At 43.1% G+C, this 65000-nt stretch overlaps 1 protein-coding gene across 7 annotated transcripts; it reads left to right on the top strand.

The window, feature by feature from the left end:
- Positions 1-15264: 15264 nt before the first annotated feature.
- Positions 15265-58773, top strand: nap1l4a (nucleosome assembly protein 1-like 4a). Of its 7 annotated transcripts, none has more exons than XR_014620754.1 (16): positions 15289-15359; positions 16866-16904; positions 20392-20476; positions 24310-24454; positions 27471-27557; positions 29180-29314; positions 30525-30596; positions 32255-32394; positions 34107-34252; positions 43646-43665; positions 45520-45639; positions 47704-47739; positions 49075-49097; positions 49240-49287; positions 50882-50916; positions 56868-58773. XR_014620754.1 is itself a non-coding variant. In XM_084335565.1 (15 exons), exons 2-14 carry the CDS (start codon positions 16889-16891, stop codon positions 50885-50887), a joined length of 1056 nt encoding a protein of 351 aa, XP_084191691.1. In that variant the 5' UTR covers positions 15289-15359; positions 16866-16888; the 3' UTR covers positions 50888-50916; positions 56868-58773. The 7 variants fall into 7 exon arrangements, 3 of the variants coding, with proteins under 3 accessions (XP_084191690.1, XP_084191691.1, XP_084191689.1); XR_014620756.1 differs by having other exon boundaries at positions 49075-49112; XR_014620753.1 differs by lacking the exon at positions 50882-50916.
- Positions 58774-65000: the final 6227 nt, after the last annotated feature.

Here is a 65000-nt window from a genome sequence, read left to right as displayed (position 1 = left end):
TAAATATAGGCAATACAATTATATCTGGATATAGAAATAGGAGAAGGATAAACAGTGTTAACGAGGTGCAGGCGAGGGTCTGGACCCCGACTGGCATGATATACGTCATACGTTGTGGTCCGAGCAGGTTTTGGAGGACCCTGCTGTTTTTTATCATAAATCGATCAATACAGATCTTATTAATTTATGTTGTGTTTCTTTTTCAAATGTAGCCAAGAGTAAAGACCTTAACCCTATCAAAAATAGCAGTCAAAGTGTATATTTGTTTACCGATGTTTTTAAGATTGACCGAAAATGCAGATTTATCTGAAAAATGCTAATTCTATCTATCTTTTATCGTAAAACCGTGAGGAAATGACTAAATCCAGAATTAACACTGCCATTGGAAAGATGAGCTTTTTCCCTATCCATAGATGTATGATTTGGCCATAATAATAATAATAATAATAAGGTCAAGGTACATTTTCTTTTATGTATAATTCAAATGGATTATAATTTATTACTGTATCTACAAATCCTTCTGTTTAATCATTTTCCCTTTATTCATTTGCTTAGATTTTCAAGAAGGTGGTGAATAAGCTCAGTGAGCGAAATCAGAAGAACCTCAATGTTAGCATGGTGTTATTCACCGGCAAAGATGAAAAATAAATCATTGTTTTATTCTTCGACTCACACATTCACACAGCGACAGCGGACCATGCAAGGTGCCGACCTGCTCATCAGGGAGCAGTTAGGGGTTAAGTGTCTTGCTCAAGGAGTGTGACGACTGCTCTACCTCCCGAGCCACTGTCGCTTACATGTACAATAATGCTGTATATACTGTATATATATATATATATTTATTCTTACCATATATATATCGATATATATCCCTTACCTACTCTTACACTGCTGGCCAGTATGACTTACTAGTTACTACCATAGTGTCTTTACACCTGTATCACTGCACATATTAAATACTACAACTCTGTACATACATCTGATTAGCACTATTACTCAGTAATACTAATGTATGTGTACTGTATGGTGACAATACATTTGAATCTAATCTAATCTAGAAACTTCCAGTCTGACAGAACGGAGGAGGGTGTGATCTCCCATCACATGTGTGGAGAGCAAAACATTCCCACTATGGTCAATCAGAGCAATTAAACATCCATGCGCGCACACACACACACACACACACACGTATATAATTAAATGTGGCATATGGGTGTATTCTGCTCCGTTGACTGGACAAGTGGTGATGCAATAGATAACATACAGAAGCCCAGGTGCTTGTGAGAGAGAGAGAGAGAGAGAGAGAGAGAGAGAGAGAGAGAGAGAGAGAGAGAGAGAGAGAGAGAGAGAGAGAGAGAGAGAGAGAGAGAGAGAGAGAGAGAGAGAGAGGGGGGGGGGGTTGTGAGTGAGTCCTGGGAGATGAGCTCTAAGATACTGCTCTGCATCCCTGCTGCAGGTGTTACTATTGTCTCGCCGTGGAAAACACAAACACACATAGTGGCAAAACCTTCAAAAGACTTTCAAATGATTGTCGGTTAGATTAGATTAGATCAGATTAGATTAGATTCAAATGTATTGTCATCATGCAGCACGAGTACAGTACAATGAAAAGAGGTTTGGCATCCAACCAGAGTGCAAATGTAACAGTAAAGTGCAAAAGTAATATACAATGTAGAGGTGATTAAACTGGGTATAAAATATATAAATGATTACTACTGAGTATTAATAGTGTTAATCAGATGTATGTACAGAGTTGTAGTATTAATATGTACCGGGGGGGGCGACAGTGTCTTAGGAGGTAGAGGAGCTGCCTGTCTGGTAATCCAGAGGTTCCCGGTTCGATTCCCACTCCTTCCGGGCAGCATGTCGGAAGTGTCCTTGAGCAAGACACTTAACCCCTAACTGCTCACGCCTCCGCCGTCGGTGTGTGAATGCATGAGTGAATGGGTGAATGTGAAGAACAAATTGTAAAGTGCTTTGGATAAAAGCTTTTATATAAAACCATTACAGATATGGTAAATGGTAAATGGCTGCTTTTTTATATAGCGCTTTTATGCAAAGCGCTTTACAATTTGTTACTCACATTTTACTCATTCACACACACATTCACACACCGACGACGGAGGCGACCATGCAAGGTGCCAACCTGCTCATCGGGAGCAATTATATAATAATAGTAATAGTAAGTCATACTGGCCAGCAGCGTAGTTGTTTTTATCTGTTTAAAAATGTATCAGTGATTGGACAAAATGGACATGAACATACATAACTCCAGAAGATCCACGTTGCATAAAATGTGATTCGAGTTCACGAAGGAACCCTCCCCCCATAGTTCCTCTCTAGCCTTTGTTTTCGTCTTCAACCACAAAACCACAACCACTGTGTGGTACGAACGCGGCGATACTGTACACACTTTGGTTCTAGAAGACCCCTGGCTCATCCCAAATGCTACAAAATCACATTTGATTTCTCTTGCGAGTACAGCTCCACTGGTAAATGTCAGCGTGTGACAGGCACGGAGCCTGGCCACCACAGTCGTACCCTCGGGGTCGCTTCCTGTCGCTTCCTGTTGAGCGTGAGGGCCTGGTCGCCGACAACAAGCAGAGGGGACCGGTCTCTGGGACTCTGGGTTAACCGTGACAGACTCATTCTCTACTTACGCACATTTGGGACTTTCAAGAAAATAAACATTCGCTTTACGCCAAGTGGATTCTACTGGAGACAGTGCTGGATGCTAAATGATGCTTATTGTGAACGACGGAGACAAACAGATCCTTTAGTTTATCTACATTGTGCTTACGATGAGTACTTTTTAAGTAAGTAATTCAAACACCAATAGATAGGTACATAACATGGCTTTGAAGTACACACGTCCCAGATGGAAGTACACACATCCCTTACTAAAGATAGAAGTACACACTTACTAAAGATGGAAGTACACACGTCCCAGATGGAAGTACACACATCCCTTACTAAAGATAGAAGTACACACTTACTAAAGATGGAAGTACACACGTCCCAGATGGAAGTACACACATCCCTTACTAAAGATAGATGTACACACTTACTAAAGATAGATGTACACACTTACTAAAGATAGATGTACACACTTACTAAAGATAGATGTACACACTTACTAAAGATAGAAGTACACACTTACTAAAGATGGAAGTACACACATCCCTTACTAAAGATAGATGTACACACTTACTAAAGATAGATGTACACACTTACTAAAGATAGAAGTACACACTTACTAAAGATGGAAGTACACACATCCCTTACTAAAGATAGATGTACACACTTACTAAAGATGGAAGTACACACATCCCTTACTAAAGATAGAAGTACACACTTACTAAAGATGGAAGTACACACATCCCTTACTAAAGATAATAGTACACATGTCCCTTACTTAAGTACGACTAGACTAGTGCTCTGGTAACAGTAAGAGTCCTGTATTCAAAGATTTTAAAAATGTAAAAGAAATGCAGGAAAAGTACAACATATGCTGAATGTAATTTAAGTGTCAAAAGTTCAAGTTTCTTTATTAGTTGTCAGTACAGAATACTTTTATACAAAATGCTTCTTTCTGTTACGCTCCAGAGACTGTGCTAGACAAAAGGATAAGTATAAAATAAAATAAGTATAGCAAGTATAAAATAGAAGTCACGTACGTAGACACAAGTGTTCAGTATGTACATATGTACAATGTTCAATGCAAAGTAGAAGTAACTGAGTTACCATACAATATACTATACAATATACTAGTTACAATATACTATATAGTGCAAAGCAGAAATGGGATGAGGTACAATTTAGGTACAATTTACAGTAAGGTGTACTGAGGTATGGGTTGTAGTGCAAATTCTTTGCCAATAAATATAAAGCGTGTTAACAGTGGCGGCCGCTGGGTACTTCGCCACTAGGGGCGCTATACCAAATATTTTGCGAACATGTACAGTACAGTACTGTACCACGCAAGACTCATGGCAAGACGTGAGCGATTCGACTCACGCTCACGGCAATGAATCGGCTCTTATGAACGAGTCGCTCAGCTGTTACTACAACAACACACAACCAGTCAAATAAAGTATAGTCTAGACTCTAATTCACAACTTGAAACACAATATAAATAGAAAAGTTAGAAACAAAACTCGCCCGTCTCCAAACACAGGCAGATCTCTCCCTCTCTCCTTCTCTCTCTCACACACAGCGCGACGTGGAATCGATTCGTTACACAATCAGACCTATTATATACCAAGAATAACTTCAGTATGAGTACAGGGCTGTACACATATTTTGCATATTGTTAAACGAGCCAAGGCTAGCTATTAAACTATCGATATGAATCGAAAATCTGGGACCCTGATGTAAACAAGACAAACGTCTTTCTCTGGTCTGCATCCCCTTAACAATTGTGTGTATTGAGCCGTACTGTATTGTACCCATTCTGCAATCTGTTAATAAAGTTCTCATTAATTCATTCATTCAAACATAGACGATATTGAACAAGCCATAATCCACGTATTTTCAATCCGAGAGAGCTGCAGTAGTTAAATCAATGAGCCATCGATAAATAAACAATCAGCAATGTCTCGCTTCATGAATGGCCAGCAGTAGTACTGCTCCTAAAAAAACTATTTACAACCGTTAACGTTAAGAAGAGAGAGAGAGAGAGAGAGAGAGAGAGAGAGAGAGATTTCTTCAACCTCGAACCTAAATTCCTTAGCAACCCGTGTTACCAAGTAAACAAATCACAGAACGATAGCCAGTTAGCCCGCACCAGCCTAGTAGTACTACTAACGTTAGCTCCCAGAACGATAGCCAGTTAGCCCGCACCAGCCTAGTACTACTAACGTTAGAGAGAGAGAGAGAGACTCACTGTTTAGTTGAAACGTCCAGGGCAGGAAACGTGTATAATCCGCCATATAGCTTGTTAGCCAAGTGTTAGCTCAGCTGAGCTCGTCGACGTTAGCACAACACTCAACAAGTACATTCCTTTGTCCATTTCCGCTCGAACAGACTGCAAACTACCTGGCGTTCTATCGCCATGCTCTAAGACAAACTCTAACCTTAACCAACTTTGAAAGAGTGCCTAAGCTTAACAGTCTAAAGAACTTGCAGTCACAGCACGGCACGCTCTAAGACAAACAACAGTCCTAGTACCAGGAACCAAGCTAGAAGCTAGAATTGGAACATTAGAAATTGGATTCGGCCAATCAGAGATCGTCTCTGTGAAATTCTGCCATAGAAAAAAATACTGGCGTCGGCCAATCAGAGAGCGTCTCCGCGAAATGCGGCTATGGAAATTCTCACGGAAGTTCACGCTGCTTTCTAGACCGCTTCAAATCGCGCTCGGATTCCAACATAATAGTCATATTTCAACGCACAACGCCGTATGCACTGATTGGCTGTGACGGAGACAGCGATCAAACTGTGACGCGCACTCAGAGCGCTATCGCTTCTTGCCCGGGCGAGAAATACGAAAAAATAAAAAAAAACGTCACTTCCTGCCCATGAAAACGCTGTTTTTTTAATTTAGATAATAACGTTATATTGTGCATTGGAAATACAAACATACTTAAAATGAGTAAATATTATTCATTTTAAACATGTTTATATTATTTATAGGGCTATAAAACAAAAAACAAATCTTTTTTTTTTTTCTTCTTCTCTCATTTAACAGGTGGGTTGGCGCCCTAGCGCCACCAGTGGCGAGCCGCCACTGCGTGTTAAGTGTCTAAAGTGTGTAGAGTGGGTGCTGCAGTGAGTTGTTTGTTTAAAGTGAGTGTGTGCGTGTGGATGTGTGTGCTGTGAGTGCTTTTGATGGTTGTTGCATAGTGTTATTAGTGTTAAAAGGATATGTGGGTGTTTAAAATCTGTCTGTCTGTCTCATCTTGGTAGAGATGTCTATCTCCTATCGAATTATGACATCACAACTGTCACTTTGATGATGCCAAGCATATTCTCAAGTATGGCTTTCAGTCGAATGGTGACGTGGTGTGTTTGACAGTAGAGCTGTTGTCTTTCATTCTTTATGATGCACCAATGCACAAAAACAATGTCGATACACTGACCGTGAAATATCCACTGATGCTAAATATGTAACTGAAATTAAAAAAAAATTAAATAAAAGAGAAGACTGTCAGGTTTTAAACTGTGGATACCAAACAGAAGGTACTTTGAACTGTTAAACAGTAATCCAGAACAATTTTATTGCACTGTAAAAAAAACTGTGATTTTATAGTATGTCTGCACATTATGTGCTCATTTCATCATTCATGTATTTTCTATTCTACTAAAACTCAATCAAACCATAAACAAGGTGGCCTGTTGTGAATGTGGAAAAACTGCTCATTTTACCCTTGATATTATTTTACTTATTTTTACTTTTATCTTTACGCCCCACTATCCGCTGGGTGCACACTATGACCTTTATCATGTTTTGTAACAGATTACAGAAATGCAAGAAGCCTATTGGAATGTGAGGTTCTGATACGATTTGATTAATATATCTGCATTATTTTATCCCACTTTATGCTTTGCTCTTGCTGCTTGTTTTACACAGATTTTTATGTCTTATATATAGGTGCTATACAAATAAAGTTATTATTATTAAAGGCCAGATTAATTGTGCATTTGGCAGGTCCTCATCAACTCAGAAAGTCGGGAATTTCCGGGTTTAGCACCAGGAAGTTGCACTGGAACAGTTGACCTTTCAACCTTTGTGGCGCAAACATACTTTATTATGAACATGGTATGAGACGTCGTCAGGGGCGACAGTGGATCAGGAGGTACAGCGTGACGGGGTGACAGTGGCTCAGGAGGTACAGCGTGACGGGGTGACAGTGGAGGTACAGCGTGACGGGGTGACAGTGGAGGTACAGCGTGACGGGGCGACAGTGGCTCAGGAGGTACAGCGTGACGGGGCGACAGTGGCTCAGGAGGTACAGCGTGACGGGGTGACAGTGGAGGTACAGCGTGACGGGGCGACAGTGGAGGTACAGCGTGACGGGGTGACAGTGGCTCAGGAGGTACAGCGTGACGGGGTGACAGTGGATCAGGAGGTACAGCGTGACGGGTGACAGTGGATCAGGAGGTACAGCATGACGGGGTGACAGTGGAGGTACAGCGTGACGGGGTGACAGTGGATCAGGAGGTACAGCGTGACGGGGTGACAGTGGAGGTACAGCGTGACGGGGTGACAGTGGATCAGGAGGTACAGCGTGACGGGGTGACAGTGGCTCAGGAGGTACAGCGTGACGGGGTGACAGTGGAGGTACAGCGTGACGGGGTGACAGTGGATCAGGAGGTACAGCGTGACGGGGTGACAGTGGCTCAGGAGGTACAGCGTGACGGGGTGACAGTGGAGGTACAGCGTGACGGGGTGACAGTGGATCAGGAGGTACAGCGTGACGGGGTGACAGTGGCTCAGGAGGTACAGCGTGACGGGGTGACAGTGGAGGTACAGCGTGACGGGGTGACAGTAGAGGTACAGCGTGACGGGGTGACAGTGGCTCAGGAGGTACAGCGTGACGGGGTGACAGTGGAGGTACAGCGTGACGGGGTGACAGTAGAGGTACAGCGTGACGGGGTGACAGTGGCTCAGGAGGTACAGCGTGACGGGGTGACAGTGGAGGTACAGCGTGACGGGGTGACAGTGGATCAGGAGGTACAGCGTGACGGGGTGACAGTGGAGGTACAGCGTGACGGGGTGACAGTGGAGGTACAGCGTGACGGGGTGACAGTGGATCAGGAGGTACAGCGTGACGGGGTGACAGTGGAGGTACAGCGTGACGGGGTGACAGTGGATCAGGAGGTACAGCGTGACGGGGTGACAGTGGATCAGGAGGTACAGCGTGACGGGGCGACAGTGGAGGTACAGCGGTCGTCTGCTCATTTATAATTATATTACACACCTATATTTTAGTATTATTATTTATTTTAAAATGTTCTCTCTGTCTTGTCTCTAAGATGTCTCCCTCTCTCTGTATTATCCCCACCATGTCGTTATTGTGAAAGTCCATGTACTGTGTTTGTCCGTATGCTATAATGCCATAAAGCGCTTTGAGATGCCTAATGTAAGGCGCTATATAAAATAAATGTATTATTATTATTATTATATTGTGCTTCAATTTTAATTTAGCTTATTATTCAATTTGATTTTATTCTACCTTTTTATTTTATTCTTCCGTAATTGTCTGTCCGTCAATGTCGCACCAAAAACGACCAAATCAAATTCCTTGTGTGTGTACTAAACTACTTGGCAGTAAAGACCTTTCTGATTCTGATCCTGATCCTGATTCTGATCCTGAGTCAGTTGGACCTGTGGCTCCTCAACAACACCAGGAGAATGAACAGTTTGTGGCTGATTCTGGAACATGGCTGAATGAAGCCCCCTTGTGGTCGATGTTGAGCACAGCTGATGAAAGAAAAGAATTGTTGAGACTTATATATAATAACCGATAGGGCTCACAGACCCTCATCTGCACCTTTGTTTAGTGTAGAATTATAATGTTTCCCCAGACTTCAGCGCAGTCATTTAAATATGATAAAACTAGTGAACAGTAAAGAGTGTAGTGATTTTTGATCCAGAATGTGCTTTATACTTTTTTTTTAACAATATTATGTATATATTAGTGCTGTCAATAGATTAAAAAAATTTAACTAATTAATCTCACAATTTTCTGTAATTAATCTAGATTAAACATAGCATTTTTCTACTTAAAACCGAAGCTTGTAACAGATATTTACTTGAGTAAAATCATGGAATTAATGTAAAATCAACACAAAGAAAGTGTCTCTTTCTTATATCCGCAGCGCTAAGATTGAAGATTTTTCACTCCATAGATGAATCTAGATTAATTTATTTTAATGCTTTAAATAATTTAAATTAATCTCCAAAGTTAAAGCATTAATTTTGACAGCCCTATATATATTAAGGCTGTCAAATATATCGCGTTAATATCGCGTTAACTCCCGATTCTATTAATGCCACTAATTTTTTTAACTCAAGATTAACTAAATTTTTTTTTTTTTTTTTTTTTTTAACTAGACTTTACTCAGGTGTATTATTGATGCTCTCATTGATACTATGTTTGTTTCTGAAGTGTGTGTGTGTGTGTGTGTGTGTGTGTGTGTGTGTGTGTGTGTGTGTGTGTGTGTGTGTGTGTGTGTGTGTGTGTGTGTGTGTGTGTGTGTGTGTGTGTGTGTGTGTGTGTGTGTGTGTGTGTGTGTGTGAGATATAGAGAGAGAGGGGGGTGAGAGAGATGAGGAAGGGGCAAAAGAGAAAAAGAGCTGGGAGAGTGTGTGTGTGAGGGAGAGAGGGGGGTGTGTGATTAATCAGCCCTTGTGTGTGTGAATGTAACAAGTTCCTAACGTTTTCTTTCCCCTATTATTTCATGCACACTTTATTCATTGTTTTAAATTATTATTTTCTTTTAAGTTATTTTGTGCATCACTCTGTTTTGAATTTGATGCAAATTTGCAATGCATGAGGGTCATCCTTTTGTGTTAAATGGCTGCACAAAGCAAGCATTTGTTGACTCGCATGTTGATAAGAGCATTAAAACTTGGAACTTGAAAAAGATCTGTTTAAGGTAAAAAAAAAAATTAATAAAAATGCGATTAATTTGCGATTAATCGCGAGTTAACTATGGACAATCATGCGATTAATCGAGTTAAATATTTTAATCGTTTGACAGCACTAATATATATATATCATGGATGACAGTATAGCTAGTCAAAATCCATACTTTTGCATGGATCCATGACAGTATACCTTCATATTCTGTATAATTCTATAATGTACCTTAGACCGGGGGAAAGGCGGAGTATTTATGAGAAAGACCTGAGGCTCTGACACTAAACATCTAAATGTCTATTTTATGTGTATCAATGATAATCAAACTGTAAACAAAGATGCCTATTAAGATGGTTCCCTGTTCGATTCCTGCTCCTCCCGGGCAGCGTGTCGAAGTGTCCTTGAGCAAGACACTTAACCCCCAACTGCTCCCGATGAGCATGTTGGCACCTCGCATGGTTGCCTCTGCCGTCGGTGTGTGGATGCATGAGGAACAAACATTTTTTTTAAACGCTATATAAATGCACCATTTATAGCTCTAGCTCTCGAAAACCAAGAAAGTCTTATGTATTTACATGCAAATTAGTAAAGGAATGCTGTAGATTTTCAATAGCAAGATACAAGATACAATATTCTGTCGTCTACATACAGATTAGCATGGCAGCTTGTAAGGGATGAGCTAATGTCATTGATATGAATGGAGAATAAGACGCAACCCTGTGGCACACCCTTGTTGTTGTTGTTGTTGTTGTTGGCAGAAACTCTGAACTGATATTTCCCAGCGTAGACAGACGGCCTTCAGTTACTGAACCAGATGCATGTCTAACCTACACTGTAGCACTCAACAACACTTTGATGAACATTGTTACTCAGCTGATAGAGTTGTGCTTTTCCTTCCTGATGACTTGTCGTACAGAACTTGTAAGTTGCTTTGGATAAAAGCGTCAGCTAAATGACTAAATGTAAATGTAAATGTAAATGATGTATGATTCAAAACCAGTTAAGAGGAAAGACACGGATTGATTGATGGCAACGGTGGTTAAACGGGTTTATTTGACTAAAATACTCTCGTCACTTACCTTCTGCACGCCCTCACCTGCACCTTGTGTATACTGTTTATTTCTCTCATATTTTTATATTCAGATTTCATTGTATTGCCTATATCTATGATATATTTCCCTGTCCATACCTGTACCTCCCCTCCCCCGTTCTGCTATGACACCCGAATTCCCCCAAGAAGATCAATAAAGGAATATCAAATCAAATCAAATCAAATTTATTTGTAAGGCCCGACAACACACGTTAATGTCCCCATGGGCCGGACACGTCTTCTTTAAACACGTCAAGAAGAAACATCACAATAAGTCAAGAACAAAACAAGAACACCATAAGGTCCAACAAATTTAAAATAAATGCAAAATAAATGAATCCAACACTCCCAGACAAATTTAAGATAAAGCTGATAGCGATAGCAACTGAACATTTTGAAAAATTAAAGTTAGAGCTGATAGCAATAGCAACTGAACATTTTGAAAGATTAAAGATAGAGCTTATAGCGGATCTATTTGAGGCACAGGGGCGGCGCAAAGAGGGTCGCGTCCTCCCCGTCTTAATCACGGGACGTTCAACACTCCGGTCATCACTCCGAGACAGCCGGAGACAGGGAGACAGGGGGCGGTGCAGAGAGGGTTGCAACCTCCCCGTCATCATCGCGGGACGTCCAACACTCCGGTCATCACTACGAGACAGCCGGAGACAGGGAGACAGGAGGGCACGCAGAGAGGGTCGCATCATCCCGGTCTTCATCACGGGACGTCCGACACTCCGGTCATCACTCCGGGACAGCAACTCACAGGGAGACAGGGAGACGGGGCAGGCGTTAGACAGCTTGCGTGATTGTGGTGGGCGGACATAGCAATAGATACAAGTGGTAAGCATATATGTGAATAGAATAGATATATGAAGTAAGCATATTATGTGAATAGAATAGGAGTACTTAACCCAGCAATGAAACCACGTTGACAGACCACGGACAGAAGACGGTAAGAAGCTGATCCATGGCCTCGGTGGTGCACGTAGAACAGTCACTGCAATCTTTGCCAAGACCCCGAGACATATCATATCAGATCTCTTTTCTCTCTACTCCTCACCTCTCTTCTAAATGAAGTGTGTGTGTGTGTGTTTGAGAGAGAGAGAGAGAGGGGGGGGAGGAGATGGAGAGAGAGAGACAGAGAGAGACACACAGAGAGAGAGAGAGAGAGAGAGAGAGAGACACAGAGAGAGAGAGAGAGAGAGAGAGAGAGAGAGAGAGAGAGAGAGAGAGAGAGAGAGAGAGAGAGAGAGAGAGAGAGAGACACACACACACACACACAGGAAAGACTAGACACTTACACTTTGAACTTGACTTCTCTGAACTCCACTTCCCTATGCATGTCTGAGGTAGAACCTTATGCACTTGGTCCATTTTTGATAATGTCATGTCCTTGTGTTGATGATATACACAGGTCAGGGTGATGACAGGTGACAGGTCGCCAGGTGACAGGTGAGAGGTCGGGGTGATGACAGGTGACAGGTCGCCAGGTGACAGGTGAGAGAGGCGCACGAGCGTTCACTCCTTTCCCCCTCCAGCAAAGTCCCCTTTCTCTCTACTCCTCACCTCTCTTCTAAATGAAGTGTGTGTGTGTGTGTGTGTGTGTGTGTGTGTGTGTGTGTGTGTGTGTGTGTGTGTGTGTGTGTGTGTGTGTGTGTGTGTGTGTGTGTGTGTGTGTGTGTGTGTGTGTGTGTGTGTGTGTGTGTATAGAGAGAGAGAGAGAGAGAGAGAGAGAGAGAGAGAGAGAGAGAGAGAGAGAGAGAGAGAGAGAGAGAGAGAGAGAGAGAGAGAGAGAGAGAGAGAGAGAGACACACAGGAAAGACTAGACACTTACACTTTGAACTTGACTGCTCTGAACTTCACTTCCCTATGCATGTCTGAGGTAGAAGAGCCTCCTGCTCTTGGATACATTATTAGGCTTTATGCAGAGACATGGTCCATTTGATAACGTCACGTCCTTGTCGAGTCAAGTCAAGTCAGTTTTATTTGTATAGCACATTTACAAATGACTATAGCAGCCAAACCAAAGTGCTTCACATGATATGAGGGCCGACGTTCCACTCTACTGGTTAAAATTGCTTACTCGTCGTGAGTAGTACGTTCGTTGATAAAGAAAGGTAATGTCCATAGCCGCTCCAGTGTAAAACAAAGATATCCAAATGGTTTATTTCGCTACCACAGCGAAGTCTTTCTTTACAGAAGTGGTCCTAAATCTATTTTCCTAAATATTCACGTCACTACTACAAGGTAGGAAAACTATTTTCCCAGTCTCCAAAATCACCGCCGACTCGACACATGAAAATTCATAGCATGCTCGGCTATGGCATCACCACAAATGTTCTAGAATGTTCGATGTTCTAGAATGTTCGTCTATGGCATCACCACAAATGTTCTAGAATGTTCGATGTTCTAGAATGTTTGTCTATGGCATCACCACAAATGTTCTAGAATGTTCTAGAATGTTCGTGTATGAAATCATCACAAATGTTCTAGAATGTTTGACCATGACATCATACTCTGACATCACAAATGTTCTAGAATGTTCTATTATGACAAATACGACGGTTCAATGACTTTATATAAATCCAATCAATATTAAACATTCATATAATACAATAACCTAAATATATAGCTTTGGCTCCTATGATAAAAACACATACAATGCAATAGAATACACTAAAATTACAGGGGGAAAAAGGTATAGTACAGTACATAAGAAAGCAAGGGCAAAGTGCAATATAAAAAAGAGACAGGGAAATTGGATAAAAAGTCCAGAGTGACAGCAGACGTCATATGGGTGACCAGGTGTCCCCCTTTTGGTTGTACTGTCCCACCATTTGACCAAATGTCCCGCGTCCCTCATATTGAGAGGATGTCCCTCTTTTCGAAGCCAAAAAAAACATGCGTCTAAAAGCCCCTCCCTACAGACAGTAAACGTAGCAACCCGCCTCTTGTCCACACACATTGCTCTGATTGGTTATAGTACTTTAGCGTGCTGCTTGCCTGCTTGTGACGTGACTGAGACTGAGTCGTGACGCTACCTCATATCGCAAATCTGATTGGTCAAAAAAAACACAACAACATTACAAGCAAACTAGTTCAAGATGGAAAGCAGTAAAAAGAAACGGACCTGCAGTTACAACCAAGACTGGCAAACGACACATGACTGGGTGAGGCAGATGGCAGGCAATCCGCAGCAGGCTTTCTGTGTTTTGTGTCATAGTTTGTTTTCAATTGCGCATGGAGGAGAATACAACTTGAAGCGCCACAGTGGACGTGAGTCTCACTTGAAAGTGGCTCACCAATGGGGGAGCTCCAGTAGCTCACCACGTACCGCGAGTGCTATTTCAGCGCCGTGGACAACCGTGCTCGTCACGGATCTGGGGCTGAGCGCGTTCGAATCCCGGACGGCAGCCGTGCCTTTCCCAGAGTGTCTTCCCCCCATCTGAACCCTTTCAGCCTGCTTCTGTCGGTCGAACTTGACCAAGTATAAATGCGATGAAAAAGCGATAAACGCTAAAAGAACCAGCTGACTGGTCAAAGTTTAAAAAAAAAAGAAAGTGGCTCACCAAAAAGAAACATCCAGATCTATGGATATGTTTCTTTTTAAACCAAACAATGATAGCCAGACGGACAAGGTCACTGCAGCTGAGATAACAAGTGTCTATCACACAGTACAACACACCCATTCATACAGGTCAGCCGACTGTGGTAACCTTTAACCTTTGATTTAAATCTATTCGTTGAAGACCATGGCAGTTATTCTAATATAGAAACACAATTTATTTGTATTATTATTTTTGTATTATACTACACTGTTTTCCCTAGTTCTGTGTTAACAGGGAATATCAAACACAAGACATTCCTGTCAAGTGATGACGTTTGAATATTTAAAACAGATGTTAGGTGGTATTTAATTTGTATTTATTTTGATTTAACCTTTAACCTTTGATTTAAATCTATTCAGTGAAGACCATGGCAGTTATTCTAATAAAAAAAATTACATTATCTATCTGTCCCACTTTGTCCCACCAAAATCGTACTGTTGTCCCACTTTGTCCCACCAAAATCTTACTGTTGTCCCACTTTTGGACTTTTTGCATCTGGTCACCTAGTCATATCTAAATGCTAGCTCTGGTCAAAACAAAAGCAAGGGAGAAGAGGTGTATTTGTAAGGGGGTAGGGATCAATAAGCTTAGCTTCCCTCTACTCCTTTTTTGGACATGTCTGCTAACTAAATACATTGCTTTTTTTTTTTTTTTTTTTATATTAATGTTCAAATTTTGTTGTTGTTATGATTGTTCTGTTTGACGGAGCTAGATACCGTGATTTGTTGGGAGGAATATGGAGAATACATGTTCAAAAATAAACTTTTTCAGTCATTCATTCATTCATTCATTTGTGTTGATGATATAAACACACGGGTTGGGCGTCGGCGTGACATGACAGGTGACAGGTCCCAGCCAGGTGAGTGACAGGTGAGAGAGGCGCACGAGCTTTCACTCCCCAGCAAAGTCCCACCTTCTTCTCTTCCCGCACAAACCGCCGACCAATCAGCGTTGAGATTGCTGCAGCACGTGGTCGGTGACGCGAGTGCTGCGAAGACGCGCGTGAGGAGAGGCGATCACAGAACTCCGCTCAGTTTGAGGTAAGAGAGAAAAACAGCTCGTTTCAGCCCCAGTAGTAAGTATTGTTTTTGGTTATTATTACAATACAAGTATATTATGTCTCTGACTACGACGACAGTGAAGTGTGAACCCGTCACGTCGGTTCTTACAACAGTGCGGGCTGACGAACTGTCTTTGACATTTTAACTTGGTGCTTTTAAACCGCCGAGCTAACTATGCTAACAGGCTAACGTTAGCTAACTATGCTAACAGACTAACGTTAGCGAACTATGCTAACAGGCTAACGTTAGCTAACTATGCTAACGTTAGCTTGTCCCATGCGGCTAACAGGCTGAGCCGTTTCTAACCCGTAAAGCAAATGGCTCTTTCTGTCACACAAGGTTATGTTAGCTACCGAGCTGCTAACAGCCAGTCCAGTCAGCCGTATGTGGGCATTAGCTAGGTAACTAACAAGGTTGACGTCGTTATGGATGGATCATCATCGCACATGTCTAGATGCCAGCTAACCTAACATCATTGTCCCCAGTGCTAGCTTGTAGGTTCTCCTCGGTTAGCTAGCTAGGTTAGCTGCTGTCAAATAATGTGTAATGGCACCGCCCATAGCTGTTTGTGTGTGTGCATGTGTTAGTTAGCTTATCATCAGTGGATATTAAGCTTGTATGTGATTAGCTTCGTGATATCTAGTCGGCAAAGGTCTTATATGGTGTTTGATACCAGTCCTCCCTCCCAGCATGTCTAAACTGGGAGATGCTAACCAGTCTAGCTAACTGTAGCATCATGTCAATGCGTCATCGGCCTGCGCTTCACTCTCTAGGCTTCTTGCTGCTCATGTTGATTTCTCAATAGCTCAGCTGGTTTTTTCTGTCGTCGGCGTGTTATTTAGTCGGGTTGAATTGAAAATGGGGGGCCCTGACGTAAACAAGACGAAAGTCTTTCTCTGGTCTGCATCCCCTTAACAATTGTGTGTATATTGAGCTGTACTGTATTGTACCCATTCTGCAATCTGTTAATAAAGTTTTCAATCAATCAGGTTTATAATAACCGAACGTGGCGATTCCCCCACACAGCATCCTAATCTATTATTTAGTAGTACCCCCGTTTACCTTATTGACCTGACATGGTGTTTTATAGTTCCCATACCAGCTAAATTCATGTTGATTGATTGATTGAAAACTTTATTAACAGATTGCAGAATGGGTACAATACATTACGGCTCAATATACACAATTGTTAAGGGGATGCAGACCAGAGAAAGACTTTCGTCTTGTTTACATCAGGGTGACAGGGTCCCCCATTTTCAATTCATAACATATGACATACACGACAGTACTGCTACATCTAGACATTTATGACATACCAGATCTACAAATACAGTACTGTTTGTGAATTGTGATAAAAAAATAGTCAAAAAAGCGAGTATATACATTTGACGTATTCTTATGTCATGTAGTTAATCGGTGCTCGTTTTGACGACCGTTTTTGCTAAATCATTGTGATCTCTAGACGTTTGTCTTTCGATGTCTCATCAATACCGTTTTTACCTGTGTTTTGTTTGAAATAGAGGGAAGGAGCTGCCACTCAATAATGGACGCCAGCAAAGGTAATGTTTGTTAGCATAGCCATATTATCTTTTGATCACTAAGCACATAATACTATAGTCTCAAGTGTGGGGTAGGATAATAGTTGTGTTCTTGCTTCGCTAGTTTGTACAATAACAAGGTGTGTGTGTGTGTGTACATGAAAGGCAGGTCTGTCATGAAACATGCAGAGAGGGGCAAGGAGGCTTTTGTCTTCTCTGACAGTCCAAGTCATAGCTTTGAAAGTGCTGACACGGTACACCAGTCAACACTATGGCCCGTTAAGATATAACAAGTTGTAATGATATAACAGTTTGATATAACGGGTAGTAATGATGTAACGGGTTGATATAACGGGTTGTAATGATATAACATTAACAACTAATAATGAATGACATCACGGCAGTTAGGGTAACATATGTATACTGCACCTGTGTTTACTTACCGGTACTCATAGTATATATTCAGATTCTAGTGTTTATTGTAACCATATTTATTGTAATGTATAATATAACTGATAGGGCAATAAAGGGCATACATCATCTGCACCTTTTGATCACACTGCCTACTTGCTCAGATGTGTACATTCGTATATATTCATGCGTATATTCAGAGTTAATTATATTGTTTACACTACCTTTTTTTTTTTTTTTTTTTACTTTTCTACATTTTATCGCCTGTATTTATGTCTTCTACTATTACCCTGCCCATACCTGTACCTCCCCTCCCCCATGCTGCTATGATCCCTGATTTCCCCAAGGGGATCAATAAATTAATATCTTATCTTTAATCTTAAAACCTAAACAGACGAGTCACACAGGTTGGCATATTGATGTTCTGCAATTTCTATAGATAAAGTGAACAAACCTCTTCCTCTATTGACTGGGTTCATATTACTACTATATTACAACCAGGGCTGTATGTTCACTTTTTCTTTTGCTCATAGCACTGGTGCTACCGTACAGAGGATAATTTTGTAGCACAGGACAAAAAACGCGTAGCACGAGTATAAAACGTCTCTAAAAACTACCGCAAGTCGTGCAGTTCATCACTTAAACAGGTGTGTGACTGGAAGAACATGCAGGGTGCAGACAGGACACACAAAACCCAAACCTTAATGAGAAACATGTTTTCTTTATTTGCAAGGACATAACAACCAAGGCACCTATATGTTACGCTTTGTTTGGGGGGGTTCGTTTCTTTACTTTGATTTAAGACTTGAAAACGCCTCTTCGTTTTGTGGGGCTGGGCATTGATTTTCATTTAAAATTATACAAAGGCAATTTAATAATACACTTTAATAATAAACTTTATTTGTATAGCACCTTTCATACAGAAATTGCAGCTCAAAGTGCTTCACAGCAGTAAATTACATTGCAATTCAGGCTCAAAATGAGCATAAAGTGCAGACATAAAACATCATTGGTTACAGACGTATACAACCAGCATAAAAAATATAGCAGTAAGGCTAATCAGTTTTTCACATTAGGATCTAACATCCCAATAGGCTTTTTCTGTTTACGGTTTGATTCAGTTTTGAAAATAGGCAGTAATAAAAATAATAAAATAGAATAGACAGGAGTAAAAAAGTGCAATGAGTTAGTAAAATAGAATAGACGGTAAAATGATGCAGTACTGCAGTGAGATAAAATAGTTCAATAAAATAAAATAGCCTGCCTCATTTAAAATACAATAATCAGTGTTGATGTAATGAGTCTAGGCGGCCTAACAGAGCAGCGCTCTTAACACTTTATAAACAGAGCAGTGCATCGCTCTTAACACGTCAAGCTCTTAAGACCTTGCCATTACGAGGAAATCGGTGACTATGTTTTTACTTTCAAATTATATGGAAATTAGCCATGCCATAAGACTTATGCAGCAAGGCAACAATCCTAAATATTCAAGCAGAAATACACAATAGTGGTTAAATAAGACGTGTAGCATTATGGATGGTCTGAGATGACAATGGGACCTTTGGGACACTTTGAAATACTGTAGAAGTTGTAGTGAGTTCTTCATGCAAGGACTCCCTAAAATGTCAGTGAATAGAGGGAGTTCAATGATGAAAACTAACCAAAACCCATCAAAACATAAAACAGTTTAAAATAAAATACAGTCCAATGGTTTTCCAGAGGTACAGAGATGAAGGAGTTTGATAACTGGCCGTATATGTATTTATGTGCATATGTAGTTGTGTGTGTATATATATATATATATAAAGGGCTAGAGAAACTATACAGGGCAACCTACAGTTTTGGCAAATATGAATATGGTATTATTCCAAAAGGTTTTGTTAACTAAGTAAATTTGTTTCAATATAAGTCTTGACAACAAAACGAGCAGTTAGCAAAGTATGAATTGGGTCGCTTTCACATATAGTTTGGTGGACTCTGTGCGATTTGGGGGTTGAAGTTGCAACATTGTTGCATTCTTCATTTGGTTCGGTTTGCTTTCACACTGCAATTTGTCAAGTGCACCAAACTTTCGGAACAATGTCACGCGATCGAAAAGGGCGCTCGTCTATTGGATATATAGAATCCCAAAAACAGGCTTCGGGGACAGCTCTACAGTGCACATACACACATACACCACATTATTCTGCCAAGCAGCCCAGCCCAGCGCACACACATACACACCACATTATTCTGCCAAGCAGCCCAGCCCAGTGCACACACATACACACCACATTCCGGATGCGGGCCAGAGTTAGCTTTTTTGGTCCGCACCAGAGTTGAATGAGCTTTCACACTACCCCAAACCAAGCGGACTATCCGAGGAAACAAACTCTGGTGCGTTTAAAGCGGACCAAACAGCTCTGAGTCTGGTGTGAATGCGACCTTAGTATAGTTATATAGTATGATCTGATGAGTAAAAAGGGGTGGGATTAAATACGTGTATGCTTCTTCCCACTCCTTTTCAAATATGTAAATGGCCCCAAAAGAAAAGAAAATGGTGTTTTTTTGTTTATATTTAAATTTTGTATACCGGTATACATTTATTATTTGAACGGCTTAAGGCTATATCTGTACTTGATGTTTGTTTGTTTGCATATTTGAAATAAACTTCAATTAATAAAAAAAAATTCACATGCAAGAGACTAGTATTCAACTCTAGGGAAGGTCTGGGAAAGGTTTAGTTGAAGCCATAGGTGCCAGCAGCTGCTGATCCCAAGGGTTCACATACTTATGCACACAAGGATATTGCATGTTTAATCATTGTATTTAGTAAATAATCCAAATATATTCAAACTATTTGTGTTTTCCTTCAACCATGACACACTTTATCAGAAAATGTATCTTGGATGAAGATATAAAGACTAATTGAAAAACTGACTATTCCAAAGGGGTTCACATACAGTACTTTCAAGCAACACTGGATATATATATATATATATATATATATATATATACGTACAGTATATGAATATAATGCATGTTTTTTGGCCTGGCGGGTGTTTGTTGTTGTACAATTACAGCAGAAACACTGAGTTGTGTCCATGTTGATTGACAGGTAAAGGAAACCAGGGGAAACCAGGGGATGTTCCAGGAGGACAGGTGGACAAGGACAAACCTGAAGGATTCCACAACATGGAGAGGTGTGTGTGCAGTGCCGTCTGGGAGAAATGCGAGGCCCTGTGCGAGATTTAAACGCGAGCCCCCCCCCCCCCCCCCCCCCCCTAAAGAAAAAAATATGTAATATAATATTTTTTTCCCCTTTTAAAAAAAAATCTTTTATTTTATTTTTTGCATACAGTCAACATATTCTTAAATAATAGCGCTGGGCGTACAGTCAACTTATTCTTAAATAATGGCGCTGCCCGAGGCTTAGTGGCAATGCACCTGTACTGTCGTACACCTGGCAGTAACAGGGAAAATGCATAAAACATCCATGGAACCTGATAAACAAGCTTAAAGCCAGGTAAATTTTTCAAGCACGACATGCAGTTTTGCCTTATTTGAATCGAACTCTATAAGCTTAGTACACACGTCACAAACTGCACGATGCAACACAGAGTGAGAGAGAGAGACCGAGAGAGACAGAGAGCGAGAGCGCAAGAGAGAGAGAGTGCGAGAGAGAGAGAGAGAGAGATCCATGGCGGTAACAGAATAGATTGCATTAAAAACTCACCCTAACGCAGAATCAGGTCCAAGAGGAAGGAGACGACCGTGGAGATGACAAAGTTCACCAGTCCCATGATATTGTCCCCCCCGTTGGGATGAACTTGGGAGTCTGTTCCTAGTTTATCTGCCACACGTTAGCACTCGATAACGTAGCTAACGCTAGCTAGCTATGTTAGCCAACGCTAGTTAGCTCTCCCTGCCTTTAGCTAAGCTACTAGCCGACATGGCTAGCCTGACTGAACGTTCTAACACGCAACAACTTTCATCTTCAGTCCATCTGCCGAACGTCCTCTTCGTCTTGGCATAACCTAATCACTATACTTGGTATTGATAAGCTTACGGCACGCAGCGTTATTTCTTCTGCTCCGATGCTGCACATTTGGTTTTCAAAAGTAGGATGCTCTTGTCCAAGACATCCACTCGCTCCCGTGGATAGCGCCGAATAGACCCCTTACCCAGGGACCGAAACTAAAGCCCGCCGCCCGCCAGGGGCGGTCTGTTTTTACCTTTGGCGCATGACACTTAGAGGGCTGCCCGCCGTGTGGCGTGTAGACGTGTAGTTCATAAGCAGGCCCCTAAAAATATTTGTATGCGAACGGTAAAAATCAATTACGCGCACGCTGTGCGAATACAGATTATAGCCTCTCTCGTCTTTTTTTTCCTCCGCTGCGAGATCGTTAAAAAACTACAAGTCCCACATTGCACTCAAGCCAACGGTCCAATCACAGTAGAGTGAAGTGACTGGTTTCATGGGAAATAAAGCAAATGACCAATCGGAAGCTCTCATTTTTCTTGTTTACTTCCTGAAACTCCGCGATCAGGGCTCTCGTTTTCCGAGACACCAACTTATTATAGTCTCTCTTACCAATAGCAATAGATTTTAGAACACCTAGATTTATCGATAGCAATAGTAATATAACGTTAATGCAACAAAACGAATGCCTTGCTTTGTTAATCATAACGTTGATGCAGTAGCGTATGTCGGTGTGTTGGCTGTAACGGACATGACAATAACATAACGTGTACACATTAAAATTGCGATAATCTATTCTAACATTTTCAAATCGATGCAGTTGAATTTCCCCCTTAGGATCGATGCATTGTTACACCCCTACACCAAAGTCACTGGCCCACTGTGTATCTGTGTGTATAATAACTTTGCTAGCGTTATCAACAGCAGAGGTGGGCAATGGGTCCAGCTGCAGCACCGGAGTGCAAGCGATGTGATGTAATTGGCAGACTCGACTGTCAATCAATGGTCTACCTGACACGCAAACTCAAACAATGTTTCTGTACTGGAGGTGTGATTGATTGATTGATTGAAAACTTTATTAACAGATTGCAGAATGGGTACAATACAGTACAGCTCAATACACACAATTGTTAAGGGGATGCAGACCAGAGAAAGACTTTCGTCTTGTTTACATCAGGGTCCCCCATTTCAATTAATCAGGAAAGTGTACAGTAGGAAAGTGTACAGTATTTCAATAGGCAACCCTGAAAGGATTATTTTTCTAGAAGAGCAACACAGCCAAAACAGACAGTGGAGCTGTTTGCAGATAGCAAGCATTTTGACTTATAATACAACTACAAGTATGATTATATAATATATATTTTATTTAAAAAAAAATTGTATATATAAAATATATATTGGCAGGTAAGAAATATGCTTGGCGGGTAGACTCTTTTTATCTACCCGCCACTGGCCGGTGAGTCAAAAAGTTAATTTCGCTCCCTGCCCGTACCTGTACCCCCTCCCCTCGTGGATAATACCGGTCTTCTTCACATCTCTCTACCGACTACCAGACCGACGCCAACCAGCTCCCCCTAGTGTTAGTCCTCCCACAATGCTTTGCACAAAAGTAAACGGGTCATTGAATGAAACCAATAGTATATCTGCGGAGCCGCAGAGCCCGGAACACTATTCTACAAACGTGTCTAATGTGAAATATATAAGCAAAACTAGATCTTAGGTCTGTGATGGAAAGTGAGTGTTAACATTAATTTTTTTTTTTTTGGCGAGCCCCCCCTTCTCGCGAGGCCCTGTGTGACCGCACTGCTCGCACGCCCCTAGCAGCGGCCCTGTGTGTGTGTTGGGGAGGACATATTGTGTCACTATTTAAATATTAATATTAAGTGTTCCTTTATTAATCCTCTTGTGGAAATTCATGTCATAGCAGCATGGGGCTACATGTAGGATAGGTAATAATAATAAATTAATATAACAAAGTGATAATGATAAGTGATCAGTAGTGAGTGGCAGGATTTAATCAGACAGTAGTAATAGTGATGATGGTAAACATGGTCCAAACTGTAGTAATACACTGCACCAGAGTCCCTGCAGTGTTTATTATTAAGAGTCAGATAGTCCTGTTAGGACTATCATTACTACTTGCACTTTATTTTATGTTCTATTATTACTACTACCTATCCTACCTGTACCCCCCCCCCCCCCCTCCATGCTGCTATGACACTTGAATTTCCCCAAGAGGATTAATAAACACTTGACTTATTATTGGACTGTACTCCTTCCTAAATTCTTCTCCCCCATCTCTCTCCCCCCTCATCTCTCTCCTCATCTCTCCCTCCTCTCCTCTCTCTCATCATCGCTCTTCTTATTTCTCCTCATCTCTCCCTCCTCACCCCTCTCTCCCTCCTCCACTCTCCTCATCTCTCTCCCTCATCTCCCTCCCTCCTCATCTCTCTTTCTCATCACCCCCTCGCCTCATCTCTCTCCCTCTCATCTCCTCCCCCTCCTAATCTTTCTCTCCATCTCTCTCCTCCCCCCTCCTCATAATCTCTCTCTCCTCTCCCTCCTCTCTTAATCTCTCCTCTCCCCCCTCATAATCTCTCTCTCCTCTCCTCCCCCCCCTCTCTTATCTCTCTCCCTCATCTCTCTCCTCATCTCTCACTCCTCTCTCTCCCTCTTCACCTCTCCTTCCTCTCTCCCCTCCCTCACCTCTCTTCTCTCTCTCCCTCCTCTCTCCCTCATCTCATCTCTCCTCTCCCTCCTCACTTCTCTCCCCCCTCTCCCTCCTATCTCGCTCTCTCCCTCCTCCCTCCTCCCTCCTCTCTTCTCTCTCTCCCTCCTCTCTCTCTCCTCTCTCCCTCCTTCCTCTCTCCCCTCTCATCTCTCCCTCCTCACTTCTCTCTCTCCCTCCTCCCTTCTCTCTCCTCTCTCCCTCCTCACCTCTCTCCCTCCTCTCTCCCTCCTCTCTTCTCTCTCCCTCCTTCGCTCTCCCTCCTCTCTCTTCTCTCTCTCCCTCCTCACCTCTCCTTCCTCCCCCCCCCCCCCCCCTCTCGTCAGCATGCTCCCCAAGGCCGTGAAGAGGCGGGTCCATGCTCTGAAGAGGCTACAGGTGCAGTGTGCCAACATAGAGGCCAAGTTCTACGACGAGGTCCACGAGCTGGAGAGGAAATACGCCGCCCTCTACCAGCCGCTCTTTGACAAGGTACTGGAGAAGTAATCAAGTACCACACCTTAGGGATGCCCTGATCACGTTTTTTGCTACCGATCACTGATTGTCGTGAGCCATATCGGCCGATGCCGATCGTTTTTGATTAAAAAAAAAAAAAAAAAAAAATTTTTTTTTATAAAATATATATATTATATAATTAGACTTGTACTTGTATTATCTGCGAGACATCGCCACCACGCAACAAGCTCCACTGTCTGTGTGTACTCGAGTAGCCTCCAGCTACGGCCAGGATTCTCCGGAGCTGCAGCTGGACCCTATAATTGAGTAGCCTCGAGCTACGGCCAGGATTCTCCTGCGCTGCAGCTGGACCCTATTGGTATAACGTTACTGTGGTCGTATCACATTCAACATGCCCTCAGCTCGAATACGCGTCGAATCAGTGTTATAAGACATTGATATCAATTCAGGAGCTATCTGTAGCTACTGCTAGCCGGATATGTAAGGGATAATGTATAGCTACAAGGTCATTGTCGCAAAATAATTGACCGACACAGAGTTTAAAATACAGAGGCGCCTCGCCGAGGTGTTTTAAACGTCAGTGAAGGTCAATTATTTTGCGACAATGATCGAGTATAGCTATACATTATCCCGCTTATTACATGGCTAACTTACTAACAATATACCTAATTCATTTTACATCGACTCGCAACACTGGTTCTGGGCTTCTGGCTCCGCTCGTCGCTCCGCCCCCTGTCATCGCCGGCAGCTTCGCCGGCGGCAGCACTGATGTCAGTGGGCTTGATTGCGAACAGCTGCGCACAGCGGTCATTATTGTGGGCTTGATTGCGAACAGCTGCGCACAGCGGTCATTATTGTGTGATAATTGACCGCTGCTAGGGGTAACGGAGCGCTATTGACCAATCACAAGCAAGCATTTCGGCGAATGTGAAAACGCCATGTAATAAATAACGTTAATATTTAGTATATTTTAGTTCAATGGGACATTTCGTTTTGAACAGTGAACTAACTTGCGCTAACGTGAGCTAACAGAGCTATCATACACGTCTCTACTAGACTATTGCTGGAGCATTTGTTGATATCATGAGCTATCAGTAGCTAGCCGGCTAGATACCGTTCGGTTAGACAATGCCTCATCATGTATTAAACTAAAAGTGAATAGTTGACTAGGTCATTTTGTAACGGTAGCTAACATTAGCTCATGGAGGTCCCGTTCCAATAGACTAGACTAGACCCGTGTTTACATGCGTGCGGGAGGGGCTGGACTCGAGAGCAGACGCGCAGCACTGTGTGCAGCTCCCGGTGTGATCGGTTTTGACGATCGGCGAAAATAAAGCATTATCACCGATTGCATATTTATACTGATTATCGGCCGATAGCGATCGGTGGCCGATCGATCGGGGCATCCCTACCACACCCCTAGGTACAGTTCAGACAGTAATCAAGTACCTGAATGAATGAAAACTTTATTTAACAGATTGCAGAATGGGTATAATACAGTACGGCTCAATACACACACTTGTTAAGGGGATGCAGACCAGAGAAAGACGTTTGTCTTGTTTACATCAGGGTCCCCCATTTTCAATTCATAGTGACATTTAGGACATACACAACATGCATGACATTTATAGTTTCTAGTCGCCGATTGCGAAAACATCTAGACACGGACACGTTATGACTAGTTGCAGTGTTTTATATTGTGTGACACAGAGGAGCCTCCCTGCACCGACCTGCTCCGTCTGGATGACGTCCCGGGCTCCTGTCAGCCTGTAGTTCTGGGCTGAGTCACACGTTGAGCAGGAGGCCATATAAGGATGTTTCTTTGAGCTTATTTCATTTCAGTACAGACAATAAGGTCTAGAGCCTCCTGTGTGTGACCTGTTGCCAGATACAGTAGGGAATGAATCCATAGGGAAGTATATTAAAACCTTATAATATAGTTAGTTTAAACGCACTTAAAACCTTATAATGGTGAGTTTAAACACACTCACAACCTTATGATGGTGAGTTTAAACACACTCACAACCTTATAATGGTGAGTTTAAACACACTCGCAACCTTATAATGGTGAGTTTAAACACACTCGCAACCTTATGATGGTGAGTTTAAGGAAGCTCCAATCCCTGCCCTGGTAATGACAAAATCACTATTCAATGCTTCAAGGCTTTGATCCTTGCCCTCGTAATCCATGACAAAATCACAATTCAATGCTTCAAGGTTTTGATCCTTGCCCTCGTAATCTATGACAAAATCACAATTCAATGCTTCAAAGCTTTGATCCCTGCCCTGGTAATCCATGACAGAATCACTATTCACTCATTAGAATCACTAATAAACCGTAAGAAAGCCTGTCCAACCTCATAACTAATTTACCCACCGCACTGAAACATTGATTATTTGATGATAATTACTTCTGAGACTTTGAAGCCCAGAAAATGGTAATCTGGATTTCCTGGACTTCCCTTAAACACTGAAGAAATATTAAAATCTTGACTTTGGCGTCTTGATTACCACGGCAGAGATCGAAGCTTCGAAGCGTTTCCACTCGAGCCTTACTTTTAGGTTATTTGCATTGCAAACCGCAAAAGATTTCAGACCCACTTATCTCCCTCTCTGCACTCGATGCATTGTCATGTGACCCTCTGGTCCTGATCCTGGATCAGTGTGGACGCAGCCTCGGTGCTAGACTAAACACCGCCTTAATGAGTAGCCAAATTGTTCCTCCATTCAGTCCTGGCTATTTCCAGAGCTGGTTACAAGAATTCAGCAGAGCTTAGCCACAGCTGTCTGCAGTGCGTGTGCATGTGCATGTGTGTGTGTGTGTGTGCGTGTGTGTGCGTGTGCGCGCGACTGTGCGTGTGCACATCTCTGTCAAAGATAGTTCTGCGAGGTAGTTAAAAATAATCCAGCTTTTATTTGATAGAAGCACTGTACTGCTGATGTGTGAAATATTCTGCGCTAATATTCCCAATTTCCTTCCTCGTCCGGGAGGCTCGGGTCTCTTTAACGGTGCTCTCTTGTGTCCCTGCAGAGACGAGATGTGGTGACGGGCACGGTGGAGCCCACGGACGAGGAGTGCGAGTGGCAGAGCGACCGGGAGGAAGAGGAGGACCTCGCTGTAAGTCCTCTGGAACCCCAGCCCCCTGGCACAAGAGTTCACAGAACTCTCTCCTGCCCCCTGTCTGCTAGGTCACTCTCTGCACCCTATCTGCCAGGTCACTCTGGCAAAGTAGATAAGATGGTTCTGTATTGACAGACATTGGTTTTGTGTCAGAACACACAATACTGCCTTACAAAAAAGAAAAACACAAGACAACCATGTTACAGCAGAGACAGGCATACAGACAAGACATCAGAGAGACAACCATGTTACAGCAGAGACAGACATACAGACAAGGCATCAGAGAGACAATCATGCTACAGCAGAGACAGACATACAGACAAGACATCAGAGAGACAACCATGTTACACAGAGACTGACAGAGACAACCATGTTACACAGAGACAGACATACAGACACAACATCAGAGAGACAACCATGTTACAGCAGAGACAGACACAGACAAGACATCAGAGAGACAACCATGTTACACAGAGACTGACAGAGACAACCATGTTACACAGAGACAGACATACAGACACAACATCAGAGAGACGACCATGTTACAGCAGAGACAGACATACAGACGCAACATCAGAGAGACGACCCCTTCCTTCCCAACTAACATCATTAATTTGAAGTGGCACAGTCCCATAAGTCCAAGGCTATTTTGTATATAGATGCAAGTCACACCTACTTTTCCTGTTGACTGGTAACAATACTATACTATACTATACTATACTATACTATACTATACTATACTATACTATACTATACTATACTATACTATACTATACAATAAGTAACTACCAGGGTGGAATTGACACAACCCCACCTGCCGAATGTGGGTCATTCTTGGTTGTTTTTGGCAAGTATATCCATTTCCAATTCAATCTTTATTTCAACTTGAAAAATCATTGGGCCTCATTCACGAAGCGATTTTTTCTTATTTCGTTCTTACCTGGGATTCAGCAATGTTTTCTTATTTTTTCTTTTCTCTCAGGCCAGACCTAATTTCTAAGAGTGGTCGAGAGCACCCTTGCCCAGATAACAAACTCTTACCCAGATGAGAGAGGGGGGGGGGGAGCCTACCATTGGCCAATTGACTTTTCTTATTTCTCTTAACAGACAGTTAACAAAAAGTATTGATGAATTGATGAAAAGAGTATCAGTGAATGAGGCCCATTGAGAGCGCAACCTCATTTACATGATGTCGAGCACACAAACACAATAAATACATGATAAATAGAATATACAATAAACAATACAATATACAGTAAGTGCAATCAAAGGAGACAAGTATTGAGCCTCAGAGTTTGTCGTGTGATGTTCCACGTGTCGGGAGCACAGAAGCTAACTGGATACAGATTTATTTGCCATAATATGCAACAAGTACGATGGAATTCTTAGTCTCCGTTTGCGCCACTACTGCATAAAGGAATAAAAAAGAAATAATTTACAGAATAAAAACTACAACTAAGTATAAGCAGACCACCATTTTCAGAGGGTTTATCGATGGCTAGTAAGACCGTGGCGGCTGGTGAGAGTGAACAAGCTGGTCACCGGCCTGTAGCGCCTCCTGCCCTGGTGACCACTGTCCAGGGAAGTGACTGTCCTGTTATACACCAACCCGCCTGTAGGAGGAGCTAAAGAAGAAGGCTGCAGTGGAGGAGAAGAAGAAGGAGGACGCCCCCCCAGAGGAAGATCCCAAAGGCATCCCCGATTTCTGGCTGACCATCTTCAAGAGTGTGGACATGCTCAGTGACTTGTTACAGGTACGTTGTGAAAAAGAAGGAGATTACTTTATTGTCAATTTACACAATGATTTGTCTCCCTCCTGGTTACACACACAGTCCTCATATCCCTCCTAGTTACACACAGTCCTCATATCCCTCCTAGTTACACAAACAGTCCTCATATCCCTCCTAGTTACACACAGTCCTCATGTCCCTCCTAGTTACACACAGTCCTCATATCCCTCCTAGTTACACACAGTCCTCATATCCCTCCTAGTTACACACAGTCCTCATATCCCTCCTAGTTACACACAGTCCTCATATCCCTCCTAGTTACACACAGTCCTCATATCCCTCCTAGTTACACACACACAGTCCTCATATCCCTCCTAGTTACACACAGTCCTCATATCCCTCCTAGTTACACACAGTCCTCATATCCCTCCTAGTTACACACAGTCCTCATATCCCTCCTAGTTACACACACACAGTCCTCATATCCCTCCTAGTTACACACACACAGTCCTCATATCCCTCCTAGTTACACACACACAGTCCTCATGTCCCTCCTAGTTACACACAGTCCTCATATCCCTCCTAGTTACACACAGTCCTCATATACCTCCTAGTTACACACAGTCCTCATATCCCTCCTAGTTACACACAGTCCTCATATCCCTCCTAGTTACACACAGTCCTCATATCCCTCCTAGTTACACACAGTCCTCATATCCCTCCTAGTTACACACAGTCCTCATATCCCTCCTAGTTACACACAGTCCTCATATCCCTCCTAGTTACACACAGTCCTCATATCCCTCCTAGTTACACACAGTCCTCATATCCCTCCTAGTTACACACAGTCCTCATATCCCTCCTAGTTACACACAGTCCTCATATCCCTCCTAGTTACACACACATGTCCCTCCTAGGTCCCTCCTAGTTACACACATTCCCACAAATCCATTTCATCAGAGGTTGGAGCACAGGGTCGCCTGCACTGCAGCGTCCCCTGGAGCAGTTCTGGGGTTCATTGCCTTTGCTCAAGGGCACTTAGGCAGAGATGGCGCCCTCTTCTCTTGAACCTCCGATCACAACTGTTGCAGAGGGAAGCGAGGGTTGTGACGGGCCGATCAAGAAAAGAGGGTGTGGTTAGAGAGAGGTCTCAGCCCGTCACCTCTTCACCACCGCCTGACTCGTCGCGTGTTGAACAGGAATGTTCTGCTCTCATGACACACCTCCTCCACAGGAACACGACGAGGCGATCCTGAAGCACCTGAAGGACATCCAAGTGAAGTTCTCCGAGCCCGGACAGCCAATGGTCAGTGGCAGCATGGATGGCTTGTGTGTATACAGACCAATCGGGCCAGATGAATCAACTAGAGCTATTTAATTTTTCATTTGAAAGCTTTATTTAAACTCGACAGGCAACTTGAGGTTTCCCTCATTTACAGTTAGGTTGAGTGTTCATACAGGAATAAGAACAAAAAAGGCATATAAAATCACACGGCATATACAATCATAACAATTAGTCAAGTAAGGATAACGATAAATTAAAACATGTACAACTTGATTGACAAAGGTTGTAGATCAAGGTTTTAAACTCCGCAACAGAGGGGAGAATCTCAAGCTTTAAGGACTGTTGGAGTTCATGCCATGAGCTAGAGGGGCATCATAGCAAAATGCAGATTTACCCTGTTCAGAGAAAACTCAAGTGACCTCAAGGACCAGCCAGTCACTAGAACGGGTTCCATAGGTTCCAACATTCCATTCCAATAATGATCTAGTATAAGGAGGTACAGAGGTTTCAGACCATATAGACCAGGGGTCTCAAACTCGCCGGCCAATTGCGGCCCGCTGGATGATATTTTGCAAACAAATATATGCAGTACAAATATACATTTATTTTTGGGGGAAAAAATAAACTTGAAATATTTTCACTGTGCTCCTAAATATTTTTGGGTGCTCCTAAATTTCTTTGTGTGCTCCTAAATTTTTTCATTTAGGTGCACATGTGCTCCTTGGGGAAAAGTTTAGCGTAGAGCCCTGCATTCTCTGATGCATACATAATAAAATAATGTATGACTGAAGTGATGGAGACCATGTTTGAAGGCAAACAAAAGCAAATCCTCCTCAGATAGCACAGCAACCAGAATAACTTAAATACTGGCTGATGATTTGATTAAACAGCTTTGTGATAGAATAAAAAAAAAATGCACAGTGCATTTCCATAGCTGTGGATGAGTCCACTGACACCACTGAGAATGCTCAGTTGCTGGTGTTTGTGAGAAGATTGGATCAGTTGTACTTTTTTTTTTGAATACTTGAAACCCTTTTTTTGTGGAATATTTAATGCGGCCCAGCCTCACCCAGACTCTACCTCCAGTGGCCCCCAGGTAAATTGAGTTTGAGACTCCTGATATAGACACAACGGGTCTTGTGTAGTTATTAGTCAGATTTGGTCTGCATAAGCAATATTGCAAAGGAACTACAAATAAACAACCATTCTGACATGTCTAATGGAGTCAGTGACTGCGGGGAGAATGTATATAAATTGCTTTATTTATGTATATATTTTTAAAAGGTGCTATAGATAACATTCAGCCACTTGATGTCGCACTAGAGCACCAACATGTCATTTATGGGAAGTAGGGAGGGGAGGTTGAGTGCTTTTCTTCTACCATCTTTAACACATTGGTCATAGAGTCAACCTCTACTGTCTTTAACTATGAATGAACACACCACTCTAACTTACCATCTTTAGATAATAAACTTTGAACATTGTTCCTCTGAAAATGTCAAACAGACTTGTATGGTTCTTCGTCTGAGGTACTGGAATAATGCATTCGTATTTTCTGAATGTTGACTCGCAGATTAGTCAACGAAAACAAGTCTAGATTCTTTACGTTTACAAATGTAACGATAGTCTTTAGCAACGCTGTGTGTTGAGTGGCATGTTTTCTTGTTCCTCCCCCTCAGAGTTTCACACTAGAGTTCCACTTCGAGTCCAATGGCTTCTTCAACAACACCGTCCTCACTAAAGTCTACAAGATGAAGTCAGAGCCAGACACTGCAGACCCCTTCTCCTTTGAGGGGCCAGAGATCATCGACTGTGAAGGGTGAGCTCTCTCTCTCTCTGTCTGTCTCTCTCATATATACATACCTGCTATATACCTACTTATACACCTCCATACAACTCTGCATGATAGCATGTACAATAATGCTATATATATATTTATTCTTACTTATATATATATATATAGGTCTGTACATACCGGCATATAACGTTTGTTACATATCTGTATACTATATCTGTACATATCCCATATCTACTCGCACTGCTGGCCAGTATGACCGTGGGGTGTAAAGGTACATGTATCCGTATCGTTTCAGTGTGTACCGTACCGTATCGTACTGAACGAATACAATGGCATCGGCTGTGAGCTCCCCTCTGTGGCCTCCATTTATGCCACACAAATCAGGCGGAAAGGGGAGAAGGTGATCAGGGACCCTTCTCACCCTGCTTACAACCTCTTTAACCCCCTTCCCTCTGGCAGAAGACTCCAAAGTCTCAGGTGCAGGACATCCCGTTTTAAAAACCGTACATATCCCGAGGCTGTCCGTCACCTGAACTCAAGTACAAATGTTCAGGCACTTTGCACAACAAGGGCTAGCACCAGCCGACATGCACTTTAAGGCAATATGCACTTTAAACTGGAACACTTGAGCAATTTATTTTAGGTACTGTTGAATTTTTTCTTTTGAATTGTTTGTGTAAAACTTTTATTGTGGGTATTGTATTGCATGTATTCTTGTGTTTTTTATTGTATGTTTTTATAATGTCTGTACTGTATGTGGCACCAAGACAAATCCCAATCAACCATGGTTGAAATGGCAATAAAGTTTTCTATTCTATTCTATGTTAACCACTAACGACCGCCCACCGGGGGCGGTTTTTCTCACAATCTACTGGTAATATAATTATTATTATTTTTATTTTATTTTTTTAAAGTCTATTATTAATTTCAATATAGAATATTTGTTGACAGCCCTACAAGTACAATTAGTTACTGCACACTACATCACCCCTGAGTGGAACATGGAAAGCCAAACTTTCCCCCACTGTACCGAAACCCCGTACCGAACAGTGACTTCAAAACCGAGGTACCTACCGTACCGTGGTCTTTGTGTACCGTTACACCCCATAGTGTCTTTATACCAGTATAGACTGTAATGTAGTGGTCTCTCCTCTCGTCTGGTCTCTCTCAGGTGTCAGATAGACTGTAATGTAGTGGTCTCTCCTCTGGTCTCTCTCAGGTGACAGATAGACTGTAATGTAGTGGTCTCTCCTGGTCTCTCAGGTGTCAGATAGACTGTAATGTAGTGGTCTCCTCTCATCTAGTCTCTCTCAGGTGTCAGATAGACTGTAATGTAGTGGTCTCTCCTCTTGTCTGGTCTCTCTCTCAGGTGTCAGATAGACTGTAATGTAGTGGTCTCTCCTCTGGTCTGGTCTCTCTCAGGTGTCAGATAGACTGTAATGTAGTGGTCTCTCCTCTGGTCTGGTCTCTCTCAGGTGTCCGACTGTAATGTAGTGGTCTCTCCTCTGGTCTGGTCTCCTCTCTCAGGTGTCAGATAGACTAATGTAGTGGTCTCTCCTCTCGTCTGGTCTCTCTCAGGTGTCAGATAGACTAATGTAGTGGTCTCTCCTCTCGTCTGGTCTCTCAGGTGTCAGATAGACCGTAATGTAGTGGTCTCTCCTCTCGTCTGGTCTCTCAGGTGTCAGATAGACTTTAATGTAGTGGTCTCTCCTCTGGTCTGGTCTCTCTCTCAGGTGTCAGATAGACTGGCACAAGGGGAAAGACGTGACGGTGAAGACCATCAAGAAGAAGCAGAAGCATAAAGGTCGCGGCACGGTGAGAACCGTCACCAAGCAGGTCCCCAACGACTCCTTCTTCAACTTCTTCAACCCCGTCAAAGGTGAGGCTCACACACACACGCATACATATACACACCAATACACATACACACATATACATAGGTTGGGTACCGTTCACATTTGAACCGATACCGGTACCCAACGGTACCTTTTTTTTTCTGTACTTTAGTCTCTAAAAATGTAATCTACCTACCTCGGTTGTAAAAAAAAAAACAATTAAATAAAAAAGAAAGTGTCCTTAATAAATAATTTGATGTTTGAACAATTTGTTAATATATATAACACATATCTTTAAATAAAAAATTATGTTTTACAAAACAAGTATAAAACTATTAAACAAACCACTCTAGCAGCAATGAACTATCGTGCTGAACTAAAAGGTGCACATCTATATATTTAAATAAATATACCTGAATATGTCGATGCCTCAGTGTCGTTGTCTGCATCTAGCTTTGTAAAGTGTAACCACACTTGCGACCGTTTTCGGCTTGCCATCGCCCCGACTGCTTTGTTGTTGAATCAAGTCAAATCCTAGGTAAGCGTGTATTGTGCGCGTGAACGTTGGCGTGAACGTGCGGCACACTTCATAGGTTTCATTTCGCGGTAAACGAAACGTTGACGTCATCGGACTTAAACAAAATGTAATAATACGTTTTTGCATTACCGAAATTTGGCACCGGTGGATCTCACGTGATTCGGTCGATACCCTTAAAAGTACCGGATTCGGTCCCCATCCCTACCTATACACTGAGCAACTCGACGGAGAAATAATCATCAGCTCACAGTAAAATCAGTAAAAAGAATTCCTATCACCTAGGGGTGCACCGATATATCGGTCGGGTATCGGTATCGGCCGATCCTTGTTGACTGCTATCGGCCTATCGGCCGATAAGCTCAAATGTGCCGATAGCAGTCGCCGATAAATACCCATCAATTTGTGTAGCGTCAAAAGGCAAAAAAAAAAAGTTCACTCCCGCGATCTACCTGCACAACGCCCGCCGTCCCCCCCACACACACACAATCTACTGCATCAAAGTAACTATTTATGATTAACAAGGCATTCGTTTTGTGGCATTAGCGTTATATAGTTAGTGTTACACGGACAATAACATCAGCATATTATTATTACCCATAGCAGCAAGGCATTACTCCGAGTCCGTTCATTAGCTCGGTTCCATTCCGTTGCTCATTCCGTACCCAACTACACATTCTGCAATCTGTTAATAAAGTTTTCAACCAGACAAATGTATAGAAAGGCTTTGTTTTATTATAACATTTGTTGCAGTAAAATCATTATGTCTCATTTGGTCATGCGTGGAGCGCCGGTCGGCGGGCCGAGCAGCTAACGTAGCTACGTTATTAGCTATTAGATGCAAGACTAACGTTACTGGTGAAAATGTGATTTGCGTTGGAATACTCCTTTGTCAACTTGCTGTACTTTGCTTGCAGGTCTGCAGTCATTATTGCTGCATTATGAATAGCCGCAACTTTAGCCAAGGTAACGTTATGGCTAAACCTTTAACAATAGTTAACGCTAGCTTTCGGTTAGCTGTTCAATGCTATTAATAACAACTCCCCGTCAACACCCTCTCTCGGGAAGATGGCATTTAAGAAAGTATCTGCTGTTAAAATGAAGTGTTACACGTTCAATAACAAGCATATTATTTACCCGAAGATAGCAGTAAACAAGGCATTACTCCGTTAGTACGTTCATAGCTCGGTTCCATTCCGTTGCTCATTCCGTACCCAACTACACATTCTGCAATCTGTTAATAAAGTTTTCAACCAGACAAATGTATAGAAAGGCTTTGTTTTATTATAACATTTGTTGCAGTAAAATCATTATGTCTCATTTGGTCATGCGTGGAGCGCCGGTAGCTACGTTAAGTGTGTTCTGCTCTCGCAAACAGAACATGCCCGGAAGTAGAAAAATTTATAAACGCTTGCCGATTGGTGGTAAGGACAGCAGGAGGTGGGTGCTAGCGGTCACCGGTGTGGCGTAATTGGCCGAATCGACTGTCAATCAAAATGGTTCCATTGCATTGGTTGAAAGCTCTGGTTGAGAGAATAGTATCCTGCTGCAGGCCGCAAGAATGGTTCCATTGCATTGGTTGAAAGCTCTGGTTGAGAAAATAGTATCCCTCTGCAGGCCGCAAGACGATACTGGGAGAGAGATAGTGATACCATAAACATATTTCTTGATGTTTCCTTTTTTTAAGTAAGTAAAGAGGCCTACAAATACAAACATACACATACAAATATACAGTAGTTTCATTAAAAAAAATTAAAAATTAAAATTTTTTTTTTTTTTTTTTTTTTTTTTTTTTTACAAATACTTATATACAAATATACAAATATCGGTATCGGTATCGGCCGATAGTGTTAGTTGAACAATCGGTATCGGTATCGGCGGCCAATTTTCATATCGGTGCATCACCAGCTGATACATGTTTGCTGATGTATATCTGCTCATCGGACCAATACAGATGTATGAAGAAATCACACTGATATATCATGCGTTCCTACTTTTATTCAAGGTGTGTTACAACTTATGGCACTCACTCACTCACTCACTCACTCACTCACTCACTCACTCACTCACTCACTCACTCACTCACTCACTCACTCACTCACTCACTCACTCACTCACTCACTCACTCACTCAACTCACTCAACTCACTCACTCAACTCAACTCACTCACTCAGAATCAGAACGGTCTTTATTGCAAAGTAGTTTACACATACAAGGAATTTGGTTTGGTGCAACATTAGCGGACAGACTATTACGGTAGAATAAAATAAAAGGTAGAACAAGATAAAATGGAATATAAAGTAATTAAAATAGAAGTACAATAGAATAATAAAATAAAATGGGCCAGGACTGTACAGTTGTGCACGATGTGGTTGACTATTTACACTAATTAGACTTGTTCACTTGTTTCTTGTTGCTTTGACTATGCTATCTGTTCTTGGTACGGAGGTCTGACCAACGTTTTAAAAGATAAGTTACAGGTTTCCCACAACAAACTCATCTGATTAACTCTAGGACTATAGCCTCCAGAGCACATGTGGGCAAACAACACTTCCAGTTGCTGGGCTGACTCCCTCTGGAAGCCAGGTCCGTTCAACTTCAGCTCAACATAGTTCACAACATTTATAATAATAGGGCCCCCTCTTATCTCACAAATTATTTTCAGTGGAACAGGGACATGCATACCCTTAACACCTGAGCCAACATTGCTGACCTGTGTATTCCAAGGTTCAAAACAAATATGGGCAAATGTTCTTTTAAATTCTGGGGAGCCACAAATTGTAATTTGCTACCTTCACAGCTAAAATGCATCAGTAGCCGACTCAATTTTAAGAAAAAAGTCAAATCATGGCTCCTTGACAATATCAAAAACTAGATTTTAAAATGCATGAAAATGTTGTCTTGTACATTGTTGTCTGTGGCTACGTTTGTACTGCATTTAAAATGTTCATGTCTATGTAGTTTGTCAAATAGTTATTTGTGGTCATGTTTTGTATTGCTTGTCTGTCTGAGACCAAGGACCACAATGGAAATAAGTCTTGACTTTTTTGTGTAGCATCCTTGACGTTTTTCTGGAATCTTGTTTTTTTTTTTTTTAATGTCTAATCAAATCAAATCAGAATAACAATACCGTGAGATGGAATATTTAAGAGATTAGTGTTCCTTTATTAATCCCCTTGGGGCAATTCAAGTGTCATAGCAACATGGGGGGTGGGGGGTACAGGTAGGATAGGTAGTAATAATAATGGAACAAAGTGCAAAGTATTAATGATAATATTGATAACAGTAGTAGTGAGTGACCAGCAGGTGGCGACATACTCCTTGGGATGCCTGGGTGCGGCCAGTCTCTCTGTGGGAGGAATGTGCAGTGGCTACAAAGTATCATGAACACAACTTTTATCTTGGTCTGCAGTGGCTACAAAGTATCTCATGAACACAACTTTTACCTTGGTCTGCAGTGGCTACAAAGTATCTTATCATGAACACAACCCTTACCTTAACCCTCGACCTCACTACCAGTGGACCTTTAAACAGAATTCCCCCCTCAGGTTGTATTCTTTTTCCAAAACAACTTAGGAGGTTGTAAATGTGTGTCTTGTTTATAATAAACAGAAAAAAGAAATAACACACATCCTCCGTTCCTTGGTGCTGAGCCAAACTGTAAAAACAGTAATGCATAAAACAAAACGGGGCTCAGCAACTCACTTGATGCTCCGAGGTGTTTTTAATTGACAAAATAACAGCAGTAACGTCAGTAGTACTGCTGTTATTTTGTCAATTAAAACACCTTGGAGCATCAAGTGAGTTGAGAGCCCCGCTTTGTTTCTTGTTTTTAATAACCCACACATTACTGGAGAGGTTAGGTTAATTTCTGAGATCCAGGAGTTCCTCTCACCCTTTGTTTTGACTGAGAATGGATTACCCAAATTACTGATTGATCCAGGTCATGTCGAGCCTGGAAGTCGGGCATCTCGCACGTCACTTGAATGCTTTCATCCAGTTAATAATCAAACACAACCTGTTTTTAGGGTAAGGGGTGTGGGTGCAGGAGGAAATGGTTCAAATGTGGGCTCCAGGTATTGACTGTCGATGCTACATACCCTACTACATGGTCCCTAATGGCACCACGACCCAACATGTAGATAGATGGATGCTACATACCCTACCACCTGGCGCCCACAACCCAATCTGTAGATAGATGGATGCTACATACCCTACCACCTGGCCCCCACAACCCAACATGTAGATAGATGGATGCTACATACCCTACCACATGGCCCCCACAACCCAACCTGTAGATAGATGGATGCTACATACCCTACCACCTGGCGCCCACAACCCAATCTGTAGATAGATGGATGCTACATACCCTACCACCTGGCGCCCACAACCCAACCTGTACATAGATGGATGCTACATACCCTACCACCTGGCGCCCACAACCCAACCTGTACATAGATGGATGCTACATACCCTACCACCTGGCGCCCACAACCCAACCTGTACATAGATGGATGCTACATACCCTACCACCTGGCGCCCACAACCCAACCTGTACATAGATGGATGCTACATACCCTACCACCTGGCGCCCACAACCCAACCTGTAGATAGATGGATGCTACATACCCTACCACCTGGCGCCCACAACCCAACATGTAGATAGATAGATGCTACATTATCCTACTACATGGTCCCTAATGACACCACAACCCAACCTGTAGATCAGGGGTAGGCAACCCTAGGCACGCGTGCCTGCATAGGCACAGGGGGCAGCAAAAAAAAAAAAATTATTTAATTTATTTTTTATTTAATATTTTTTTTTTGCTTTGAAATATTATAGTGAACTATTTTGCACTGTTGTCGCATTTATCTTGTTGAAATCCTCCCACAGGTTCTTTTTACTTCCACATATTTAATTGAGACCCTTTATTTGTTTATTATTTCAATTTAGCTGGAAATACATTGCGACATCATTCAGTAACATTTGCAGAGCCTTATAACAAAAACATTATTACGGGTCACCATTGTGACCAGTGGGATTAATCAACTAATTGTATTATTTATTTTTCTATTTCATTGAACATTGCACATGTTAAAAGCAATTTTTTTACTCAAAATGTGAGTATTACCAAGTCAACTTGTGTTCTTAAAACAATGACAATAAACATAGTTTTATTAGGTTGAAATAATGTGGTTGTGTACTTATTTTTCTGTTAACTTATTATGGATTGAAAACTGAAAACCTTAATGCACAGTAACTGAACTCAATATTTTTAAGTTCTGGTAACTAATAATTTTTTTTTACAGTGTAGTCTTGCGATCAATCAAAACGTATTTACACGATATACCTTACATTCACCCTCCATTCACATCCTGGTGTTCTCCTGGTGTTCTCCATTAGGCCTGTAGGTGGAGCTATGACAGCACACGTACAGTACACACACCGATGGTGTGTGATGTGTCCAAAAATGAATGGGCAAATGTGAGTGAAATGGTCGCACTGTATGCAGCTGTTTGTCTGCATTGCATTCCCCCCCCCCCCCCCCCCAACTCAGATTTAGGGTTGATACAACCATCATAATAATATTGTTAATAATAACAATAACAATAATGATGTAATAATGTAAAAATTATCATAAAAAATACCTGATTATGAGAAAAAAAAATACGATGCATGGAATATTGTTGAGGCACACTAGTTACAACTATATTTCAAACAGGCACTCCATGTCAAAAAGGTTGCTGACCCCTGCTGTAGATAGATGGATGCTACGTACCCTACCACATGGCCCCTAATATGACACCACAACCCAACATGTAGATAGATGGATGCTACATTATCCTACTACATGGTCCCTAATGACACCACAACCCAACCTGTAGATGAATGGATGCTACATACCCTACCACATGACCCCTGAATAGAACTGTAGCCTATAAGTAAGAACTCATATATTTAATTTTTACTTGTAACTGTTTGCTCTATAAACAAAGTGGTGAATAATAGTCATAGTAAGTTTGCGGGGGCAACATCCCCTGTGACTAATTGAGTCAAAGGATCAGTCATATATAGTCCACCTCTAATGGACCATTGAATCAGCCTTCCTGTATAGTCAGTCTTCCTGTCCAAACATGCCCAGGCATAGTTCCCACAGCTTCCCCATCTCTCATTGGCTGAGCAGATGTCGAGTCTTTCGGCCCATTTGTCAGACATTGGTAGAATGCCCTGATTTCTCACATCCCAGAGACATGATGTGATTGGTTGATATAAATAGCTCCATTGTCGAGATTCGTTCAGGTGTGTCGCCCTGGGGTGGCGCTTAAAAGAGTCAGTTGGTGATTCAGCCGCGTCGGTGTGGGGCGGGGGGGGGTCTGCTTTAGTGGAAGTATAGGGAGGGTGTAGTCTGACGTAGCTTTGGACCCGCCCGCGAGGTCCACCCGTATAGGGATTTATCATTTGGAAAATGGATTATTGGCTATTGTAACAATTCTGCCTCATGAATATTGAAAAGCGTTCCATTTATGCACAGATTGAGTTCCCTTCTTCTATCACTAACATTATTGTTTTAAGCATTTTTGGTTGAAATAAAATTTGGTGATTTTCTTTTATGATTAATTGTGAATATTTTCACGTTGAGCTATAGATTGTGAATGAATAGCCACAGAACGGTACACCATGTAAATGTTAATGCTTTATTTGTTTTAAAACGAGACGATTTAGAAATGGGGAAAATACATTGCATTGGACAGAGGGTGGAACACGGAAAAACGGCAACCACTACACCTCCCTATAGTGTAGTCAGTGTGTCCGATGGAAGAGAGAGTGAGAGAGTATGACATGGTGCAACAAGACACGAGCCAAGCTGTGCCATGTTTGCCAGTTACACGTTACATGCAGCAGGCCGTTAGTTCTAGAGTCGACTCATGATGGATCACAGGATCCTTCCACAGGACGATGTGAGGGTTTTAACATGTGTCCACACCGCTACATAACCTCTTCCCGTTACCTCCTCTGGTTCCGTTTAGAAGTTAATGGAGGGGGTGTCTGTTTCCAGCAAACTAGCCTTAACCGTGATTCCGTCATGTGGGACACAACAAGAGTGCATCATGGAATGCCGCTCAGCCTGCTGCTGCTTCCACTGCGGAGAAAGTGTGTCAGTGTGTCTCCGTCACTCCTTCCCTGCCTCTGTCTCACGCTGACTTGTGTGTGTGAAGTGGGAGATGATGCGTCTGCTTGCGTAGTTGGCCGGTCACTGTCATTGTCACGAAGCTGTAATGACACATGGGATAGTAAATCGAGATGTTCCCACATAAACAAGTTGTAATTTCTGTTAGATTTTAAAAGTCATCATCGGCCCAAGGAATATTACTCATCTCATGTTGCAATTGACCTGTCAAGCTCCGCCCCCTCTTTTCTTGATCCTCCAATCGCAACTGTTGCTCAGAGGGTTTGAGATGTGAGCTACAGCTCATCTGGCTTCACAGTGAAGGTTTTCCTCAGTTTAAAACTATAGTCCAGTGGTTCTCAACCTTCTGGGTTTGTGACCTAAAATCAGAGGGATGTTTGTTCACGGCCCCCTACACAAGATACTTTAATGCCACAAGACTATGGCTGGTGGTAATTGTTTGCGGTACAGCATGTTAGTTAAGCACTGGGACATCAACATGAAACATCAAACGCCCCCCCCCCCCCCCCCCCTCAAAATCCCCACAATAAATACATAAATACATACAGGACGGTCACATATAAACAAGTGTCAATTAAATTCATGTTCAGTTCGGATGCTTGCCCGCTTGCAAGCATAGACGGCATGGCCTACTTTGACACTAAATAATCATTTATATTTTCCCTTTAATTACTGATTTGTATGATGATGACTGGGCTTTATACTTCAAATATTCACTTTCACAGGAGAAGAAAAGCATCTATACCAAAGTTTATACACATTATAAAGTGTGCACCATTGGCTTGGGAGATGGAGCTAATCTGCTAATCAGATTATACACATTATAAAGTGTGCAACAGTGGCTCAGGAGGCAGAGCGCTCATCTGCTAATCAGAAGGTTCCCGGTTCTATTCCAGGCCCCTCCCTGGAGTGTCCTTGAGCAAGACACTTAACCCCTAACTGCTCCCGATGAGCAGGTTGGCACCTTGCATGGTCGGTCGCCTCCGCCGTCGGTGTGTGAGTGAATGGGTGAATGTGAGGCATAATTTGTAAAGCGCTTTGGATGAAAGCTGTTCTATAAATACAGTTGTGTGTGTATGTGTATCGTTCTGTTGGAGAACCACTCCTCTATACAGCTGCTGTCGTTAGGGATTGGTACAGAATCCGGTACTTTTAAGGGTATCGACCGAATCACGTCGGTACTACCGAGTACAGATTCACGTGAGATCCACCGGTGCCACATTGCGGTACTGTAAAAAAATAAGATTATGTCCGATGACGTCAACGTTTCGTTTACCACTAAACGAAACCTATGAAGTGTGCCTCACGTCAACGTTCGCGCGACACAATACACGCTGACCTAGGATTTGACTTGATTCAACAACAAAGCAGTCGGGGCGATGGCAAGCCGAAAACGGTCGCAAGTGTGGTTACACTTTACAAAGCTAGATGCAGACAACGCTCGCTGCAATATTATATATATATATATTAACATTGTTCTAAATAAATAATAATGATAATAAATCATTTGGACTCATTTTGGTAGATTACATTTTTTTAGACTAAACTACAGAAAAAGGGTACCGTCGGGTACCGGTATCGATTCACACAGGTACCAGTATCTGTTCAAATGTGAACGGTACCCAAACCCTATAGCTGTCGTAGGACTGAGACGTTTCCAGACGTTAACTGGACCCTCTGATGATAACGTCATGTTCTGCTTTCTCTTCCAGTTTCACCAGACGGAGAGATGGTGAGTAATATTTACTTTACACTTCATTGCATGACGACACACATCCTGTGTCACTCTGACGCTGCTTGCTCCATTTGTGTATTTGAATCTGATGAGCGGGTAGCTGATGAGGTGTAGGGAGAGGCCTCGGTAAACAAGTACTTGTTTCATTACCACCTACTTGATGAGCGGTTCAAGTTTCTCAAGATTCTTTATTAGTTGTCATAGTAAAAAAAAAAATACAGAATACTTTTCCATTAAATGCTTTTTTCTGTATGAACTCCTGGGAGTGTGCTAGATACAAATAAGATAAAATGTATAAAATAGAAAGTCAAAAGTATGTAAACAAAAAGTGTTGAGTCAATATACAATAGTCAAAAAAGAGTAACAGTGAGTTACAGTACAATACAGTATACAGTACAATGCAGAAATGGGATGAGGTTAGCTGATGAGGTGTTTGATTGATTGAAAACTTTATTAACAGATTGCAGAATGGGTACAGTACAGCTCAATACATACATATTGTTAAGGGGATGCAGACCAGAGAAAGACTTTCGTCTTGTTTACATCAGGGTCCCCCATTTTTAATTCAGTGTAAGGAGGGGCTTCAGTAAACAAGTACTTGTTTCATTACCACCTACTTGATGAGCGGTCAGCTGATGAGCTGTAAGGAGGGGTCGGTAGAGTTGGGTACCGTTCACACTGGTGTTAGAGACGTCCCTCATCTGGGTAGAGCCATATGAAATCCGTTTTATTTTTTTCCAAATTCCATTTAATTTTTTTCCAAATTCCCTTTTTTTCCGTTTTAATATTTCAGAATTCTGTATTTTGCTTTGTACGCTCATTTTACCATCAGAAATAGTGTCTAATAAGTGGGAATGAATAAATGTCCACAATTTAATAAGATATAACAGTCCATTTAATAGGGCTGTCTTAAATACTTCGAAGCTTCATTCATTTATTTCATTCGAATATGAAAATAAAATCTGATTAAAAAAAAAAAAATAAAAATAAAAAGGTATATATATTTTTGCAAAATCAACTCTGCCTCTCTTTGTTAACTACAACAAGCAATGCCGTTTGTTATTTAAGATGAGGTCGGACTCGGCACTGACAGATTTGTGTTCATTGTGCTGCTTTTATGAAGCCTCAAATGACTGCTTACAATATTTCATGAAAGCAAAGTGTTTTGTTTGTCTAAGATTTAAAAAGGTTTAAACTTTACAGCACTGACAAAGTTGAACAAAGTGCTGTACAAGTCCCACAACATAAAAAGTAAAAAAAATAAATTATAATTTTTTTTTTTTATAGTTGATTCCATTTTTATTGCTCAATTCCGCGATTCCGTCCGCGATTCCGTGATCGCGGATTCCATATGGCTCTACATCTGGGCCTCACAGCTACAAGTGAATCCATGTCAAGTCAGCTTTATTTATATAGCACATTTACAATGACTACAAGCCAACCAAGGTGCTTTACAGGTAGGACATGATAATAAAAAAACACATACAATGCAGTAACAAATAAAATACACAAATTACAGAAAAAGGTGTAGTACACTTAAGAAAACAAGAGCAAAGTGCAATATAAAAGAGACAAGAAAATGGCTAAAAAGTCCAGAGTAACAGCAAAGTGTATATTCGGTAAGAATAAATATATATGTACGGTATACAGCATTATTGTACATGTTATCATACAGAGTTATATGGGTTATATGCAGGTGTATAAATAGATATAGAAGGATTATATTGCAGGTATATTGAGACAGATGTGGATATGCGGTGAATATATAAATATATATATATATACGTATATATAGAGCACTATTGTACACTATGCTATCATACAACATGTGGTGTGTTTCCTCTTTCCTAGGACGAGGACTCGGAGTTCACCTTAGCCACAGACTTTGAAATCGGCCATTTCTTCCGTGAGAGGATAGTTCCCAGAGCGGTGCTGTACTTCACTGGGGAGGCCCTGGAGGATGATGAGAGTGTGAGTGTTCTGATCCGTCATACACACACAGACACTAGTGATGTGACGATTCATCGATTTGCATCGGTGCGCCGGCATACACGTTCACGGTGCGAGTGCACCGGTGGAATTAGTGCGCATCGGAAAAATGTCAGGCTGAACTCGCGATGCATCTTGTTGTAGCGTCTTTGCATCGGTCAAAAACCGATGCATTTATATAATTTCCTCTCATCCACTTGTCAGCAGTGCACTGTGACTGCACACACACACAGCAGATACTATTGCTTTGCTACTACATAAGGCGAGAGCCGCGTCACAGTTATCAACAAACAGTGGAAGTCGAGGAGACATGCTAACGCTAGTAGCCTCTGGCTAACGCCAGTTAGCCGTTCAGCTAACGCTAAACTAGTGTCTAACTAACTAACTAAAGTGACTATGCAACACCAGTGCCATTAGTGGGGGGGGGGGTATATTGAAGACGCTTGACAACAGTGGTTCAAAGATAACTTCACATTTATTGGTTATTCGTTTCTTAATTATATCGCTTCATGCAATCCATCCAGCCTGGCTCCGTGTTGTTGACATAATGCGGCTACGGTCGGAAAGTATAGACTCATCCTAGTGACCTAGTCTAGTGTGTGACATCATCAACTGTCGACGGCAGCTCAGACGGGGAGGGGCTCTCTCTCTCTCTCTCTCTCTCTCTCTCTCTCTCTCTCTCTCTCTCGTGTGTTTTTAGCTAAAGTGGATAGAAAAGACAGTTTATGCAAAAGTCTTCTTAGGCACACAAGAGTTTTTATATAAATTGTCTTACAGTAGATTATTTTATTTTTAATAATAATATAAGCTGCATATAAGGAATACAACCAAATCCTCTGTCATACCATAAAATTGTATCATTATTTTGCATCGTGTTGAATCGCATCGTATCGCCCCGAATCGCATTATGTTGAATCAAATCGTATCGAATCGTATCGTATCTCAACAGGGGGTGAATCGTATCGCATCGCATCACCCGGTGCTTCAAATGTATCGTTAATGTATCGTATCGTTGGCACCGTATCGAGATGCGCATCGCATCGGCCTCAGTGAGGAGATGCACATCCCTAACAGACACGCACACACAGAGACACACACACACAGAGACAGACGCACACACAGACTCGACACACAGACACACACACACTCAGACTCAGAGACACACACACCGAGACACACAGACACAGAGACACACAGACAGAGACACACACACACACAGACACATAGACACACACACAGACAGAGACACACAGACACGAGACACATACATACACACAGACAGAGACACATAGACACACACACAGACAGAGACACACAGAAACCGAGACACATACACACACACAGAGAGACATACACACACACATACACACACACAGACAGAGACACATGGACACCGAGACATACACACAGACACAAGACACATACACTCACACACTAGGGCTGAGCCCAAACGTTCGGACCTGCGTTCGTTACGTTGGCGTTGGAATCTTAATTAATGGGTTCGAACCTCCGCTTTTTTTTCGATTTCAGTTTTTTATATATATTTTTTAATTTATTTTACACTAAAAATATATTTCAAAATGTGATATCAGAAGATCACAGTACTATGTTGTGTTTACAATCATTTGAAAGTCACGTGCGAACACAGGTCACAACAACACAGTCTAGTCGGAGGAGGACGGGTCCCCGTCATACATTATCAAGAAATGAATCAATCATGCACAAAAAGAGAGTTGAGTGACCTCTCAACCTCACCCGTCTTATTTAATAATACAACGTTTTCGAATGGACGTTTGGATTAAACCAAGTGTAATGCAGTGATGCTGAACTTCCCAGCGGAACACAAGTTACTTAACGTTACACGGGTATGTTATGCACGTTAATTAAGCTATGCAGCCCTTTAGCTTGCTAACGTTAAGATAGCAGGAGCCGTCGGCCAACAAGGATGTTGTTTCAATAAATGGATTCACAAAATTCACTCTGTTCTCTGATGTTCTCCAGGCTCTGAGTTCACACCTCTCACACTCTTATTTTCTTCTGTTTCAGTTTGAAGAGGAGGAGCTGGAAGAGGGAGATGAAGAGGTTGGTTGCTTTCCTTGTTTGTTTGTTGACAGAATGTGGAGGGGTGGGAGGGGTGGGCGCCTGAGTGGTTATGAGTCCTAGTCGTTGCTATAGTGACTCCTACTGGTCGGTCGGGGCGCCTGTTCAGCAGGGAGGGGGATCTGGGGGAAATAGCGTGAACCCAGAACCCAGTGAAACTCCTCGCTGTCAGGTGAAAATAAGCGGCTGGCGACTCCACATGTATCAGAGGAGGCATGTGGTAGTCTACACCCTCCTCAGACCGACAGTAGGGCAGCATGTGGTGGTCTACACCCTCCCCAGACGGACAGTAGGGCAGCATGTGGTAGTCTACACCCTCCTCAGACGGACAGTAGGGCAGCATGTGGTAGTCTACACCCTCCTCAGACGGACAGTAGGGCAGCATGTGGTAGTCTACACCCTCCTCAGACGGACAGTAGGGCAGCATGTGGTAGTCTACACCCTCCTCAGACGGACAGTAGGGCAGCATGTGGTAGTCTACACCCTCCCCAGACCGACAGTAGGGCAGCATATGGTAGTCTACACCCTCCCCAGACTGACAGTAGGGCAGCATGTGGTAGTCTACACCCTCCCCAGACCGACAGAGGAGACATGTGGTAGTCTACACCCTCCCCAGACCGACAGAGGAGACATGTGGTAGTCTACACCCTCCCCAGACCGACAGAGGAGACATGTGGTAGTCTACACCCTCCCCAGACCGACAGAGGGCAGCATGTGGTAGTCTACACCTTCCCCAGACCGACAGAGGAGACATGTGGTAGTCTACACTAGGGCCGAGATTCGATTTTAATAATTATTCGAAATAAAATAAAAAATAAAAAAATGTTTATACATTTTTTATTATTATAACACCATGAAATATTGTAAGCCGTCATTTTAGGCTTTATAAAAGCAGCACAATGAACACAAATCTGTCAGTGCCGAGTCTGACCTCATCTTAAATAACAAACTGCATTGCTTGTTGTAATTAACAAAGAGAGGCAGAGTTGATTTTGCACACTTAAGAAAACAAGAGCAAGGTGCAATATAGAAGAGATAAGAAAATAGCTAAAAAGTCCAGAGTAACAGCAAAGTGTATATTCGGTAAGAATAAATATATATATATGTACGGTATATACAGCATTATTGTACATGTTATCATACAGTTATATGGGTTATATGCAGGTGTATAAATAGATATAGAAGGATTATATTGCAGGTATATTGAGACAGATGTGGATATATATGCGGTTAATATATAAATGTATATACACGTATATAGAGCACTATTGTACACTATGCTATCATAAAACATGTGGTGTGTTTCCTCTTTCCTAGGACTCAGAGGACTCAGAGTGACAGTAGGGCAGCGTATGGTAGACTACACACCCTCCTCAGATTGACAGTAGGGCAGCGTAACGACAACATTTTGGGGCGAAAGGTAAAATAAAATGTGGAAGGTTCTTTGATCTCACAGCCTCCTCTTCCCTGTGTTTGCTTCAGGAACAGGATGACGATGATGACGATGACGAGGGAGATTATGACCCCAAGGTTGGTGTCAGCGCTCCGTCGCTAGTTGAGTTACTAAGCATTAGGGATGGGCACCAATTTGTTGTTAAATTATATAATATTTAATATTTTATTCAAATATAGTTGTATAGGCCTACCGATATTATCGGCCGATATTGGCATTAAAATGTAATATCGAAAAATTATCGGTATCTGTTTAAAAAAAAAAGAGATATATATTACATTTATTTACCCAGGCAAGCAAGTAAGAACAAATTCTTATTTTATTTATTGTCAAAAGTATGCATAGTGTTGTGTTAATTCGACGACAAGAGATATGTAATGTTAATTACCTGAAATTATTCCGTTTTTTGTGGGGGGGGGGGACCCTGCATATATCGGTATCGGAAATTAAGAGTTTGGACTATATCGGTAAAAAGGCCAATATCGAACATCCCTAGTTCCCAGTGAACATTGAAGTGCCCATCCCTAATGAGCATGCCTGAGGTCTTCTGTGTGTGTGTCCGTGTCCCCGAGCTGGTATGGGGGACATGTGGCTCATCACATGGTACTTATGACATGAATTAACATCCATAGTGTTTGACTGGTGTCACTGAGAGAGTTCCTTTTTAAAAGCATTTGTGTTTTTCAACACACAGCCACGCGCCTCCGAACAAGGTGTGATAAACATGAATTGATATATTTTCCTTGGCATGAAACGGGGAAATTGAATTTACCATTTATAGGGACCTGTGTGACTCTTCTTTCTCTATTCAATAACGTTTTAAACTGAGGGATGATTTACAATAAGGTGTTAAAAAAAGAAAAGTAGGCTACCGTACTTACATTCTTGATGCTAGAACTCCCAAAATAGTGTTAGCATAAAAAAGAAGGTAGGCCTGGACAGCTGTAGTTTACATAGCTTGCATAAAACGGTCGCGAGGTTCCACAAGTTAATGGAAATCCGAAGTATTTCCAACCGGGGTTTGAGATGCTCAGAGTGCAAATCACTGTCTTTCTCCCCCTGTGTCTCTCACGGTGTCTCCCGGTCTCTCTCCCGGTGTCTTCCGGTCTCTCTCCCGGTGTCTCTCCCGGTGTCTCTCTTGCCTGCATGTGGAGTCTGTTTGTTACCGTGCTTCGTGGCGTCTTGTTCACGAGACCAGGAGTGTTTTTCACAGCATTCAAGATGGAAATGTGTTTTTCAGGGTATCTGCAGGTATTAAGGGTATAAAGTATTAAATTCATAATTCTCAAATTTAAGACCTTAAAAGTTATTAAAGTCTCAAATGTAATTTGCACGGGTACTTTTTTCTGGAGATGAAATAATAAATATCTGAAAGCTTTTTGTATTCAAGTCTTGTTTTTTTTGCACAGGGTTACCCGGAGCTTGGTGCGTCTGGCGAGAGCTTGTGTGGAACGTGCAAGAATTTAAATTAAAATGCAGCCGCCAGTTCAGTTTTGCTTGTATAATCTATACAAATTTGCTCTAAAAAATCTACCTGCAGATACCCTGTTTCTAGAGTGTGGTCTGTATTGTGACATCACAGCCCCGTGTTTGAACCTTACATTTAAACTTGTGTATATTGTTGTTGTCTCCCCCCCACTCTCCTCTCCCCTGGACTCCCTTCCATTGCAGGCATAATCAATCATTATCACTCCATGCATTTCTAGGTAAGGGAGAAGTAAGGATGGCCCCCACACAGTCTATTGCTTCAACTTTCTCTCTCTCTCTCTGACTCTTTCTCTCTACCACTATCTCTCTCTCTCTGACTCTCTACCACCATCTCTCTCTTTCTCTCTACCACTATCTCTCTCTCTGACAGCCCAAACCCACCGGGCGTGAGGTGGGTGGGCTATCGGGGCTATCAGCGCTTCACTTTCGCTCCCATGTTAACAGGTGTCGCTGTTCACACCGGCCGCGCGCGGGCAGGAAGCAAATTTAATCGCTTTGGTTGGATTCAGAGGCGTGTGCCAGCCACGCGCATTTTCACAGAAATACACTCGATATCTGCATTATTACCACACATATAGATGTTGTTCAACCAGCTAATGTGTCTATCTTTCCCAATACAAATAAACCATACTATACTTTTTCAGGAGTACAGTCACACTGATTTCATCATTCTAAAATTAATTCTAACATTCTGATTAATTAGATAATAACTGGTTATACATGCAAAATGGACAATAGAACACTGGAACTGGAAATCTTTAAAAAAAAAAGTCTTCAAACGGGGACTGACTTCACATATAGACTATAGGCATTTACAGCTGTTCCAATGTAAACGTGCCTTCCTCCTGCGTTTTCACCCGCTCTGAAGTCGGACTCTGTGTGGACGGTCACGCGCGCTGTTCTCGCACGAAACCCGCGCGTGCCTGCGCCCACGCCTGGTGGGTTTCGTGCGTGACTCTACCACTCTCTGACTCTTTCTCTCTCTCTGACTCACTCTACCACTATCTGACTCTTTCTCTCTCTGACTCTCTCTACCACTCTCTGACTCTCTCTACCACTCTCTCTGACTCTTTCTCTCTCTCTGACTCACTCTACCACTCTGACTCTTACTCTCTCTCTCTGACTCACTCTACCACTCTCTCTGACTCTTTCTCTCTCTCTTACTCTCTCTCTCTGACTCACTCTACCACTCTCTCTGACTCACTCTACCACTCTCGCTGACTCTTTCTCTCTCTCTGACTCACTCTACCACTCTCGCTGACTCTTTCTCTCTCTCTGACTCACTCTACCACTCTCTCTGACTCACTCTACCACTCTCGCTGACTCTTTCTCTCTCTCTGACTCTTTCTCTCTCTCTGACTCACTCTACCACTCTCTCTGACTCTTTCTCTCTCTGACTCTCAGACTCACTCTACCACTCTCTCTGACTCTTTCTCTCTCTCTGAATCACTCTACCACTCTCTCTGACTCTTTCTCTCTCTCTGAATCACTCTACCACTCTCTCTGACTCTTTCTCTCTCTCTGACTCACTCTTTTACTCTCTCTGTCTCTTCTCTCTCTCTCCATCCTTGATTCTCCCAGTAGCCCCAGGTGTTAAGTCATTCACCAGTTGAGGAGATAATACATCATCATTCCTGACCCTCTACACATTTTAATAGTTCCTTTCATGCATTTGTGTCTCCTGCCCGGTAGTCCCCTTCACTGTCCCCTTCACTGTCCCCTTCACTGTCCCCTTCACTGTCCCCTTCACTGTCATCTCTGCTGTCCCCTTCACTGTCATCTCTGCTGTCCCCTTCACTGTCCCCTTCACTGTCCCCTTCACTGTCATCTCTGTTGTCCCCTTCACTGTCTCCCTCACTGTCCCCTTCACTGTCCCCTTCACTGTCATCTCTGCTGTCCCCTTCACTGTCCCTCACTGTCCCCTTCACTGTCCCCTTCACTGTCATCTCTGCTGTCCCCTTCACTGTCATCTCTGCTGTCCCCTTCACTGTCCCCTTCACTGTCATCTCTGCTGTCCCCTTCACTGTCATCTCTGCTGTCCCCTTCACTGTCCCCTTCACTGTCATCTCTGTTGTCTCCTTCACTGTCTCCTTCACTGTCTCCTTCACTGTCATCTCTGCTGTCTCCTTCACTGTCTCCTTCACTGTCCCCTTCACTGTCATCTCTGCTGTCTCCTTCACTGTCATCTCTGCTGTCCCCTTCACTGTCATCTCTGCTGTCCCCTTCACTGTCCCCTTCACTGTCATCTCTGCTGTCTCCTTCACTGTCCCCTTCACTGTCATCTCTGCTGTCCCCTTCACTGTCATCTCTGCTGTCCCCTTCACTGTCATCTCTGCTGTCCCCTTCACTGTCATCTCTGCTGTCCCCTTCACTGTCATCTCTGCTGTCCCCTTCACTGTCCCCTTCACTGTCATCTCTGCTGTCCCCTTCACTGTCTCCCTCACTGTCTCCTTCACTGTCCCCTTCACTGTCCCCTTCACTGTCTCCTTCACTGTCCCCTTCACTGTCCCCTTCACTGTCCCCTTCACTGTCCCCTTCACTGTCCCCTTCACTGTCCCCTTCACTGTCCCCTTCTCTGTCTCCTTCTCTGTCTCCTTCTCTGTCCCCTTCTCTGTCCCCTTCTCTGTCCCCTTCACTGTCCCCTTCACTGTCCCCTTCACTGTCCCCTTCACTGTCCCCTTCACTGTCCCCTCACTGTCTCCTTCAAGTCTCCTTCACTGTCTCCTTCACTGTCCCCTTCTGTCCCCTTCACTGTCTCCTTCACTGTCCCCTTCACTGTCTCCTTCACTGTCTCCTTCACTGTCCCCTTCACTGTCCCCTTCACTGTCTCCTTCACTGTCTCCTTCACTGTCTCCTTCACTGTCTCCTTCACTGTCCCCCTCACTGTCCCCTTCACTGTCCCCTTCACTGTCCCCTTCACTGTCCCCTTCACTGTGCCCTTCACTGTCCCCTTCACTGTGCCCTTCACTGTCCCCTTCACTGTCTCCTTCACTGTCCCCTTCACTGTCCCCTTCACTGTCTCCTTCACTGTCCCCTTCACTGTCCCCTTCACTGTCCCCTTCACTGTCTCCTTCACTGTCCCCTTCACTGTCTCCTTCACTGTCCCCTTCACTGTTCAACCCAGACCTTCTCTCAAGCCTCTGGTGTCTTTCTTGTTTCTGAGTCTCTTTCACACGTTAACCCTTTCACTACCACACTACAGAAGGTTAACCCTTTCACTACCACACTACAGAAGGTTAACCCTTTCACTACCACACTACAGAAGGTTAACCCTTTCACTACCACACTACAGAATGTTAACCTGTCACTACCACACTACAGAATGTTAACCTGTCACTACCACACTACAGAAGGTTAACCCTTTCACTACCACACTACAGAAGGTTAACCCTTTCACTACCACACTACAGAAGTTTAACATGTCACTACCACACTACAGAAGGTTAACCCTTTCACTACCACACTACAGAAGGTTAACCTTTTCACTACCACACTACAGAAGGTTAACCCTTTCACTACCACACTACAGAAGGTTAACCCTTTCACCACCACACTACAGAAGGTTAACCCTTTCTCTACCACACTACATAAGGTTAACCTTTTCACTACCACACTACAGAAGGTTAACCCTTTCACTACCATGATACAGAAGGTTAACCCTTTCACTACCACACTACAGAAGGTTAACCCTTTCACTACCACACTACAGAAGGTTAACCTTTTCACTACCACACTACAGAAGGTTAACCCTTTCACTACCACACTACAGAAGGTTAACCTGTCACTACCACACTACAGAAGGTTAACCCTTTCACCACCACACTACAGAAGGTTAACCTTTTCACTACCACACTACAGAAGGTTAACCCTTTCACTACCACACTACAGAAGGTTAACCCTTTCACCACCACACTACAGAAGGTTAACCCTTTCTCTACCACACTACAGAAGGTTAACCTGTCACTACCACACTACAGAAGGTTAACCCTTTCACTACCACAATACAGAAGGTTAACCCTTTCACTACACCACTACAGAAGGTTAACCCTTTCACTACCACACTACAGAAGGTTAACCTTTTCACTACCACTACAGAAGGTTAACCCTTTCACTACCACACTACAGAAGGTTAACCCTTTCACCACCACACTACAGAAGGTTAACCCTTTCTCTACCACACTACAGAAGGTTAACCTGTCACTACCACACTACAGAAGGTTAACCCTTTCACTACCATGATACAGAAGGTTAACCCTTTCACTAGCACACTACAGAAGGTTAACCTTTTCACTACCACAATACAGAAGGTTAACCCTTTCACTGCCACACTACAGAAGGTTAACCCTTTCTCTACCACACTACAGAAGGTTAACCTGTCACTACCACACTACAGAAGGTTAACCCTTTCACTACCACACTACAGAAGGTTAACCCTTTCACTACCACACTACAGAAGGTTAACCCGTTCACTACCACACTACAGAAGGTTAACCTGTCACTACCACACAATCGGCTGCAGTGTGGTAGTGAAAGGGTTCAAATGAAGGTTTGAGATTAAATAAGGGTAGAAGAAGCGACCGACATTATTCCGTGCGGTGCAAAAAAAACAGTATTTTAGATGACGAGCAAACATTGCTTCGTATCTCCTCCTCCGTCAGTCAGAGGACACAGACGCAGCAAGCTGAGCGTGGCGTTAGCAACATTACGTAACATTAGCTAGCGAGCCAACATTGAACATTTGTTCAATTTAGTTGAAGAGCGAGTGCTGCTTAGTTACAATGTGCTGTAAACGTCCTTCTAGAAAGCATTTAATTGGATGCTAACTTAGTACACGCCCCCGTGGGCAGGATGAGGCAACACTTGTATAGACCACTACACTTCCGTGTTACATTGAAATCGGGGAGGAGATTGCGGGGGGAGCATATGAATGAATGTGGACGAGAGCCGTGATGTAAGTGGTTGCCGATACGGCTGTGGGGGTGCTGGAGACATGATCGAATAGACGTTTATGCGCCTCAATCTCCTGAACACGGCGTGACCCATTCCTAATCGATCAGAACTAAATCGGCAGAGAAAAAGCCCATTTTAAAGCACCTATTCCGCATGCACATGCGCAGAGTGCCCATGGAGTCTGGACGACGCGAGATGACGCACGAATGAATGTGGACTGTTCCATCAGAGGGCCGAGCTTCGGTGGCCAGTGTCCTTTCAGCTGAACAGTATAATGAGAAAATGATCCCACTAAATGGCCAGACGCGTCTTATGGCGACATCTACAATTACCTCATTGAGTCTCCAGGTAGACTAATATTTATATTTAAGTGCAGCGGTCTGTAGCCACTTACATGACCATCGAAGCTCCCCCCTCTGATGGAACAGTCCACATTCATTCGTGCGTCATCTCGCGTCGTCCAGACTCCATGGGCACTCTGCGCATGTGCATGCAGAATAGGTGCTTTAAAATGGGCTTTTTCTCTGCCGATTTAGTTCTGATCGATTAGGAATGGGTCTAGCTTTCCAGAAAATGACAAACTCTAAAATACTATTAACCCTTTCACTACCACACTACCAAAGGGTTAACCCTTTCACTACCACACTACCAAAGGGTTAACCCTTTCACTACCACACTACCAAAGGGTTAACCCTTTCACTACCAAATGGTTACGCCTTTCACTACCGCACTACCAAAAGGTTAACCCTTTCACTACCACACTACCAAATGGTTAAGCCTTTCACTACCAAAGGGTTAACCCTTTCACTACCCTTTCACTACCAAATGGTTAACCCTTTCACTGTGACAATACAAAGGGTTAACCCTTTCACTACCACACGACAGGGTTAACCCTTTCACTACCACTACAAAAAGTTAACCATTCACTGCCACCCGTAAAAAGGTTAACCCTTTCACTACCACACTACAGACAGTTAACCATTTCACAACCACACTACAAAAGGTTAAAAAGGGTTAAGAAAATACCTACAAAACAACTCGCTGGTCATTGTTGTGACAGACACTGGAGTAAAAGTGATTCCATGGGGCCTTTACGTCCGGGAGTCATGTGTGAGAGGGTCACCTTCTTGTCTCTGTTCTAACCCAGCTTCATCCACTCAGTGTTTCTACTGTTCTCTACTCTTCCTCACCTCCTCTTCCTCTCTCCTCCTCCCTGCAGAAAGCAGAGCCCCAACCTGCAGAATGCAAACAGCAGTAACCGCGGCGATCAAGGGGAGCAGCTTGGCCAGAGACCTGCTGTCCGTCAAATCAGTCCTCATCCAATCAGCAAGTCCTCCTACCCTTGCAGGCTCCGCCCCCTCTACGAACTCTCATACAAACGCAATAGAACGCAACCAAACAGTGTTTTTAAGACATGCATGACCTTTTTGTTTTGTTTTTGTTTTATGTCTCCCCTTCCCCCCCCTGTTTGTTTGGCTTCAGTCCTAACTCTGTAACCAGCGACTTGACTGCAGTTAAAACAGCGTCGTGGAGTGTCGATTTTTCTGCCAACGTGTCCTGTGTGGTTACGGTTCTACTGCCAAGAACCTCACCTTACTATTATTAAATGGAAAAAAAAAAAAGTCTAAATGAGGTGGATAGGAATTGTTCCCAACTTTTAGTTATCATGGAAAAATCAGTTACTCAGGGTTTTTTAATGCCAATAAGATACGTGTTAGTTTACCAGGAAAACCTCTGAACAGGTTTTGACTTCTTATCACTGGGGTTGCTGAAATATTATTTTCCTTATTTGTTTATGGTGTTTTTTTTTTTCTTTCTTTTTTGACACAATGTATCATTATGAATTTAATTAACTTCATTTTCATGTTCATTGTTTGTCATTGGACTATTTATTTGGTTTCACACAGTTGTGCGTAGTGGTTAATTCACAGGAAAGCATAGTAAAGCCCACCCACGCCAGTGAAAGGCCCGTTCTCATTGGCTCAAAATCTTCAATTCAAGCTTCGCAGGCTTAACAAAAATGTGTATAATGCCAAATTGTATTTTTTAATATACAGGAGGTTCTCGAGAAGCATTTCCAGAACTTGGTTTTCCCGCATTAACCGCCGCTTCTTCTGTCCCCCACGTGTAGATAGATGGGCTTTAACGAGCGTCGATGAACTACACTACACTACACTACACACTACCATACCCATGAGGTCACATGACTGAGTACCCATGAGGTCACATGACTGAGTGGAACGCCGCGTTGCGCAGAAGTAGTGCTTCCAGTGTCTCTGGTTGAATCTGAGCCCTCGTTCTGGTCTCTCCTCCGCGCGGATATAAAGAGTCCATACCAAGTAATCGAGGAAAGCATCTCTATATATATAATATAACCCTCTCGTCGACGTCGGACGCCGTTTAAAACTCGCTCCCCCGCACAGACTCTTGGCGAACTATCTGAATTTATCTTTAAAAATAGATGGGTTTAAACAAGCGGTCCTCGTGACTTCCACGTTGAACCTTTTTTTATTTATTTATATCTATTTCTTTTTAGAGATTTAAACGGGGAGCATGTCGAGACGTGTCTCTAGAACGAGTCTGTCGCCGAGAGTCTGCGAGGGAAGCGGCGAGGACGTGTCTGTGTCAAAACCAGATATTATTCAGATATACATGCAGTAATATTACCCAGCGTTTAAAAAAACAAGTTTGTTTATGAATATTATCTTAACGATTTCTCCGTTTGTCTACTACCAATTGAATAGAATGTCTGAGAAACAGATGTTGTATGTGGCTGCCTATGTATTTTCTACTGCACTTGCATTTGGGTCAGTCGGTACTGTTGGACATCTTTGCCTGGTAAAATGGTGGTCATTGATACAGGATGGTGTGATAATGCCCACCCCCCCCGGCCCCCACCACTTATCTTCTTCTCCAAGAAAGATTGTAGATCTTGTTGGACGGATCTCCTGAAGCCACGGTGGTCATGATCTTCTAACCTCCATTATATACCGGACCGTGCGCTTATGGCCTTATCTGGTTCTTCTTCTTCTTCACAATTTGTTACTTGCGCAATATTTCTTTTCAATTTGTACAGAATTAGTTAAGATATTCTATTAAAGTTGTGCGACATGAAAGAGATTGTTCTTCGATTGTCTTTGTCCTTCCTTTCTTTTGTGTCCATGCTGTGTGTGTGTGTCTGTAGAATACCATACGACAGGAGATTGAGTGGCTGTATGATCATCATTAGGGTTAAATGTGATATTCCTTTATTGATATGTCTGCATTTTATGTGCACTATTTTACTCTGTCTATTCTATCTTACTCTTTTTATTATATTGTCTATTCTATTCTATCTTACTCTTTTTATTATATTGTCTATTCTATCTTACTCTTTTTATTATATTGTCTATTCTATCTTACTCTTTTTATTATATTGTCTATTTAAAACCGAATCAAACCATAAACAAGGTGGCCTGTTGGGATGTTGGATCCTAATGTGAAAAAACAGTTTTTATATGTCTGCACTTTATGTGCTCATTTTATCCCCGTCTTTTTTTGTTGTGAAGCACTTTGAGCTGCAGTTTCTGTATGATAGGTGCTCTACAAATAAAGTATTATTATCCCCTTGGGGGAAATCGTTAGGCCAGGGTGAATACAGGGTATCGGATATTTGGCCAATTCTGTTTCGACACAATTGCCCCAATTTTCAGCATTTTAACCCTACTGATCTCTGATGGGTGAAAAAAGATTCTCCTACAGTGAAGGTAATGGATTCCATTGCTGCTCCATGTCAGACGATACTTAAAGTACCAGGGTTGACCGTGGCTCAGGAGGTGGAGCGGTCGTCTGAGTGACTGTGGCTCAGGAGGTGGAGCGGTCGTCTGAGTGACAGTGGCTCAGGAGGCGGAGCGGTCGTCTGAGTGACTGTGGCTCAGTAGGCGGAGCGGTCGTCTGAGTGACTGTGGCTCAGGAGGTGGAGCGGTCGTCTGAGTGACAGTGGCTCAGGAGGCGGAGCGGTCGTCTGAGTGACTGGCTCAGGAGGCGGAGCGGTCGTCTGAGTGACAGTGGCTCAGGAGGAGGTGGAGCGGTCGTCTGAGTGACAGTGGCTCAGGAGGAGGTGGAGCGGTCGTCTGAGTGACAGTGGCTCAGGAGGTGGAGCGGTCGTCTGAGTGACAGTGGCTCAGGAGGTGGAGCGGTCGTCTGAGTGACAGTGGCCCAGGAGGTGGGACTGGAGCGGTCGTCTGAGTGACAGTGGCTCAGGAGGAGGTGGAGCGGTCGTCTGAGTGACAGTGGCTCAGGAGGAGGTGGAGCGGTCGTCTGAGTGACAGTGGCTCAGGAGGTGGAGCGGTCGTCTGAGTGACAGTGGCTCAGGAGGTTGAGCGGTCGTCTGAGTGACAGTGGCTCAGGAGGTGGAGCGTTCGTCTGAGTGACAGTGGCTCAGGAGGTGGAGCGTTCGTCTGAGTGACTGTGGCTCAGGAGGTGGAGCGGTCGTCTGAGTGACAGTGGCTCAGGAGGTGGAGCGGTCGTCTGAGTACCAGGTGACAGTGGCTCAGGAGGTGGAGCGTTCGTCTGAGTGACAGTGGCTCAGGAGGTGGAGCGGTCGTCTGAGTGACAGTGGCTCAGGAGGTGGAGCGGTCGTCTGAGTGACAGTGGCTCAGGAGGAGGTGGAGCGGTCGTCTGAGTGACAGTGGCTCAGGAGGTGGAACGGTCGTCTGAGTGACAGTGGCTCAGGGGGTGGAGCGGTCGTCTGGCAATCGGAAGGTTCCCAGTTCGATTCCCACTCCTCCTGGGCAGTGTGTTGAAATATCCTTGAGCAAGACACTTAACCCCCTAACTGCCCCCCATGAATGAGCAGGTTGGCACTTTGCACCGTCGGTGTGTGAATGGGTAAAAATGTGAACAAAATTGTAAAGCGCTTTGGATCAGAGCTCTTATATATATATATATGCACAGATTACCGAGATCTGAACCTATGATGATTGAGGAACAAGCAAAGAGCTTAGCGCACGGTCACCGCTTCCAACGCGATGCTGTGAGAGCAGAGGGCTTGGCCGTGAGAGCAGAGGGTGGTCATGAGAGCAGAGGGCGTGGCCATGAGAGCAGAGGGTGTGGCCGTGAGAGCAGAGGGCGTGGTCATGAAAGCAGAGGGCGTGGCCAGGGTTCAGCCACCATCAGGCCGGAGCAGCAGCATACCAGGGTGGAGGAATCAGCGTCTGCCCAATATCAGGCCGAGGCCACTAGAATGCCCGGAATCTCTGCCTTGATTGGCAGATAGGGACGGCATGAAAGGTCCTCTGTGCCGGGACCCTTGTAATGCATTCTGGGAGATAATGGCTGAGGGCCTGTGACATGTCTGGAGAAGGATGGTGAAGTGTGTATCCTAGCAACCCAGATTCTCCGCTTAAGTGAAGACTGGTGCTTCCTTACGCTATCGCCTCGTCCACCGACACTTCCCAAGTGTTCCCCGACGGTGTGTGTGTGTGGGCCTGTGGCCTATCTTCAGGGGGGGGGGGGGGGGGGGGGGGGGGGCGGCGAGGTGAGGAGTTGTGAAGGTGTCGGGGAACAGGAGAAGTAAGACCGTCTGCTTTAGATCAAGATCACAAGAGTCCCGTCGGAAAACACGGACCTTCGTGAAGAAGAAGAAGTGATGTTGTTTTGGTTCCGTTGAGAACCCTCTGGAACAAAGCGGGGCGGGGCGCAGTGTGGAGTTCTGACCCGCGGCCCGCCGTCTTACAGTAACTCCAGGGGTTTGACCTACGAGCTCGTGAACAAGGAACCCATTCATGCGTCTTGCTGGCTTGCGGGGGCTTCGCTAGCGGCCTGGTGGGCAACAAGGAGGGGGATTGTGTCTCGAGGAACTGCGTTACAGTCCGTCAGTAACCAGGCAGGGAAACCAGCGGCCTGCTGCCTGATCCTATCGGAGGCACAACCCTCATATTACGTTACGACATTATCCCTGCCCCGCTTTCCTTTGACCGCTCTGATCGCACATGATGGTTGTAGATAGGGGTGACGTTTCCACTAGGGACATGTCCCCCTCACTTTTCAAAATCTTGTTTTTGTCCTTCTCACTTTTTACAGTTCCGAAAACTAACATTATATAATGTTACTTAATATGCAAGACTTTTTCTGTGATGTGTGCGTTTGTGCAATGACACATCGAGTGGAATATGGCTAAGGTTAAATGGAAATCGCTGTGGGTATGATTTGAGCTTCACGCACGTGCGTTCTTCACATGCACGAACAAATCAATCCCGCGTACATATACAATTGTGTGCCCCCCACTTTCTCAAACTAAAGTTTTGCCCTTGTAAAGGTTTGACCCTCTCTGATTGCACCTGGTTGTAGTCAGATGGTAGTAAAGGTTTGACCCTCTCTGATTGCACAGGGTTGTAGTCAGATGGTAGTAAAGGTTTGACCCTCTCTGATTGCACCTGGTTGTAGATGGTAGTAAAGGTTTGACCCTCTCTGATTGCACAGGGTTGTAGTCAGATGGTAGTAAAGGTTTGACCCTCTCTGATTGCACCTGGTTGTAGATGGTAGTAAAGGTTTGACCCTCTCTGATTGCACCTGGTTGTAGATGGTAGTAAAGGTTTGACCCTCTCTGATTGCACCTGGTTGTAGATGGTAGTAAAGGTTTGATCCTCTCTGATTGCACCTGGTTGTAGATGGTAGTAAAGGTTTGATCCTCTCTGATTGCACCTGGTTGTAGATGGTAGTAAAGGTTTGAGCGCTCTGATTGCACCTGGTTGTAGAATAAAGGGGCATTTCATCTGTCTTGAGAGTCGTGCTGTCAGGAGAGGGAGCTTGAATTAGCCTCTCAGTTCAGTCACTTCCTTGTCCCAGAGGGGGAACTTAGCCTGCAGTCAGGAGCACAAGATAAACATACAATATATACAGAACATAACACAACAAAGCAATATCTAAAGTGATAGATTACACACTGAGTGGGGTTATGGCACAGGAAACGATATTTAAAGTGCTAGATTACATGTGCACACTTAGTTTTTTTTTTGTTTACTCAGTTTATTTGATCAGGGACCGTGCATATCAATCAACAGTTATACATTTATAAATGAATACAAATTTAAAAACTGTAAATATGCCAACATTAGCAGGGTTGCTAGTTTTCAGTTGTAGTCCCTGGGCTAGCCAGAAAGAAACAGAAAAATAGAAGGACATTAAAGCTAATATAAAAACAGTTTAAAACATTCTGTACATTCACTCACTAGGCATTCATGCATCTATAAAAAAAAAAAAAACACATTTCAAACCTTTATTTAAACTGAGGTGTCCCCTCATTTATAGTCACGTCGAGTGTACATACAGTCTTCTTCGATTCCCGCTCCTCCCGGGCAGCGTGTCCAAGTCTCCTTGAGCAAGACACTTAACCCCTAACTGCTCCCGATGAGCAGGTTGGCACCTTGCACGGTCGTCTCCGCCGTCTGTGTCTGAATGTGTGAGTGAACGGGTAAAATATGAGGAACAAAAATTGTAAAGCGCTTTGGACAAAAAGCTCTATATAAATGCAGCCATTTACCATAGAGAACATTTCTAATTTTGAAAACGTTTGAGGGTAAAAAATGCAAAGCCTTCAAAAGCTCAAAACTGAAAAGCCAAACTGAAGTTAAAAGGCCCATTTATCACTCGATAATAAAGCTGTCATATTGTGGACGTGGACACACAGGCGGCTCTGAGACCGCCGTCATCTGAGGGAGGGAGAGAGAGAGGGCCGTCTGGTCTGGATCCCAGCTGGCCCCTCATCAGACGGACGCTCTTCAGGCCCTGGTGGAAGAGGGGAAGGAGCGGACGAGAGGGGAAGAAAGAGTCCAGTGTGGCTTCTCTCTCTCCCTCTCTCCTCCCCGAGATCACTCCTCTCACACCTCCTCAGACCTCTGCTTTGATGTGGTCTCATATCAGGACGTCCTTTGTGTGTGTGTGTGCATAACACGCGTACACGTGAGACTGAATGTACAGTATTTGCTGGCTGGGTGCAGCCTGACCTCACCTTAATAAGGAGTGACACGGTCGTAAAGGGTCATGCGGGGCGACAGCGGCTCGGGAGGTAGAGAGCAGTCGTCTGGTAATCCGGAGGTTCCCGTTTTTTTCCGATTCCCGCTCCTAGTCCCATGGGCAGCGTGTCGAAGTGTCCTTGAGCAAGACATTTAACCCCCTAACTGCTTCCGATGAGCAGGTTGGCACCTTGCATGGTCGCCTCCGCCATCGTGTGTGAGTGAATGGGTCAATGTGAGGAACAAATTGTAAAATTGCTCACGAGATGGAGAAGATACTGCTCACGTGTGCTGTCTTCTACAAGATACCTTTATTGCCACACAAACAGGTGGGTGGTATTCGTGTTCGTACAGAGTGGTTGAAGCTCTGAATATACATGAAACAGGAAAATGTATACATTTACCCCCCCCCCTCCCCCCTTCCCAGCAATAAATACATAAATACAGCACAACACAACATACGCACTACCAGGAGAAGACACTGCATCTCGATATGTGGAGTGAAACTGTGGAACAGTCTGAATGTGGTGCTAAAGCAATGTCCAAACATGAGACAATTCAAACTGATGTATAAGGAAATGATGTTCACGAGGTACAGGGATGAGGAAGGGACTTGATATTCACGGGTGTTTACATTTTTATTTTATTTCTTTCGTGTTTTATATAAATAGTTTTTGTTTTTTTGTTTTGCATAAGGATATATATATATATATATATATTTTTTTTTTACGTTTTTAAAATAGTACACTCATTTGAGTAGTGGAAAAGGGGTAGGATTAAATAAGTGTATACTTCTTCCTACTCCTTTTCGAACATGTACGATTGAGTTGTGTTTTGCTTTTGTTATTGTTTGTTTGTATTTATTGCATGTTCAAAATAAAGATTTAAAATCAAATCAAATAACACAGGAAGAGTCTAGTCTAGTCCATCAGGTCAGGAGCTTGGTTAGTTTAAGGGGGAGAGGGGGGCCAAGGGAGTTCAGGGTCCGAATGGCTGTTGGAAGAAGCTGTCTTGAAGCGGGTGGTCTTCGCAAGGATAGATGACCTTTAACCCCCTAACTGACATTTAACCCCCTCCGCCGTCTGTGTGTTGAATGTGTGAGTGAATATGAGGAACTAAATTGTAAAACGCTTTTGATAAAAGATATATATATATAAATGCAGGCACATATAAGCACTATGCTTCAGTCTGTACCTTTTTCAGTCACTGTAAATAATCAAATATTGATAAATGATGATGTATATTGTACTTTTTTTGATGACTGAAAAAAATAAACTACTACTACTACTACTAACCCTTTCACTGCGACAACACACGGAAGGTTAACCCTTTCACTGCCACACGACAGCCGGTTAACC

The sequence above is a fragment of the Notolepis coatsorum genome (genome assembly GCF_963971535.1).
Source record: "Notolepis coatsorum genome assembly, chromosome: 18".
NCBI classification, from domain to species: domain Eukaryota; kingdom Metazoa; phylum Chordata; class Actinopteri; order Aulopiformes; family Paralepididae; genus Notolepis; species Notolepis coatsorum.
The sequence above is the reverse complement of the archived record's forward strand: the minus strand, read 5'-3'. Positions and strand labels throughout refer to the sequence as shown.

Bases quoted from the DNA above. Each gene is read 5' to 3' on its own strand.
- nap1l4a (XM_084335564.1), top strand. The intron at 20,477-24,309 runs GTGTGTGTGCAG...CCCTCTCGTCAG, and splicing joins GGATTCCACAACATGGAGAG to CATGCTCCCCAAGGCCGTGA. The intron at 29,315-30,524 runs GTACGTTGTGAA...CCTCCTCCACAG, and splicing joins TGCTCAGTGACTTGTTACAG to GAACACGACGAGGCGATCCT.